A 72,089-nucleotide genomic window follows, 5' to 3' on the forward strand; every position below is an offset into this window, starting at 1 on the left:
GGATCAGGACCTAAAGTGAGCTTTCAAAATGAATGGGCATTGTGGATGTAAGGCACATACATCAAAGTAGGCCCCATTGTTAGGGATCCACCAACCTAGGTGGATAGGGGGATCCACCCAAACCGTGCATGTTCCCTGGCTCTGTATGTCATCGTGGAGGGTGCAAAAGCATCGGGTCAACCCAAAAATACACATGTAGGGGGAAGTAGCATTAGGTCATCTGTCAATAAGAAGGTCAGAATCTGAACCTGGTTACCATATGAGACTAAGGTCCCATTTCGATACCACCGAATAAGTTACTTTTTCACTTATATTAAGTGAGGATTTTTTATTTTTTTCTTAAATTAGTTTGGTAACTATGCAAAAGTAACTTATTTGCCAAAAGTTACTTATCTTATTAAGTTTTTTTTTCCCTTTGCTTTTTAACATATGACTTTTCTACTTCTCTCTTAAGGTACATGTTGAAGGAGGCCCCACATGGTGGGACAATTCACGTAAATGGTGGGCCCCACATGATGGATGACCCCATATTAATGTAGGCTCACATATGGACGGTCCATATCAAAGGTCAATAAAAAGCTCACATCCAAAGCTAGCTGCTATAACAAACAATCCACTTCAAAGGTGGGGCCTACATGATGGACGATCTACATCAAAGGTGAGCTCCACGTGATGACCAATGGACATTAAAGCTGGGCCCTACATGATTAATGGCCCATATTGAGGTGGCCCTACATCATGGACAGTCCACATTAAAGGTCGGCCCCTGATGATGAATGACCCACATCTGAGGTGAGTCGTGCATGATGGGCAACCCACATTGAAGGTGGGGCCCACATGATGGATAGTCTGCATCAAAGGTGGGCTCCACATGATGGGCAATTGCTAATGGTGGGCCCACATGATGGACGGTACATATCAAGGTGGGCCTCACATGATGGATAGTCCACATCAAAGGTCAACCCTAATAATGAGTGGCCTATAACCAAGGTGGGCCCCGTATGATGGATGACACATATCAAGGCGGGCTCTACATGATGGACAATCCACATCAAAGATCACCCCTAATGATGAGCGACCCATATCCAAGGTAGGCCCTACATGATGGAAGGCCCACATTAGAGGTGGGGCCCACATGATGGACGGTACACATTAAAGGTGGGCTCCACATGATGGGGGTGGATATTGAAGGTGGGCCCCGTGTGATAGATGATCCACATCAAAGGTGTAGCCCATACAACGAATGGTCCACATCGAAGGTTGGCCCCATATAATAGATAGTATATGTGAGGGGGACCAAACAAACTTGAGTAATAATTATCTATGCTTTTTAACTTTTTGATTGATAAGCATATTCGTTATCAAACATATTTATCTACTGATCCTTACTCTTGCTCGGGTGGTAGAGTCTCGGGAGTTTCAACACCCGGTCAAGGATTTGAGTATCCATAGGCAGTGAAATCCCGCTATGGCGTGAGTGTGTAGGGTGTGTGTGTGTTTGTGAGAAAAAAAAAAAAAAATTTTATCTACTTAATAAGTAGAAACTAAGATAAGGTACTTATGGCATTAAGTAACTTATCTAAAGTAACTTACGATCCAAATGCCCCTAAATAAGACAGGCCAAGAACTCTCAAAACCAATTTGAACCGACCCAAGTCACCCAACTCAGGCCTAACTTTAAATGGATTAGATTTGGAGCCACCTAACACAGACTCGACCTGGACCCTACCCAACCCTGGCTTCAGAACCAACACTTTCCAAATACATTTGGACCAGAGATAAAAGACTCGGCAAGTTGGACGACTTTTGCAGCCTTGAGTTGAGTCATGACTCTCCGAGTCAAGGCTAAATCGGCCCTAGACAGCTGAGTTGGGGGTGGCGCATGGTTTTGGACCAGATCCGGTCCAATCACGTCCGTCCAATTTGGAATATGTTCACAAATGCATATGCCATATTTTGGCTTTGACTAATATATATTATTCATGGATGACTATTATAGTTTGTGGAAGAAAACTTCTGCTCGAATTCGATTCTTAAATCACTCTAAACTTTTACTGAAAATGCCAGCGAATCGACTTAGTGATTTTGGAACTTACTTTATTCAAGTCTCTGCAGAAAAGAAGCATGCTCGAATCCTCCGAAAGCACCATCGCTTCGATGCCAGGTTTGACTCATCCGCTTATCTGGTCCTGGACAAGATCTAAACCTAACCCAAGCATTGACCGATTAGGGCTTTTAGGCCAAAACCATATGAATCATTGAATGGTCAGTACAAAATACTCCTTCATCTGACTGAATCTGGTATCTTTTCTTTTCTTTTCTTTCCTTTTCTTTTTCTTTTTATAGAATGCGGATTATTGCCACATTTATTCCTGGCCGTCCATTCTTATGACAGTACGGGCTGAAAGGTTAAAAATCTTCACGCCTTTGAGATTTTTTTAGTGGGTCCCTGCCCACAGTGGCTACTGTCGTATCAAAATTTCGAAACTGTAGCCCCATGGAATTGGAAGCCTCAGCTAAACACACATTTGCTGACCTGTACTTAAAAAAAAAAAAAAAAAAAAACACATTCCATGGTGTCTACCTCTCACTTTTGAAAAGAGGGCAGTTTTGGTAGTCCGGCAGAATATGACGTTGGATTCGCATGCACTAAGAAATTGCATATCTGGCCGGATTAGCTAAAATGAAACCAATTAAATTGCAGAAGGTTCTGTCCATAAATCAAAGTGGTCCATAGTATATTTTTATTTGTCAACCGTCCGGTAATTGTCCACCAATAGTCAAATAATCATGATTTCAGGTGCATGATACATCTAAATTAGTCCATAATCTGAAATGTTAACGTGAATTATTTGCATGTGGCTGTGTGACTTTTGAGTAATTTCCAAGTGCCTGTGTATCATCCATTGCACTCTTTTGGAGTATCAAAGGTTTTCTCACGAAAATTCTCCTCCCAAGCTCGGACTATGTCCAAACGCAAGCAATCACATCATCTTTCCACCTGAGATGTATAGTGCCCTCAGCTTTTCATTTTTGTACTAGTGGGGCCCGCGGTCAGGGTTCCAGCATTTTGATAGCATGAGCCGGTCAGGGATGGATGATGCTCCAAAAAGCTCCCAGGTTCAAACGTCCTAGCAACTTTTTTATTTTATTATTTTTATTTTTTTAAATTTCTTTTCAAAAAACAAAAAACAATGTCCTATCCATCGTGGGTCCAGCTGGGTTACTACCGCTCGAGGACCTAGCCAAAGACAGACGGCCCTGTCAAGGGCCTTGTGTGGCCCAGCATGATGTATGCGTTTTATTAACACTGTCCATTCATTTTAGCAGATTATTTTAGGGCACAACATAAAAAAAGGAAGTAGATCCAAGGGTCAAGTGGATCACGCCACATGAAGCAGTAGCGATTGAGCTCTTGCCCTGGATAAAGATGAAACTTACGTTCTTTTATGAACATGTTGGATGGCAAAAAACAACACGGTGTTCTTTAAGAAGTTTTCCAAGGTGTGGTCAACTTGACCCTTTGATCTGCCTACTTTTAAACTCATGCCCTAACATGATATGTTACAATAAATGAATGGTGTGGATAAAACATATACATCAGGGTGGGCCTTACCAAGCCCTTGACAGGACGCTTCGTCTCTAACTAGTGGATGGCTTACCGTGTTACTCAGTATGCTTTTATCACAATGAGTAAACTCAGTTGGGCCCACCGTGAAGGTATAGGGTTTATCCATGCCATCCATCCGTTTTTCAGCTCATTATAGTGATTGATTTCAAAATTGAAGCATATCAAAAGTTCAAGTGGACGATACCATACCAAACAGTGCAAAAAATGACTTCTATAATTAAACCTTTCTAAGGCCTACGATGATATTTATTTGTCATCCAACCTCTTCAATAGATCACACAATCATGGATGAAAGGAAAAAAAAAGTAACAGCTTAATCTAAGACTTGTGTAGCCCCCAAGAAATTTTCAACCGTAGAATTTCAATTCACACCGTTTCTCATGGTGAGGTCCACTTAAGCTTTGGATATACTGCAATTTTGGGTTTATGCCTTAAAATTATTTGTTAAAATGGATGAACAAAGTGGATAAAATACATAAATCATGGGATACCTCAGAAGCATACTCATTACACAATCCGCTTCCATCCTAGTGAGGGCAGTACCCAATTCATGTCCAGTCCAGTCAAGTCAAGAGTTAAAATTAGCTGTACCCGGTGTTATATGTCCATGATCGATACACGGTACATGTCCAATGATACGCCAGGAAAATAGTCCATATCCCCACAAAATGCTGACTGGTGAATCGGGAACTTGTGGCCCTGATTCTTCGGTGTTGTTGGGCACCCATACTTATGTCATCGGTTCGGGATGATACTTCAAACCTTGAATCAAGTAGTTTGAATTACTGAACCATGGTCCCACTTGCACAAACTGCACATAAATGAAAACCCTCATCTACATGATCAAATGCATAACCCATGATCATCTAATCAATTATCAATATTAAAATCAGGGGCGTTGGTGTCCACACCGAGATTTGGACGTCTCACCTCGGACTACGGCTCAAGCTTAGGCCTGTCAGTGTGGCTCAATCAATTTTCAAGTCGGGCTTAGGCTCAAATCAGTTTAGCCCAACCTAGCCCGACCAGCCCAGCCTATCCTGACTTCACATGTACATGTTCTATCCTATAAACAAGCCCTTCCAATTCCTCAGTTAGGCAGCACATGCACATTGCCTGCGGACTGTCGGTTCATTTTTTTCCAAGTGTCCCTTTATATATAGACGTATGGTCCATTTGATCAACAGATGGCTTAGAAACATTTGGCTGGGAAACGGGATTTAATCAATTTTCGGGCTGGGATGAATTGGGTCCAGGCCCAATTGATTTATTATCATTATTTATTTGGTTGTATCCTGCGTAAACCTGGGGGCTGGTGGCTAAGCCATATTGGGCCGGGTCTGGCCCATTTTAACCCAGGTTAAAATGCCGCGACAGTGGAGCTACTTATCAACGCCCTGTTGTAGTACTTCGTAAGTTGACAGGTTTGGCGTATTTTCGTACACAGGACGTTTATTGCAGATGCCACGGGCCATGATCATACAAGGGTGTTGAGTGGGACCCATTCAAGTAGCTAAATATCTGTGGCAAGGAAGCGGATTGCGTACTACCCCGTCTGGGCACAGAGTGGGGATTGAAGGTTTACCATTAAAAACTTCTTGGGAGTTGTAGAAGTTTCGGATCAAGCTGATATTTGTTTTTTCACTTCATCCAGGTCTACATGACCTTATGAATAGATTGTATGGTAAAAAAAACATGACAGTGGTCCTTAGAGAGGTTTCAATGGTGGTTGTCATTATCACCACTGCTTCCTTTGGTGTGGTCCAATGGATATCTGCATTTGCTTCATTTTTTGGTTCATGCCATAAAATGATCTTTTAATAGGTATGGACGGCGTGGATAATACGGTTACATAACTGTGGGCCCCACAGAGCTCTGCCCGGACGGATTACCGTCCGGGACGCAATCCGCTTCCCTGTGGCAAAGGTTAATGACCGGTTCCTAACGCATTGCAAAGTGGCTTACATTGCAGGGACATGATTTGGTGATCCAGACCATTGAAATCGTGGGTCCCACTGTGGAAGGAGGGTATAAAAAAAAGGAAAGGAAAATTCAGATTGGATCCTAGCCACCCGACTATTTGCCCATATCTGCAGACCGGTGTATTTGTTTTCTTAATCGTTTGTTTCTATCCTGCCGATCGTAGGTTTTTGATCGTCCAATCTAAGATATCCCTGCGGCATCTCTTTCTACGGTAGGGCTCATCAGATTCCCGGACAAGCGAACCGGGGTAGCCCATATGTACGGACTGAGTTCATTAGGAATGCTGGCTGTTTCACAACCAGCTGGTGGGACCCACCATGTCTCCGTGTTTGGTGAAACACCAAATGTTCGGTGCCGTTATTTCCGGTGATAACTGGGACTGATCCGATGCAATGTCTGCACCAATTTCTTTTTTACTTAGTGCGCTAATCACTGCGATCAGACGGTGTTGATGAGAGTGTCCCACCTTTATCACCACCAAGTTCTGGACCCACAGTTCTATGCATTTTTCACCCAAGGCTGTAGCATGAGCTGGGCCCGTGGGATCCTCGGCAAATGTCGGTCGGCAGGGGTGCGGATTGGTTACCACCCCCCACCAGAACCAAGCTACAGACGACGGTCGTGTCAGGGTCTCTGTGGGCCCCACGGTGACGAATATGTTTTATCCACACTGTTCATCTATTTTGACAGATCATTTTAGCACATGACTCCCAAAAGAAGGCAGATTGAAGGCTCAAGTCGACCACACCACAGGAAGAAGTAGGGATTGAATTCGTACCGTTGAAAACTCCCTAGGGCCCTCGTAATGTTTAACTTCACATAGAGCTGTATGTACGAAGGGAAACTTTAAATATCAGCTTGATCTTAAGCTTCCATGGCCCCCATGAAGTTTTCAATGGTAGGCTTTCAATCCACACCGCTTCCTTTAGTGTGGTCCACTTGAACCTTCAAATAGCCTCACCCAAAAATGATATTTCAAGGTGGATGGACGGAGTGGATAAAACATGTATATCATAGTAGATCCCACAGAGCCCACAGGACCGTCCGTTTCTAGCCAAGTCTTGAGGGGGCAGTACCTAATCCAAGCCGGATCAATAGGACATCCAAACGGATCCAGAATATTTGCTTTTAATTGCCGTTGGACATGATCTGACATGGTATTGAAGAGTGGGGCCCATCTAAAGCAGTCCCTTAGCTGAAGGAGGTGGTTGGCTTACACGCCCTATTTTCTAGCGGTACCGGCGCACTACTATATATTGAACATTCCGTATATGCATGTGTACCGAACCTTATGTGTCCATCAATGTCTATAAACAGAATACTCAATGTATTCCTATTCCGATATAGGTGTTAATTCAGTGGTTATTGTCCAAGCGGTTAGGATGTAACGTAACAAGTTACGATTCTCGGGCCCACATGAAATAAAAACAAATATAGCTTTTCAATCAAGCAAGAAATATGAATTTATTCAGTACTTTGGTGAGTATGATGCTTGATATGCAAGCATTAAGAACTTGTAATCATGGAATATCTTAACTCAAATTAAACCGTTTAACTTGTAGAACCCAATGTCACTAAGGTACAATACGAAAATTAGATTGGTTGAACATTCCTAGCGGCTGATTCATGGACATTTGTTTGTTGAAATATGACCATAGATATTTTTCAATTTTAACAGTCCAATAAATAATAAAAAGATTCTGATTTTTGGTTCATGATACATTTACACTGCTATTTTGAAATATTCCATGCCAAGTATGCAATTTGTAAGTGCCTGCGTATCATCCATCATGCTCTGTCAGAGTATTAAAGTTTTCACGCAAGAAATTCACCCAGTTGAGAATTCGGGTCTTGATACGAAACCAAAGGACGCCGTTCAAATGGATGAGATCCAGACCGTTCATAAGGTTTGGCTCTGCCATGGTGACCGTATATATCAATACTAATCCAGCTAGTGACTTAAAAAATACATAATAAAATTAAAAAGAATAACAATCCAACAGTCAAAATTCATCAAGTCAATGGTTAAGATCACCCTATCGATCTGATTTGTAAACTGTCGACTATCCTCGCAATGGGTGCAACTGATCAAGCCGCTCCACTGGGGTAGCTTCCTTTAGCACTGTGCCACGTGCAACGTGTGTAGATCAAGGTCGTAAAGCTTTCTCTAGCCAGTACCACGCCTTTCTCCAATCTGGGAGTTATTAGGGCACGTAGAAATGGTACACGTGGCATATATAAACTCAAAGTAAACCGACTAAGTTGTGGAACCCACCGTAGATAAATTACATGCTAAAAACTAGACTGGTTGAACCACCATAACCTATGATTCGTGGACAGTTGTTCTTCGAAAGAAGACCATTGAATATTTTCATTTTTGACCATTCAATAGATATCCAGCAATCTAATAGTTAGATGATCGGATAGCAGTTTTTTTTTTTACATTCATACATCTAAGCTGGTGCCTATAATTTGTACAGTTAGTTTGAATTAATTCTATTCCAAATAAGCTATTATTGTGTATCATCATCACACTCTGCCAGAGTATCTAAGCATTTCTCCTTTCCCATCTATCAAACCAAAAACCTACTAGAAATTTACGACTGTCGACCCCACCTTTCATCGATTGGATATTCTTGAAGTAATACAAACTTAACATACGCACTTAGACCTCCTCGTACAGATGATAAATTCCAGGATTAAAATACCCCTCCTTTTCACTTAAACAGATTGGCTACTCTGCCTGCCACCCGCCAATGGCAGATCGTCAGTGGTCTATGGGCCCGACCATGATGTATGCTTTTCATCCATGCCGTCCATATATTTTTCCGGATCATTTTATGGTACGAGACAAAAAATAGGTATATTCAAATCTTAAGTGTACTACATTACAGGAAATAGTGTTGAATGAGCGTCAACCATTAGAAATCCTCCCCTGTCTAAGTTGGGGCCCGCTGTGATGTTTGTGAGATATCCTCCCTGTCTAAGTTCATTCATAGGGTCACAAAGACCTAGATGAAGAGAAAAAACAAATTTCATAATGATCCAAAACTTCTGTAACCCTTAAAAGGGTTTCAATGGTAGACGTTCAATTCCCTACTGCCTTTTACAGTGTGGTCCACTTGATAGCTAGATCTGTCTTATTTTTCATTTCAAGCCTTAATACGAGTTCGCCAAATAGATAGACGGTTTGGATATAACACATGCCTTATAATGGGACCCACAAAAATCGGTGGGGATTATAATAAGAAAAAAAAAAGAAGAAGAAGAAAAAGCCAGCAAGTTGAGGTTGATCAGGTCAGAGTTTGGCCTATGGCTACGGATTATAATCGTAGCCATAACTGTAGTGCTATACAATTTTTTTCTTTTCTATTTTTTTTTATTTTTTTTTTATTTTTACATGGAGAACATTTTTCCACTTACATTTTTCTATAATATATAATTATGTAAATATGTATATATAAGTATATAAAAATATTTTTCTATCTTTTAATTCATTTCTTTGTCTATTTATTTAACAAGTATATCTCCTAAATTAGAATGATTTACTTAACTTACCACATATGATTTTGGGGTAGAAGAAGTTAACTTAGCCAATCAACCTAGTTATTTTCTAAGATTCCATCGGGTTGATGGTCGAAAATCCATTTCATTCACTTCGCAGTTCATTTCAAGCGCTTTGCAGTTTAACTAGAAATTGAGTGGGGCAAACATGAAATTGTGCGAGGCAAATATGAAATTGAGCGAGGCAAACATAAAATTGAGCAGGGCAAACATGAAATTAGGAAATCAACGGGGCTAATTTCATGTTTGCCCCACTCAATTTCATGTGTGTCCCGTTGAATTTCTAGCTTGCCCTGCTCAATTTCATATTTGCCTCGCTCAATTTTATGTTTGTCCTGCTGAATTTTTAGTTTGACCGCGAAGTGATTGAAATTGACCATAAACTGAATAAAAATGGATTTTCGACCATCGACCCGATAAAATCTTGGAAAATAACTAAGTTGGTTGGCTAAATTAGCTCCTCCCGCCCCAAAATCATGTGGTAAGTTAAGTAAATCATTCTAATTTAGAAGATATACTTGTTAAATAAATAGATAAAGAATTGAATTAACAGATAGAAATATATATTTTATCTACTTATATATACATATTCACATAATTATGTATTGTAGGAAAATGTAAGGGGGAAAATGTTTCCCATGTGAAAAATAAAAATAAAAAAAAAGAGAAAAAAATATATAGCACTACAATTATGACTATAGTTATAATTCGTAGTGGAATATAGTCCCATCTTTGACCCGGTCGACCCCAACTCGCTAGTTGCTTTTTTTTTTTTTTTTTCCTTCTTCCCTATTGTAATCTCCACCGATTTTTGTGAGTCCCATTATAAGGTATGTGTTATATCTAAACCGTCCATCTATTTGGCGAACTCGTATTAAGGTTTAAGATGAAAAATAAGCAGATCTAGCTATCAAGTGGACCACACTGTAAATGGCAGTTGATAATTGAACGTCTACCATTGAAACCCTTTTAGAGGTTACACAAGTTTTGGTTCATTATTAAATTTGTTTTTCCTCTTCATCTAGGTCTTTGTGACCCTATTAATGAACTTAGACGGGAAAGATTTCTCACAAATATCACAGTGGGCCCCACCTGAGTTCCCATCGTTGGACTGTCCGTCAGCGCTTGTCTCTGCATGCCAGCTAGAGGAAGGCAGGGGTATTTTGGTCCTCAAATTCGGTGGCCATACGAGGAGGTCTAAGTGCGTATGTTATGTTTGTCTTGTTTCGTAAAAACCACGGGATAAAAGGTAAGGTCCACACTCGTAAATTTCTCAAAACCTACCTAGGGCGAGTACCTTGGCCTGCTTTTAATTTTAACAAGTCGAATAAAAATGGGATTCCCGCGGATAAAAAGGTGTGGATGTTGGTGAGCCACCCAGCTGACAGCTGGCTGTCGGAGAGAGGGCGCAGCCCCGTAGTCCGTGACCCGCGCGGAGCACGTGATCATGGTGCTCCCGAGTACAGCTCGCAAAAGGTGTCGCTTTCCATCTATCAATGGTGCAGTGGGAGATCGTTTTGCCATTGACGCGACTCAAGATCCAGCACGTGCCGCCGCCCACTGGGCCCACTTGGTGTGTCGTCGTATGATCGAAACCGTCCATGTTGTGGAGTCAATGCTATAAAGATTACTGTATGAATGGAATGACGTTTCTATCTATAGTTTTAATTAGAATAGTACAAAGAAATTTCAACGGCGACCATTCAACTCTACGAAATCAAAGGTTAGGTTCATGACTGAAGTGTGAATATGGGCGTGGATTTTGTGCTAGTAGATAGAATAGGACGATTCATCGGACCATCTTAGCATGTGGGTCCTATTGAGGGCGACAACACTCTAGATTGTGAGACGCGACGGAGGCTATACGGCCTCCTCGAGGGATACGGCGGAGAGCCCGTAGAACTGGAAGATGGTGGAGCCATTTTTCTGCTGTATACGTGGCAGTCGTATTTTATCATTTAGGACTGTCGGTAGAGTCACCCCCTTCTGCGTACGTCAAATGGCTGCAGATATTCATAACCTGATCCTGTCCATCTAATCTGGGCCTTTCAAAGCAACGGTGCAAAACTGCTTAATGGTCAAAAGTCAGTCCAGGAAAGTGAAGAGAAGTGAATGAGTGGTTTCTACGATCGTATGATACTTGTGATTTTTGAGAGTAGGAAGACACGGTGCCAATCCACATATGATACTACCAGGTGTACCGTGGAAAGATGGCCCAACCTTTTCCCATCGAGGATCTAGCCATTGGATCAGTGTTCTTTTCAATAGCCCAGACTGCTTACACGTGGCCTTATTTTGGTAGGGGATTAAAAAAAAAACACTCTGGTATCGAAATTTTAGAACCTTTGTTTATTCAAAGGTTGATTAGACCGTCTATATTCAAAGGAAAATAGCCAAATGATCAAAGGGTTGAAATATTCCTACCTAAGAATTTTAGGTTTGATCTATCCCCCTACGTGAGATCCATCATACAAACGGTTTGGATCATTTTAAAGATGGCCCCACCTCCAAAAGATTAAGTCCTAACGTATCCAATTGCATTACGTTGGAATGCACTTTGTCAAACCTCGTCAGTCAACCGAACTGATCCATCTGAAAAATGCATAATGAAGTGTGTCGAGGGTACTCGCGCGAGTATGATCGGGATCACGCTAGCAGCATGTAGGGTGCCTTGGGCATTCATCACCTTGGCTCCCCTGAGCTGTTTCCATTGTTTTCTTCCCTTTGCATATAAGACGGGACTGGTCTGCCCTAGGGCCAGTGCTCAGTCACTATCCGGTGGCCCAACCAATGAATGGTCCACATATCATCCACGTGTTCTCATCACCTATCATGGTTTACACTTCACAGTAAATAGGAATAGAGAAATGCAACACGAGGATGGATTGAATATGCATCCGCAGCACTCCTGCCAACAGAATCACACGTGTGCAGATCAGGGCCATTCCTCTGGTGGGGTCCACAAGATCATGCTCCTAGGTTGGTTTTGCTAACCGTTCATTCTATTATACGTGTCTGCCTGTCCCACCTACTGGGTGGACCAGCTAATTTTTGGACAGAGTTATGATCAGGTTGGCCCCCATGATGGATCTCGTACAAGTGTGCTAATCTGGCACGTGGAATTCTCTTTCTTCTAAAATAGATAATCAAGTTGTCGGCACGTGCATACTGAGCTTGAAATATCAACCGTTTATTTTTTATTATTATATATTGCTAGGATGTACTGCCCAGCGGCTCCGATCCCCTACACGTGTGGCTCGTGCGATGCACCTACACTTTCAACGTGTACTCGAGCGAGTGAACTTTGTATTTCTGTACTCAAAAAAAAAAAAAAAAAAAAAATAAAAATAAAAATCTTCCCTTCTTCTATAAATAGTCTCGAAAATTTCTTCTCACTCTCTCTCCTCTCTCCCCGTTTCGTTGTCTTTGATGTCGCCCTCTGTCTCTTCCGAGACTCGTTTCCCGTTACGTTTCCTAGGCTGACTTGCCGTTACGGTGGTGCCCTAGCTCGTCTTTGGTAGTCAGATTCCGTTACATTCGTCCGTCAGCTTAATCGGAGTTTCAAATGCTCGGATCCGTCGGTGAGTTCTCTCTCGTCTCCATTTCCTTCTCGATCCTTCTCTCTTCTCTCAGTCTGGGCGATTTTCCAGCAAATCCCGTCAGAAGAATCGTTCTAGAATGGGATTCGTTTCGATTCTTATGTTTCTTCTTTTCGAATCCAATGCTGGAGGATTAGATTCAGACTCCTTTTCGATTTCTTTACATTTATGTATCGGAATGTGATTTTAGTAGTTCTTTTATACTTCTATTTACTGCTGCTCATCGAAACTTTAGATTCTCAGCTTTTGGATTTTCTAGGGCATAAAAATGGTCGATTGTGCAGTTTTATCGAATTCAGATTCAGCGGTATTTCGGAACTTCCATTCAGTTTTGCTGAGATGCGTGCCCTGGGATGTGATTGTGATGGTTGCTTTTTAAATTCATTGATCATGGAACAATGTCGGTTTGGATTTTGAAGTTGTGCGTTCCCTCTCTCATGCAATTGAACTTCCCTACTGGCTTAAATTGCATTAGTTATTGTAGTAAAATGGAAATAGAAAATTGCGGGTGATCTGAAATGCTAGGCGACATCATTGTGTTCTGTCATTTCCTTTTGATCAAGCTGATTATTTGCAATTCAATTCGTTTGGGCATCCAAACATGGCCTGGAATAAGCAGTTAACTGGACTCTGGGAGTCTGAACTAATGGAAGGTTGGAAATGTAAGATTGAGGTGCTGCTGGCAGACATTGTTGATACTGCTTGGTAGTGATGTCTTCACTGCTGAACTTAGAAGTAAGGTTGAGGGTTTCTGAGAAGTCTTTTGGCATGGTTTTTTTTTTTTTTTTGTCTTCTAATGTTTTTTTTTTTTTTCCTTTTCTGCATGAGATGGCTGCTTATACACTATAAGTGAAGCAGTATACATTTGTTATGTAGGGATATACATTGTTTGATTGAGCTCTTGATTGGGCCGACATACTGTTCATGTGGGGCTACCTTTTGGTGATCCAATCATTCATTTAGCGGGCCCCATGGTGGACAGGAGGTGCCCTAAAATTCTCCTTATCCAGTGATCCCAATGTTCAATTGGGTGCCCATTGAATGTTGACAACTGGATCTAGTTGTTTGTTTCACAGGATGGCAGGAATATTCTGGTGGGGTATGTCTTGGGCATGGTCCATCTCATCACGAAGCCAACCAGATCAATGGCTAATATTAGCAAAAGGTGGCCCCAGTGATAATTTTACTTGGCCAAACAGTATCCTTCAAGTGAGTATCAAGTAATACTTCTTTATTATGCGGGGAGCGGGGGACAGGTCCAGTGGCTGTCTGTCAGGAAGGAGATCAATTGGATGTGGTCCATTGGGAATTTGCATAGTCCGATGAACTATCAATAATGATGCCCAGATAAGAAACTGACACGGGTATGCAAAATGGGAACGAGAATGTGACACTGTAAATTTTTTTTTTTTTCAAAATCCAGTGCATCAATATGGATGTTTATATGGGTGTCCTGTTCAGAACAAACTATTTGTGGTTTTTTTATTTTTTCGTGGTTCTTACTTGAAACATTTGACAATTCTATTAATTATTTTTATTTAAATATTTGGTTTTATGTCAACCTGAATGACCTAGTCTGTGGTCCAATCTGGAAGAGGACACTGGATTGGGGGCGTTGGTTGGATCATGATAATCAAGAATGAGCTATGTTCTTGGTTCTCCAAAGCCATAGTATTTGCAAAATTGGGGTAGATAAACCTTTTTTTTTTTTTTTTTGAAAGGTAACGGTAATTTTATTGAAAGAAGCGCCCAAGATGGTGCAAAAGCTCCAACATAGGAAAGCAAAATTACAATCTTTCAAAACATCCATACAAGTCGCTCATCCCACAACATAAAGCTTCGCCCTGCTAGAGACTCACTTTGCAGCATCAGCCTCATTTCGAAAGCACCTTCCAGTCCTTTCTCCCATATTGCTCAAAGGAGTGAACTGAAAATGCTCCAACATATCTTTCATACAAACATCCTATTTGGATGCCCTGTCACCGGGCAACATAATTGGATCCAGTGTTTCAAATAGCGCCCGTAGTGTACGCTATGTAGCATGGCCGTAGCGCTATGTAGTGTCCCAAATAGTGTAAATCCCTAGTAGCATGCGCTACAGGGGTCGTAGCGTACGCTACAGCTACGTAGCGCTTAGTGTCCGTAGCGTAAGCTACAATGTATTTTTTTACTATTTTATTTTATTATTATTTTTTTCACGTTTTCTTTGTTTCTAATGTTGAGGAATGTGACACTTGTATTGTACTTGATACTTTTAACCTATGAGATTTTTATTTCTTTTTATAATTGTGACTTGTGGTTTCAATTAGACATTATTAATTAAAGTGGTTTGCTTAGAAAGTTGTTGATGTGATAATTATTTGATTTGGCTTATATATGTGGATTGGCTTTTGATAAATGATAACTAATAACTTTTTTGAACATGCTTATAATTGATAAAATGAATAATCTTTTAGGCATTTTTATATTTTTTTCTTTTTTTTTTCACTATTTATTATATTTGTCATATTTTTAAATTAAAAAATAGAAGTATCGTGTAGCTTACGCTACACGCTATAGAGGGCTGAGCGCTACACATCACGCTACCACTATTTAAAACACTGATTGGATCATCTCCGCACCATAAATTTATTATTCGGGCAAGTGACCCCTTTCTAGATTGCAGATGCCTAATAAAGAGATGAGTCCCCTTTCCACCATCCCCCTTTTGGCACCTGTACTTGTTGGCAATAGCCTCTCTCCACAAGGCACTCTCTTTTAAACCAATTCTCCATAGCCACTTTCCCAACAATGTAAGGTTCATAGGTATATTATTATTACTAATGTTGCATTATCCTGCCTTAGCGCGTGAAGCAGGAGTGGGTGCAGTTGCTATAGTTAGGAAATGACTTCTCTCTAAAATTCTAGAAGTGCTTCAATAGGCGTTTTTTACAAGATATGACAAAGTTGGTGTTTTACTTGATTTTGCTCGTGGAAAAGAGTTATTGTGAAATCTTGGATATAAATGACAAAAAATATTACAAGGATGACAAGTTTTGGACCTTGTGAAGTCTTAATTCTGGTATATTTGGAGCTGGAGGAGGTTCCAAAGAAGGAGGTGACACTCCTGGAGAAAGATTCTGGCAATACATGGTTTTAGCTCATGGTAAATGGTACCTTTTATTGTGGATCACCCCCGGACCAAAGACCTGGTACCTTTTGCTGTGAAGAACATGTTTTCTATGTACAACAATGACTATCACTTAAAAAATCAAGGTGTCCACAACTACTTCTGGAGGAATTTCAAATTAATTTTGCTTAGCCTTGGCATTGAGGGTGTCATGATGACTTTGTAACCATATGTTGTCCCGAAGGATCATCAAGGATATGGAAGAATGATTGTGGTTTGGACATCAGGCTACAATATAAGTTTCACATACATCTGCTTTCCGGTCAGTATCTCAACTTTCCCAAAGCTACCAATCCTTCTTATTCATGTGTTTTGTGCACAAGCAGCATATCTACGATTATCATATTCAGTTATATTCATTTCAGTTGGTATGCCAAAATATATGCGTCTTGCGTCCTCATTCTGATGCATGTTGTGTTTGGTGCAATGCCTGAACTCATTTCTTGCTCTTTTATCACTGTATTCATTACTATCCTAGGTGATACATGCTACATTGAAATACATCTTGATGTAATTTCATAGTACTTTGTTGTAAGTTCCTAATTAGTTTGTTTCTGTATTGTCTGGTTTATAGGCTGGCATTATGTTTCTGGAACTGGCTCATTTTTCAGAGAGAAAATTACCCCAACCATTCAGGTCAGGTGTCCTAGTGCATCTGATTGGGTTTATAATGCCATAGATTTCTTGCCCAAGCTATAATGACAATAGTTTGCCCAAGCATTCATGTTTCCAGGATTCTACTTCTGGCCTTTTGCTTCGTGATGTTCTATTAAGTATCTTGCATTGTTGTCATGTGACTTTTGGAAATATTTGGGGGAACATTTCCCATAAAAGTAATGCATGTGCATGTTTAGTAGGGAACTAAGCTAAGAATTTTTCTCTACTGCAGATCAAATGACCTTCGGGTTGCAGAGATCATAATACGAGAAATATGCAGACCTCTTATCTGTAATCGACGTATTTCATCTAGATTCAAGATGTCCTTTATGGGGTGAGAGGTGGAGCGAAATGGTTTTATATCTTAAAGCTTGTAGGATATGGAGGAGTCACCAGAAGATGTGGGGCCATTGGAGTCAGGGCCTTCTAATGCTAGTTGGTGGCCCTCAGGTTTTATGGAAAAACTGCAAACTGTTTCTCTAGTTTCTCAGGAGGAGACTTTGAGAGACTCTGCACGAAACCCTGAGCAAGAAGAATTGTCATGCCAGACAGCATCACAAACTCTGTGGGCCACTGGATCATTTTCTGGACGGATTCCCAATGGTTTCTACTCTGTCATTCCAGTAAGTAGTAGCTTTTATTTCTCAGTTGGGATATGTGATTGTCATTGTTCCTTAGTTGTTTGTGGTTCGTTTTTGGTACAATCTTGAACCAACTTTCCAGGAACCAGATTGTCTACTATAAATGATTTAACTGCTGGTTAGTTGGAATTGGTTGATCAGAAGTTCCATAAACTCAATTTATTCCTTGCAATTGTACTTGCCCTGTTAAAGCTGAACGCTGAACTGTGATTTCTTTGGTTGGTTTTAGTTAAAGCGTTGAATATGATTCTTATTCTATACAATTGTTTCCACACAGGAAAAAAGACTCAAGGATCATTTTGATAATATTCCTTCTCCAGATGAGTTATATTCTTTGGGTTTGGAGGGTCTTAGAGCAGATATTATTCTTGTAGATGCAGAGAAGGATAAGAAGCTTTCCATGCTGAAGCAACTGATTGTAGCTTTGGTGAAGGGACTGAACTCTAATCCAGCCTCAATGATAAAAAAGATCGCTGGATTGGTAAGCATTTTTTGGCATTGGGAATAGAGAATCCTGATGTCTATTTCTCTGAAAGGGCATTTTTCTCATCATTTATGCTTCTTTAGAATTGATTCTTAGTTACCATTGTATGTATTTCATTTTGAACCGCCCAGTCAATGTCCACCAATTCAATGGTCAGATAATGAAAATAATCTTTTTTTTTTTTTTCTGGTTAATGATACATCTGAACTGGAATATATTATTTGGATAGTTTAATTTGAATTTCTTGTATGCCAGGTATTCAATTTTTAAGAAATTTGAAAGTGCTTGCACACCATCCATAACACTACGTCAGAGTATTGAAGTTCTTCTCTTGTACAATTTTTACATAGCTAAAAAAGATGCAATGACGCAGGTCACAGGCAGTCCATGCAACAAAAACTTGTGGGGCTGCCAGGATGTGTGTGAGACATCTACTTTGTCCATCATTTTGATACAGCTCAGGATACGAGCTGAAACACCAGGCTAATCTGAAACTATAGTGGGCGAGGCTATGGAGGAAAGATGGGGATGGGATATATACCATTGAAATCCGTTTGCAAGAAATTGTTTTTCTTATTTATGTCTACCAAACCTGCAGTTTTTCGCATAAGCGATTCTGCACTTGCTAGAAGCAATGCCAAAAGGGCCTTGAATACCATTTTCTCTCTCTCTCTCTCTCTCTCTCTCTCTCAGGCAAAACTTCCCATCTTGCAAATTATAAAAATCTACCATACTAAATAGTTAAACCTTGCTTATTGTGTTCAACTTTTTTGTTTGTTTGAACCCTCCCCATGTCCTTTAAATATGGCAAAGCTTTACCTCATCTAAAAACTAATTGTGTGGGTAAAAATGTCCATAGCTACTTGCATTATATGGTAGAGATTTGTTTTACTTGTGTCTTGGACAGATTGTTGTGTCTAGTAAATGGTGGATTTTTACGTTTGGTACATAGGCACCGCATTTGCCATTGCCCATCTTCAGGTGCACAAGGTTTGCTACATGTGCCACTGTCATTCTTTGAGTGCCCCACATGTGCCATCGTACATCTTCAAACGCCCCACATGTGCCATCGTCGCTCTTCAAGTGTCTTGCATGTGTGTGCCACATGTGCCAATTGCCGACTTGTCCATCTTCAACTGCCTCACATGTGCCATTGTTCATCTTCAAAGAATCTTATGATTTATCATATGAGGGTAAAGAGGACGACTCAAATTCCTTAACTTATAAGGGTTAATGTGGGGGGTTAGGTTTTATCCATTCATGTTATTCGTGATAATTCGTCTCTGAGGGTGGCGGAGCAACTAGAGGTGCAGACCACAAGCCGAGCTCCTATTACATCGTCAACCATGAATATAGCCCCACCAATTTCGGTGCATTGCGGAGTACCGAATCCCTTGTCTCCCATGGGTGCTCCTTCCCACTAGGATGCTTCCCACGAGTGCCTGCCAACCCCCCATGCTAAGAGACACGTGCCAACACTGGGTCGTAAGGAAATCCCCATACAGATTCAACACTCAATCAGTCCTTCTTAGGGTGGATCTTGAGACGAGATTTTGCCCTTTTCTCTCAATTCTTGAGAAAACTTGGGGATTGTCGACGTACTTTTCCTCAAGATATCTTCTAAAGATCGCGAGACGTTTGCGACCTCTTCTTCTCCCATGAATTCGAGATCTTTAGCGATAATATTGACTTCTGCTTCGATCCTCGCCCCTGCCACGTGTCATATCAAGAGACTCTCCTCCGTAGCTATGTCTAAGGCAATGACTACGTGTCCAATTCTCCAACCTTCTCTTTTAACCTCAAGCCTCCCAAACCTAACAGTCCAAAAGGCTCTCATCACTATAGCCTTGGACGTTTCTGACGACGTCAACTCGTCTCCCGAGGCAATTGGTGAAAAAGAGGATGTGGGTTCTCTCTCTTTTGGAACGAAAGACTTGCAACCCCAGTCTAGCAAATCCAGGAGAAATCATGCCGTTGAAGTCCTTTGATGATGCTGACTGTTCGAGTGATTAAGTTTCAATCCTCTCCTCCAGTAATGACAGTTTTGACTCCGATTCTGAGTTAGGACAAGAGGCAGTAGAAGGAGAATATGATTCTTCTGCCAATGATAGCATCAAGGACCTTCACTTCGACCCTTCTTGTGATCGTCAGCTGAATCAGACGTTCCTCTTGACAGTTGCTTGCAGTCTCCAGTGTTAGTCCATTCCCCAGCTTGTGAGGTTTTCCTTACACCGCCTTCTTCTCCTATTTATAAGTCCAGTCACCCCCTCCCATCTCTCTCAGCTTCTCCTATGGATATTCCTACGTCCTTTGTGGGAAACCTTGCTTTGGTTCAACTTGCGAAAAGTCTACCCTCCGTGAATAATGAAGGAGAGGGTCCGGGCCGAACCTTTCTTGAAAAGGCCTTAGACCCCCCCCTCTCAAATTAGGACAACACTACCCCTGATTTCTTCAACCTTACCTTTGGGGGAAGCCTCCAGCTCGACCATCTCGGTGGAAGTTTTGGAGGGGCTAGTGGAGGCCATAAAACGAAAACATTGGGTTAGGGAAGCAGTGGAGCATGTAGGAAGACTCCTGGGAGTGGTATTCAGAGATTTCGACGAGGACTAGATTGCCCTTTTCAAGCTTGTTGCTGAAAGGGGTCTTCGGGTCATTATTGAAGGAGTTTCACCAGTAAGATCTTCGGTTCAGAACTCTCTCAATAGGGAATTAATCAGGTTGGGAGTCTCCCAGGCGGGAGAGCAAGAGATCACACTGAGGCAAAACAGAAAGGGAAGAGAGGCTCAGGTAGTTTCCTTATGAAGATCCTCTCTTGGAACCTGCGAGGTCTGGGATGCCCTGAGTAGCGGGCTTAGGTTAAGGAAATGTGCCGCTACTCGAAAGCTAAGGTGATTGTGCTCCAGGAAATGAAAATGCAATCTATGAATAGAGGGATCGTCAGATCCATCTGGAGGAAGAAGGGTATCGAGTGAATTGCTCTCGGCTCGATGGGATATACTAGAGGAATAGTTCTTGATGCAGGACAATTAACCATTTGCTCTAAAAGCTCGAACTGTTAGAGCATGGCAAATCAATCCCTTTATCTCATAGCCCAGGCCCCACTTCTCATGGGTTAGGACCTCGGTCGAACCCCCCACGTTGCCCCCAAATCACATGGGTACCGCCTCACATGAGCCACCCGCCTCACACGGGCCGCCCACCCCAAGTGTGCCCTTGCATCCCACAGGCAACCCCACTCGAGCCCGATGTGAAAATGCCCCTGCATTAATCATCCCTGGTGAGGAGTCTCGAACATGAGACCTTCCGCTCTGATACCAATTTGATGCAAGACAATTAATCATTTGCTCTAAAAGCTCGAACTATTAGAGCATGATGAATCAATCCCTTTATCTCATAGCCTAAGCCCCACATCTCATGAGTTAGGACCTCGGCCGAACCCCCCTCGTGGGCCCTAAATCACATGGGTACCGCCTTACACGAGCCACCCGCCTCACACGGGCTGCTCACCCAGAGTGTGCCCCTACATCCCATAGGCGACCCCACTCGAGCCTGGTGTGAAAATGCCCTTGCATTAGTTCTGCTTTGGGATTCTTCTTCTAGATCTATGGAAGATAGGTGGGTGGGGGTGTCCTCGGTTAATGTTATTTTTCGGGAAACATTCGGGTTTCGTTGGATATTCTTGGGGGTTTATGGGCCTTCCACTTCTTCCCCACATCCTCTCTTCTTGGCGGAATTGTCTTCGGTTGTGATAGATGGCATCTGCCTTGGATTGTTGGAGGCGACTTTAATGTGGTTTGCTTCTCGTTCGAAAAGTTAAATGGCTATGGTATTTCTAATTCGAGATCTTTCTTTGAATGGGTTGCGAAACATGGGATGTTAGATCTTCCGGTTGGGGATTGTTAAATATTCTTGGTCTAATGGTAGGTCCTCTTCGGCAATGTCCCGTTTGGACCAGTTTTTTGTTACTCCCGATTGGCTTTCCCAATTCTCCTATGCACGTCAAAAGGGTATGCTGAAACTTGTTTCCGACCATTTTCCAATCCTTCTTGAAACAAAGGAAATCAACTGGGGTCCAAAACCTTTTAGGTTCGAGTTAACAATGGTTGGTTTTAGGGAATTGGTGGCGAATTAATGGTCATTCTTTGAAACCAAAGGCAGGTATGGGTTCATCCTCCATGAAAAACTTCAATTGCTAAAAGCAAAGCTCAAATTGTGGCACTGGGAGATCTTTGGGCAGATGGAATTTGAAATGGTTTCCATCCTGTCAAACATTCAAGTTTTTGATCTGCTTGAAAAATTTGGGAAACTAATAGGGAAGATTTGGAATCTATAAATCAATTGTCAGTCGAATAATGTTCTAGATTAAAAGAGGGGGAAATCAAATTGCGCCAAAGATCTAGGGCCACATGGCTAAAGAGGGAGATCGTAATACAAAATTTTTTTCACTCTATGGCCAGTGCGAGGATGCGCTCCTATTTAATCTCCTCTCTTTGCATCAATGAGGTGGTTCTGTCCGATAAAAATTCTCTTCTGCACCCGTTCTGCCATTGTGGATTTCTATTCTAAGTTGCTAACGACTGATGATGTTGTTAGACCACATTTAGGTAATCTACCTTTCAGGTCCATCTCAGAGACAAATGTTGAGTTCCTCGAGCACCCGATCCTCATCGAGGAGGTCAAAGAAGCGGTTTGGGGGTTAGTTAGGGACAAAGCCCCTCGACCTGATGGGTTTTTGATTGCTTTCTTCCAATTCTTTTGGGAAGTTATTAAATCTGATTTGTTTAATTTCATTGCTAACTTCTTTAAGCATTATAGGTTGGCTACTGAGTTGGGGAGCACCTTCATTGCTTTGATCGCCAAATTGGAAGGAGCTCAAAATGTATAAGATTTTCGTCCTATCAGTCTCATTAGATCTCCCTATAAAATTCTGTCTAAAATTCTTAGCCAAAGACTGAGGACAATTCTTCCTAATATCATTGCCCCCTTCCAATTTGCCTTTGCGGAAGGGAGACAAATTATGGATTTTGTTCTTATAGCTAATGCATGCATGCATTCCCAAGCTAGATCAAATAAGTCGTGATTTTTGTGTAAACTAGGCCTTGAGAAGGCCTACGATCATGTGGAGTGGGACTTTCTCGACTATATTCAGGAAAGAATAGGATTCAATTTCAAGTGGAGAGCCTGGATTAGAATTTGTCTTATGTCTCCTAAATTCTTTGTTTTAATCAATGGATCTCCTTTTGGCTTTTTTCAGGGCTTCAAGGGGTCTTCGTCAGGGTGACCCCTTGTCTCCCTTCTTATTTGTGATGGTTGCAGAAGCCCTAAGTGGGATGATTATTCGTGGGCAGGAAGCGGGTTTATATAAAGGCCTTACCATTGAAACTTTCCACACCCCGTTGACCCATTTGTAGTTTGCGGATGATACTCTCCTTTTTTGTGAGGCTGATGATACAATGGCGTCTTAACTTAAGTATGACTATTGTTGGTTTCAAGTTGTTTTAGGTATGAAAATCTACGTTAATAAAAGCGATTTTGGTGGAATCAATCTCGAGCAAGTATGTTTCTCCTTGGCCGACTCGTTTGGTTGCAAGGTAAAGTCTTCTGCCCACTCTATACCTGGGTCTTCCTCTGTGCATTGGTAATCCCCCCGTGGCCTTGTGGGATAAGATTGTTGAAAGAATGAAGAATAAGCTGTCCTCTTGGAAGTTTAACTTGATTAATGCTTCTGTATCTAGTATGCCGGTCTATTTTCTATCCCTCTTTTGATGCCCAAAATCAATCATTATAAACATAGGCAAGCTTAGAAGGAATTTTCTTTGGCAAGGTGGATCTAATGGGGGAAAGTCCCCTCTTCTTCTTTTTTTGGGTCCAGAAAGTCAATGAAGCTCTTTCGGGAAAGTGGGTTTGGAGGTTTGATATCGAGGAAGATAGTCTGTGGCGTCAGATAGTTGTTCCCAAATATGGCACCATCTCTATAGGGTGGTGGACAAAAAAATCATCTCTTTATCGTGCCTCTTTCTTATGGAAAGGTATTGCTTCAATGGCCCCAACAATATTTGAAAGGATTGCTTTTAATATGGGAAATTGTGCTATAATTGGATTCTGGCTTGATATTTGGTGCGGTGATCGTTTGTTGGCTGAATCCTATCCAACTTTTTTTGCCATGAGCTCAGACCCAAATATAGCAGTCAGAGATTATTTTAGTTCCAATGGGACCCAAGGAACTTGGCCCCTATTCTTTCGAAGGAATCTCCTAAATTCGGAATTAGAGGAGTTTCTTATGTTGCTCTCTCATTTGCAGGAAGTTCATTTCCATCCTTCTTTGTCTTTGGAAGACTCTCCTCGTTGGAAGTTGGCAAGCTCCAGAAAGTCCACGGTCTGATCATTCTACAGATCTCTTTTAGAGTCTTCATTCTCTTCTTGTTGTCATACCTTTTCCACTTGGTATTACGGAGTGCTACCAAAAGTAAAGGTGTTTGGTTGGCTTCTGTGAAGTAATAAGGTCCTAACAATTGACAATTTTAGTTAAACAGGAATGCAACTCCCAAATGTCTGCCTCCTATGTAATATCAAGGACCTCTAGAAAGTCAATGAAGCTCTTTTGGGAAGTGGGTCTCGAGGTTTGGTATTGAGGAAGATAGTCTGTGGCATCAGATAGTTGCTACCAAATATGACACATCTCTACAAGGCGGTGGACAAAAAATTCATCTCTTTATCGTGCCTCTTTCTTATGGAAAGGTATTGCTTCAACGATCTCGACAATGTTTGAAAGGATTGCTTTTAATATGGGAAATTGTGCTATAATCAGATTCTGGCTTGATATTTGGTGCGGTGATCGTTTGTTGGCCGAATCCTATCCGGCCTTGTTTTCCATAAGCTCAGACTCAAATATAATGGTCAGAGACAATTTTAGTTCCAAGGGAGCCCAAGGAACTTGGCGTCTATTCTTTTGAAGGAATCTCCTAAATTCAGAATTAGAGGAGTTTCTTATGTTGCTCTCTCATTTGCAGGATGTTCATTTTCATCCTTCTCTGTCTTTGGAAGACCCTCATCGCTTGAAGTTGGCAAGCTCCGGAGAGTTCACGGTCCGATCTTTCTACTGATCTCTTTTATAGTTTTCCATTCTCTTCTTATTGTCATATTGGTTCCACTTGGTATTACGGAGTGCCGCCAAAAGTAGCGGCGTTTGGTTGGCTTCTGGGAAGGAATAAGGTCTTCACAGTTGACCATCTTAGGAAAAGAGGAATGCAACTCCTAAATGTCTGTCTCCTATGCCTTAATGTGTAGGAAACGGTGGATCATCTTTTCTTGCATTGTCCCTTCACTTCTGATATTTGATGGAGAGTACTAAGGTTGGCATGGATCTCTTGGGTTTTTCCTTAATCTTTGGACGACATGTTTTGTGCTTGGCACGAGGATTCTGGAGGAGCTCTGGGAAAAAAAGAAGTGGAGAATTATCCCAACTTTACTTTCAAAGTGTGACATTCGCTCAACTTTACTTCAAAGTGTGCATTTGTATCATTAGTGGCAATGTAGAATGTATGGTATAGCTGATCCACTCATCAAGTGATCCGAACTATATAGATGCCTTTTGCTCAAAAAGTAGAGGTTATCTAACCACTAGATGAGCCATAGTTTTGACATAGAATGCGGACTTTTGATTAATTTCTCTGAACCCTAAGCCATATTTTAGGGTGTTGATAAACAACATATAGGCTTGTCCAGGATAGGTCTGTCTAGACCAATGTTCGTTGTATTGATTGTTACTTGTATTATTATCATTGGTTGGGATAGGAAAACATATATCAATATCGCCAATACCCTAAAATGTTTTGCGGACTAAGGGAAACACGAGAAAGTGTTGGAAATTTTCAATGGAACTTTAGAAATTGCTAAAATACATATATTTTCATATTTAAGTATCAAATAATTGCAAAAAAAGATGCATACATAATAAGTTTCTCTTTAATGGGGTTCTAAAAGCATGTAATGCCGACTCAGGGAAACATTAGAGAAACATGAGGAAAATAGTGAAAATTTTCACCAATATATTAAAAGATGCTAAAATTCACATATTTGCATATCTAAGAATCAAATAATAGCAAAAAAAACTGCATATTTAGAAATCAAATAATAAGTTTCTGATTCGTGTGGCCTAAAAGCATGTATCATTGATTCTGGAAAACATTGGGGAAACATGGGGAAACTGGTGAATCCATCCATCCATGCATGCATACACACATGCACACAACCACACAGAGACACACACAAACATCCATCCATCCAACCATCCATCAATCCATGCATGCATCCATCCATGATCCATCCATGCTGAGGTATTCCGTAATGGTAATGGTGGCCGTAATGGCCACCTCCGTTACCTATACAACCATGGGCTGTAAAGGCCTTTATAGCTCCCGTAATGGCTATTACGGTCTCTCTCTCTCTCTCTCTCTCTCTCTCTCTCTCTCTCTCTCTCTTTGTTTTTTTAATGGAAAAAAAAAAACCTGAAAAACCCGTATCGGTCCTGTAATGGTTTGTTACAGGGCTGTTATGGCCTTTATGGGCCGTTATAGTTTTCGTAATGGCCGTTATGTGTTGTTTTTTTCCGTAACGTGCATTATGACCTCGTAACGTGTAACGGTTTCCACCCTTACCTTTATGGCCCCGTAATGGCCATCATGCATGCACACACACACACACACACACACACACACACACACACACACACACGAACATGCATTTCATCAAATAGCCATGCACCCATAAAAAGAAAATGCGAAATGGATTTTTATTTTTATTTTTATTTTTTTATTTTTATTTTTTAATTTTTTGGCAATTTTGATACATTGGCGATACAAGTGGCACCTAAAATTTACATAGTCAAAAACACCGGCGATACATTAGTGATGTCGATACATTGGCGTTACAAGCGGCACTTGGAATTTACACGATTGAAAATATTGGTGATACATTGGTGATGTCGCTGATACTTGGAATTTCTGATACTGCTAGCATCATCGGTATCGCCGAACTGGAGATATGGATTATATCGAGGATATTATTTTTCAAAAAAAATAAAAATGAGGGATAGTATCAATAATTTCAGGGAGACTCCGAACAATGGTTTAGATAGGCATGTCTGGGAGCCAACTTTTGTTGCTACCAAATGCCCCTAAATGCTTAGATTGATTCCGGTAATTGGTGTCGGATGCTACCATTATTACTTATGCCCATAATATGGAACTGAGTATTCGAAAGAGATATTTATTCATCTCCCAAATATTATTTTCCTTGAACTACCTGTCTTGCTTGTGAAGCTGTCTCAATTTTTGTCAAGGTCCCAGGATCCACCACTATCAATAACCGGGATCCATTGTTATCAGTACTTTATTTGTGGATTTTTCCTTCCACTGCATTATTTAGCTAATCAATTCATCGCTGTAACAATTAGGTCTGATTTTAGCTTCTAAATTATCTTGGGAGGGAAACTGAGTCGCATTTTGTAGTTGCCATGTATCCTTATTTCCATGGATGATTTGAAAATTTGGAAGTACAGGTGTCTGATTTTTATAGACGTCCAAATTCGGAATTAAGTCCAGCAAAAGCTGCATTGGAGGATTTCGCTCATGCATCAGAGAATCGAGGCGTCCAACTCTTGGGGCAAATAAGGCAGGGTTCATGCCGGCCTCGGGCAATCCTATTTAAAGTTCTTGCAGATGCTGTAGGTCTGGATAGTAAGCTTATGGTGGTAATAGTTCTCTCTTTTCTGTAGGAGTAAATTGCTTTGAAAATGTCATTTTTTGCCTAGTATATGATGCTTAGGTATATTTGCCAGATCAATTTCCATGATTGAAGAGACAGAAATGTGTATCTAGATGTATTTTTTGGTTCCTTCTTCCGAATCTTTGAAACAGTGTATTTCTTTGCAATTTATGTTTCCAGGGTCTCCCTGGTGGAGGGGCAATTGAATGTGTGGATTCCTATAAGCACATGTCTGTAGTGGTTGTCTTGAACTCTGTTGAACTACTGGTTGATCTTATGCGATTTCCTGGCCAATTAATACCCTCTTCGACAAAGGCAATCTACATGTCCCATGTTTCTGCAGCAGGAGAAAGTGACTCTGCAGAGAATGACTCCTGTGATTCTCCTCTTGAACCAAACAGTCCTCTATGTGGGCATTCAGACAAATTAGATGGTGAAGGGTATGCAATTAGCATCTAATTTTTATACTTTTTATATTGCTTGAGAATTTCGAATGTTAGATTCTTGGACTTTTTGTGTTTTTCATTATCATGGTTTTCAACAAGTACCCTGCTACTGAGAAATTAGCTAATGGCCCAGAGAGAAGTTGATCTGCACTAGGTCTACAAGGTACCTTTCTAAGGAAAACAAATTGAATAAGTTGCATTTCTAAGCAGCGTGCGCGTGCGCGCGTGCACACACACACACACACACACCTGAAGAACTTCAAACTCAAAATTTTAAATCTATTTTCCTGCTTTTGCTATGATGGATTCTGCCGCAGAATAAACTATGTTTTATTTGTCTGAAATGAATTATGCTTTGATGTTGTATTGGTGCTATTTTCTTCCTTGAAATAGTTTCTGGAAAGGTTTCGCCAGAGATCGAGTTTTTGTCCATTTTGACTTTGGCAAACAAACTTTTTGTTCTTTCAAAAAAAAAAAAAAACTTTTTGTTTTTGTAAAGCTGTTGATATGCTTTTTAGTTGGGATTTTTTGATGTTAACAATTATTATTTAAATCAAGTTAACTTTTATGATCTTTAATTTGGTGATGGGATTCTTGCCATTTGTATTGCTCAAATTTGCAAATAATTTATTCTCTTGGGCAATTGCATGTTGAGGTTGAGCATCAAACTTGAAAGGGGATGCTTGGATTCGAAGTAGAAATTGTGAAATGAATTTTCGCTTTTTTAATAATGCCATGAAGTTCGGTGACCTTCAGTTCTCGTTTTGGTTACATTCATTTCTCTTTTGATGAAGGTTTGTCTTTGATGTTTGAAGTGAGAATGGGCTGGTAATGGCAGTCATATCAGAATTTACTTTGTCTTGTTGATATCTTTTTCTTTTAATTGGCTTGTTGAACTCTTGTAAATTGCCTGAAAATTGAATTGCATCTTTCTACTTTGTACTTTGTTTGAACTACTGCTACATTTTGATATTTGTTTCTTTGTGTTCTATGTTTCTTTATTTCTGACACTGCAGTATGGAGCAAGATGAGAGCCTTCAATCCCTGTACCAGCGAAGAGTTGAAGCATCATCAAATGCATCAGGTCCTTCATTTCGAAATGTAATGTTGCGGCCAACAGCTTCTAATGAGGGGAAGTTAAGGTAGTGCTAGGGGTTTATGTTGATGTGTTCTACTTTAACCTAGAAATGATCTTCTACATTCAACCCTGTGTTTCCTTTTCTATTTCAGCTGTCTTTGTTAATTGAAAGGAATGTCCAGTTCTATACTGGAATGTTTAACCAGCTAGAATCTGCTAAGTCTTAAAGTACAATTGCAGCAATGCTTACCTTTGTTTTCTGTTTTTGGTTGGAGTTGGTCACATAGTGAACCCAATATTGCAAATGCTTTTTGGCGACGCAGCCGAAGGAAAGCTGTTGCTGAACAACGGACGGCTAGTTCAAGGTTCTATTTTTGAATGTGTCTATCTGCAAGTCTTGATTTTTCTTCATATTCTGTAGTGAATATTATCTGATGGAAATTGGACCTCACTGTTTTACGCTGGGTCAGGTATTTGATATCAATGTTCAGTTACCTGTACTTACGAATGATGGTTTTGCAGATATTTTTTGTTTTTCAATCTGGCAACGAAAATTTTTATGACTCTTCTTTTTTTCCTGGCAGGCTCGTATATGATTCATAGTATTGCTTAAGTTAGTGATTCTTTTATTTTATTGTAGATGAAAAACAAGTACTGGAACTACTCAGGAACCTTTTACAAATTACAAGTTACCTTCATGTAGCATGAAACTCCAATAAATACTATCTAAGCAGAAGATCAGGGCCTAGATTTTAGTCTCCAATGTCATTTCATGATAATTCCAGTCTGCATACTGTCAAACCAAAAAGTGGTCTGCATTGCTAGAATATAAAAGAAGCATGTAACTTTGTTTTTTGGTTCTGCTTATGACATTGAATGAGGCACCATTTTTACAATGTGGAAGACATTGAATCAAGAACAATGATTTGTTCAACCCTACAGGCACAAATAATTATGAAGTTTGCATGGGTTTTGTGGGAGTGTTAGTCTGTTGATCGTTTTTTTCTTTTCTTAGGTTGGATATTCCTTTTTGCTATTATTTCTAGTGTTGAATTGAAATGTCAGACATTCATTACTCTTCAGACTTTGAAGCAGTGTTTTAAATATCGACGATATCGGCCGATATATCCCACGATATATCTTGTATCCCACCCGTGCGATATAAAACTCACAAGTAGTGCGATATATCTCACATGTTCGTTTTGTTGAGCATTTTCGATTTTCAATCCTTTTTTTTTTTTTTTTGTAAATCATGTTAAATTATTACAAATCCATGGTTTTTCATGTTTTGCATGAAAAATCATGGATTGTGAGCTTCAATTTCGAGATTTGGAAGAGATGGGTCGAGTTGCGAAAATTTGAAAAAAAAAAATTCCACTTTCTCGCAAATCAATTGCAATCCTTATGTCCAAACATAAAATCAAACATGTATGTAACCTGATCTAGTGATTCTTCTTTTGCTTTTGAATGTATTGCTTGTGTTTCCATACGTTTTCTTACATTTATAAATTATATGAATATACTTGCATCAATTCAGTTAGACAACGCATAGATTAGAACCTCATACAAACAAAACCTATTGAGTGCACTTATTTTTTGTAATGTTTTGATTTATAAGTGTGTGTTGATGTCTTTTTTAACAATCACTGAAGTTTCATTGAAAAAATTGACCAATTCCCCCATGTTTCCAACAACAGCGATACAGTATGTGATACAACCGATATATCCCATGTGATAACCGATACATATCCGTATCCCAAAGGTGCGATACGTAACGTGATAATGATATTTCGAACACTGCTCTAAAGGCAACTAGAATGTCTCATTTAGAATTATTGGTTTTTACATGAGTGTTTGCATATACACATTTTTGCATAGGGGAATGATACAGTGACATGCCAAATTCATGAGATACATCCAAGAAGCGGATGCTGAAAGTTGATAGTCTATCTAACTTAGGATTAATAGTTATAGTCTTAATCTTTTGATCTGCAAAGGATAATAATAATGAGTGTTAGGTCAGAAATCCCACAAAACCAGGGTTGAAGCGTAATCCCAATTTTTGTGGGCCCCATTCGCTCCCTGTCAGATTTGCATTGTTGACGGAGAAGTTGGCTTAATCCTAATTTTGCAGGATCCCCTACCTAAACAGGCCCTTACATCTTATCAGAAAGCGAGTTTGTTCTCATCTTCCCTCTTCTTTTCTTCCCTTTTCCCTCTTACCAGAATTGATTTCCTGTGAATGAATAAGGTGATTGAGCAATTTGGTGAGAAACACAATATGAAGAAAGTTGATTTGCAGGTGATTGAGCAGTTTGGTGGGCAATATTACCCTTACACGTCCTTCAAACATATTGTTCTGTATGCTCTTTTACTTCAATGTTATGTTCATTTTTCATCATTGGAATAAGGTCCACAGAAGACACATCTTTAAGGGTAATTTGGTAATGACAGGATTGGTCAACTAATGCTGTTCAGGCACTAGTTCGAGGCAATAGAATACAAACACCTGCACATTGACACTTCCATGGAACCAGCACTTAAATAAACAATTCAATTTTGTGGTTCCAAAGGTTTCTCCTTACCCAAACAGCGAACTATCTTATGAGTTAAGTAATTTGGCATAGAAACATTCATTGATTTATTAGAACTTTGAGATAGTGTACTTCTGACTATAAGAAGTTCAGAATTCAGCATGGACTCAAGTTTTCAGTCGGTTTAAATTATTAAGAAATGTTGTTGCATTTGTGATGTACTCCACAATTTGTTTCATGATTGTTTTCTTTTTTCCTGATGCAGTCCAGAGCATCCTTTATTTAGAGCACGTGGACGGTCCATGCTTAGTGGTGACAGGCAATCGTTTAGAGAATATGCAGATGGGGTTGCTACATCAAGGTTCTTTCTTGAAAATAATATTGTTGTTCAAATAATTAAGTGTGTATAATTCAAACTGAATAGTTTATTCAAACATTTTATCTCTACTTGTATAAACTGTTTACTCTGCATTTGGATCCCTAACCAAAACCACTCTTTGGGCTTTCTTTTTCCCCCATAAAGTACATTGGACACGACATCAGTATCGCGACTATCTCGCCTGAAATTGGAAGGGCGTGTAAAATGCCCAAATTCATGCTTTCTCAGGGGTGAAGATCATTCTTGTGACTGGATTTTTTTGTGCCTCTCTGCACACTTGCCAATGTGGCAAATTTGGTGTGATCCAGGCCATTCATCAGGTGGGTCCAACCATTAATACCTTGACCAAAAATCAGGCCACTTCACTATTCAGATGAACCATAGATGCGCACTTTCCAATGTTGCAAATCTGGTGTGAAATGAACCATTCATCAGAGGGGCTCACCATGGGCACACCTTTACCCAAAAACCAGGCCACTATTCAGATGAGCAATGGATGTATGTTAAGTCTGGAATTCTCCAAAATTTCAGGAGAGGCAGACGTCTTGTCCAGGTTACTTTGTGTTAAAAAAATCCATGAGAATGATTTTGGGACGTCATCCAGATGGCCCCTTTGCTTTTTAGCTAATACGATAACTGGTTGCATGACTAGTCTTTAGCATTGGGTTGTTTTTGCAAGGCAGATGCTTTTCCAGTGTAGGACAGGTGCTGTTTTCCTTTTAAACAAAGACTCACTGTTTCAGTATTATAGTCTACTTCGTCATAAGCATGGATTACATCACTCATTTCATAGTGTTTATCACCTTTTCTCTTATCTGTATCTATTGCTTGTTGTCATCAGTTCAAAAATTTGAAGCACAGAACACATGCATCAACTTTTTGACAAGCATTGGCATTTGATTCCCTGAGGTTTTGAAGTGAAAAAGGCTACACTCCTTACTGATGATATGGAAGTGAGAAGGGAGATAATAAATGAATATGCATACAATTTTTCTTGCAGGTTTACTTGTAATGAAAAAATATGATATGCTGGTTTCATCATCATCATCACCACCATCTAAGTCTTATCCCAATTAATTGGAGTTGGCTACATGAATCCTGTCTAGCCATTCAACTCCATCAAGGGTCATAACATCAGTTAGACCATAGGTCATTAGTCTTTTCTTACTACCTCCACCCACCTCCTTTTGGGCCCTTCCCCTTGCCCTTTTGGCTCACTTTTAACTGGTGCAGTTCTTGGTCTTCGTTGCACATGACCAAACTATATAAGTCTACTTTTCCTCATCTTATTACCTATTGCTGCTACTCCTAAGTTCTCTTGAGCATTTATTTCTAATTCCATCCTTGTATTGCCTCTCATCCATCTCAACATCCTCATTTCAGTTACACTCATCCTATGAAGATGACTTAACTGCTAGACATTCTATCTCATAAAGCACGGCTGGTCTTATAGCTATCTTATAAAATTCTCTTTTCAGTTTTAGTACATGGTGATCACATAAAACTCCCAAGGCATATCTCCACTTCTTCTACCCTGCTTGAATTATATGGGTAACATCCTACTTAATTCTCCACACGAATTTGACTTCAAATATTGAAAGGGCTTATTTTGGGAAACTTCTTGGTCAGCAATCTTAACTAAATCTTCATTTCCATTTCTATTGTTACGAAAATTGCACTCCACATACTCTGTTTTAGTCTGACTAATTTTATATCTTTTAGATTCTTAAGTACCCCTCCATAAATCTGGCTTTGTGTTTGTGCCCTCCCTTGTCTTGTCAATCAAAACTATGTCATCTGCAAACAACATACACATTGGGATCCCTTCTTGGAAACGTGTCATTAACTTGTCCATGACCAATAGGAAAGGATATGGGCTCAGTGCCCACCATGGTGCAAGCCTATAGTAATTGTGAACTCATTATTTCTCCACTGGTGGTCCTCACTTTTGTCACCGCTCCCTTACTCATATCCTTAATCATGTTAATATATCATCTTGAAACTCCTTTCTTTCCCAACACGCACTAGATTAGCTCTTTAGGTATTGGTTCGAGCATTCTCGTACTCAATAGGGATCATGTGAAGATTGTTCCTCTCCCTATATTTTTCCATCAGGTGTCCAAGTAGGAAAATAGCTTCAGTATGGAGTCATAAACCTTGATTGGATGAAACCAAACTGATTTTCTGATACATTTGTCGCATGACTTAGTCCTTAATCACTCTTTCCCAAAGTTTCATAGTATGGCTTATGAGTTTAATCCCACGATTCTTTTTCCATGTTTGCAGGCTTTTTAGCAAATTTGTTGTTATCTCTCAAAAAAGGTTTAATCCCATGGTAGTCGGTGCACCTATATATGTCTCATTTATTCTTATAAATAGGTACCGCAGATTCGTTTGGCATTTTCTTTGATCTTACAATTTTGTTGAGCAACTTTGTCAACCAAAATAACCCAGTATCTCCCATACACTTCCAAACCTCTATTGGGATACCATCTAGTTTGAGGGCCTTTCCTGTTTTCATCATTCTCAAAGTTTCTTTCACTTTAGATGTCTTAATCCTATGAATGTATACGTGGTCTCCGATGCTGTTTGAGTTTATACTTCCTTCTATCCCATGTTTTTAGAGTGATTGTCGTTTAATAAGTTCTGAAAAAGCTTGAAGGTGTTGTTCATGCTTGGAAATTGGTATTCTTGGAAAAAGGAAAGGAAATATTATGGCGATTAGCTATGTTGTTTGGTCTATGGTCAATATTGAGAGAGTGAAACAGTAGAATATTTAGTAATAGATCGGAGTATGTAAAAGTGATCTTCTAAAGAGCAAAGGTAGAGTGTGTTTCTAGATCTAGGGAATACTAACTTAAAAGGTTGTAAATGGGAATATATTGTGGAAATTTGGGGGACCACTCATCCCCATAGCTATGGGTGATATGAGGTAATTCCTCGTCATCTCTTTTTAGCCACTCTTTTGTCTCCCTTTTGTTGGGTGCTTATAAAGTTTATCATTGGCATTCAATAAAATTTAAAAAAAAAAAGAAAAAAAAAAAGAAAAGGAAAAAGAAAAAAAAAAGAAACGAAAAAGAAAATAGGCCAGCATTCTATTATGAGAACACTTAAATCTCATAAAGGTGACATTGTGGTAATGTAAAAAAGATGAGGACTAAGAGCAATAGGCATGCATTTATGCAGATTTCGTCATCAATCACATCCTCTCTATTGGTTATCAGCTTTATTGTAGACTGCTTCACCATCGTACTTAAAGCAAGAGTGCAGGACTATTATCATTAAACCATGGTAAATTATCTAGAAAGTACCACATACACAGATTTTGTCATGCTTGGAAATTACCCTTCCATGATGCTATTTTGTTTGTTTGCAATCTGTGCTTGTGCGTAATAGTGGGGTTGGGGGGCAATAGTTGGTGGGTCCGTGCTGGCATTTGAGTGGTGTCATTGTCAGCCTCTACTGTTATTGGTTCCAAGAGCTCAGGTAAAAGAAGGTTGATGTTTGGTGGCCGGCTTTCTTAGAATTTTTGTTGATCTACCATTTAAAAGCCAACTCCTAACTGCTAGGACGACTAAGATGATGCTTGATGATGATTGTATCCACCACCATCGCCATCTTAGCCTTGTCCTAGCTATTTTCACCCACTTTATGAATCCTGTTTCACTAATCATCCTAAGGCCTTATCCGTGGTAGGTGAAATGGCCTTCATATCTTTATTTTTGAATGGTGAATTAGCCTTTTTAACCCTTTGAACACATCATTCCAAGTCTATTTTGGTTGTTTCAAGGTATTTTGTAATGGTAATGGTGGCTGTAATGGCCACCACTGTTACCTTTTAAAAAAATAAAAAATAAAAAATGAAAAACCTGTAGCAGCTCCGTAATGGTCTGTTATGCAGCCATTACAGCCTTTACGGGGGTGGCGTAACGTGCTGTACTGGTCATTATGACCCTGTAACATGTGGCTGTAGCCAACAACCTTTATGGCCCCGTAACAGCCGTTATGGCACACCATGGGTCGTTCCCTCATCTCCGTTTTGTCCTTACCTGAGCCGTCTTTGGCCTTTGTTGCACATGGCAGAAACCATCATAATTTACTCTCCGTCATTTTATCTTATTGAATATCAATTAAAGGAAAACATATCTTATTGAAATTACACCTAAGCTGCTCTAGATGACCTCATCATAATTCTATCCTTTCTAATGTTTCCATTCATCTCAAGATTCTTACCTCTACAATTCTGCTCCACTCATGTTAGGTGTTACCTTCTAATTTTTCATCACTTTGCCCAAGCACAGGTGGTCAAATAACTACTTTTTTGAAAGATGATGAAATATTATAGATATATTCATAAAAAATAACTATACATACATTACATACATATTTGCGCGCGCGTGCTTGGGCTTTGAAGAACAGTTCTGCCTCTTGCGTGTGTGCTTGGGCTTTGTTTTGCCTTTGTCATTGTTCTCATAGCAGTTCTTTTTAGTATGCAAAACCCAAAAGGGCCCTTTGGCAGGTTGGTGCCCCCAGTAACGAGAGGAAATGCATGTGGAACTGGGGATTACGTTTTTTTTTTTTCCTTTCTTTCTTTCTTTTGGGAGAAATGAATTCACTTGTTTTCTGGGGAAAGGCATTATATACGATGAATTTCAACTATGTTTATAGTTATAGTACAAACATAGGAAAACACCATATCCGTGGAAATCGGTTTCAATTCAAACCAATTTGAGCTTCCAAACAACCCTTTAAAAGCTTTGGGAATGTCCTCCAAAAAGTGGGCATATTAGCATTTTCCATATTTTTATCTATATCCAAGCATACATACATTATATGAAAAGTGATGCAGTTGAACAACATTTGATACAGAGCCATTGTCAGCCCATTTTAGCAGAGAGTTTCTTCGTTCTTTGAGAGAGATCTGAATGTCGTTTAGTTGGTTTATTGTTCTGCAGCAATTGATGCACGCTTGGGTTTTATTTATTTATTTGTGTATATTTTGGGTGACTCATCATGCACGTATGTCATTTATTTCCAATCAAATCTTTTTTCCAAATTCCTTTCCTCAAATTTTTTTTTTTTTTTTCGTAAAACAATTTATGATATACATTAGTGTAGCTATAGATTAATTTAGTTATATACCAACATAATTACAGGTCGGATGGTGCGTCAACATCAGATTCTCGCAGAATAAGACGACGAAGCATTAGTATTACCCCAGAGATTGGTGACGATATTGTGAGGTCAGTGCCCACTTTAGCACTAGTGATGTCTATTCTGTAGGACTGTAATCCTTCGTGGTTATTTTATTTATTCTCTCTGTATGGTGCTATTTTCTGTTGTACCTCTCTATCACTTAGACATATATCTTATTTTTATGTAGGTTGGAGATTTACTTTTATTTGATACATTTTGTGTTGTGGTGAAGGAAAATTTTCTGAAGTGCCATGGTCACATATGAAAAGAAGAAGAAGAAAGAATTCTATTAAAAAAATTAGATTTGCAATTACTTGCTTCTTACCCTTGTAATAATTAATAAAACCGACTGCTAATTCCTAACCAAATTAGGAAGTAAGCTAAAAAGGACTATTTCTGAATAAAATTAGAAACTGATTGTAGCTGAAATAGAGACATGAAGAAATAGGAAATCCTATCCATGAGAAAGCAGGATCTTAAACAATTGAACCCAAGTTTAAAACTGCCAAGTTATAAAATCAGGAAATTGACAACTATACAAATCCTGCTACCGAAATCAGATCCCTAAAGAGAATGACAAGAATCAAGTTTTGTTGTGAAGATAATTTCACCCAAATGTAGTTCTTGTTAAGTTCGATGCCTAGTGACTACTTGTTCCCAAAATAGACACCAGGGCATGTTCTAAAGGTTCAATTGTGGCTTTATTAAAGCCCACAAAAATTGTTCTGCCGCATCTTTTCTGCTCAGACCTTGTCCTGATCAATAGAGATGTTTTAGGAATTCTATACAAATTTTCAAAGCTGCTGTGTTTATTGTTGATGTTTGCACCTTTTTATGTATCCTTGCATGGAGTTGAGTATCATTCTCTGTTTTTTCCTTTGTTCCTTTTATTTATGATACTGGATTCTCAGTGAAAAGTTATTGTTGGCTTTCCATTATGTCGTTGCAGGATTTTACCTATCCTTTGATCCTTGGACTTCAGATTTCGCTCATTTAATAATGCCTCTTCTACTATTATGCTCTAGCCATGTTTAAGGTTATTGATTATATTTTATGCTTTAGTATATCCCATGCACTTGTTATGCTAATTGAATTTGGACGCAGGGCTGTGCGAGCAATGAATGAAACACTCAAACAAAACCGCCTTGTGAAGGAACAAGGTGATGATCGATCAGGTTCTTTTTCTACGGACAACAAGAACAATTACACAGATCCACATGAAAATGTATGTATGCCCCCTAGTAATTGAAGCTAACTTTTTTACTCTCTGTTGAGTTACCATTGCTTGGCTTATTGCATTGGCTGTTCAGGAAAGTAATTATTTTCTTCTAGACACTGCCTATTAACTGCTGTTCAGGACCGTACTTGATTTCCTCTCAAATCTGTCCATTAATTGTTATTGAGCTCTCTTAGTCGTTGAAGTTTCTTCTCTGAACTGTTAGAACTTCTACAGTGGAATTTTCCAATGAATGTTGACTACAAGTCTAAACTTATTCAACTACTCCGCAAGTAGAAGTCAAGTCAACTTGGTGAGACTCGGCTTTTGAAAAACCTGGTGATATCTGCCGAAAAGTTGCCAGGCACTTGAAAAACTCAATGAGCTCTTCACAAATATTTTTGGACTTTCTAAGGCTTGGATATGGTCACAATCGACCCTCAGTCACACTCGTCTATCCCTTTAACACTTTAATCCTTAATTTTGCCGATTGATGTGCTCTTTTTTTTTTCCTTTTCTAGACCAGGCAAAAAAAATCTTTTCTAGAAGTGTTTAACTACCCTTTTGTATTCTCCTGCCATTGTGAGGTTCTAGGGAGCTTTGGGAATTCCAGTGACTGATTGGCTGGTTTTTTCAAGGGGAAAAAAGGATGTTGGATAATTTGCCCACCGTAGCAGGGGCCCTGTTCGGGTGATCAACACTTCTGGATGGCAGCCTTCAAGTTCCCCGTGCAAGCCTTTGTTGTCCCCCCTTAAATTTTTTTTTTTTTTTTTGGTAACCTCAATCCTCAAGGTCAGTTCACATTCAAATTGTGTTGGAAATGGGTTAATGCCTGGAAATTTGCATTTGGTTCTATTGTTATAAAGGTGCGAGTGATATCAGTGTATGCATGCTGTAACTGTGCATACATTTTTCTTCCTCCTGTAATCGGATTTGCTATGTTCTAGGAAGAAAACTGAACAAGAAAAATGTTTTCATATGCAGAATGATTCTATATTGCTATAAGCCTATAAGATGTATTTCCTCATGGAAGAGGAACTGTATATAATACTGAATTAGTTGAGGGGCTTTCCTTCCGTGTTTTGCCTTCTTTGCCTGCTTTCTCAGTCTGGTTGGTCTATCTGATTCAGATTTGTTTGCACTTTATCTTTTGACAGAACATATAGAGCTGCATCGTATGATTTCCCTGCAGTTAGTCATCATTGTGCACTTCTGATCATATTTCATGTTTATCTTTATCAGATATTTCATGTTTATCTTTCAGGCATCCAATTTCCATCTTGATGGCCGTGATGAAATATCCAATGCAAGATCTGCATACAATCTTTCCAGGAAGCAAATAAATTCGAACCAAAAGGCAGTATCATTACCTTCATCCCCTCATGAGTTTAGGGGCGAGGATTCTGGGAAATGTGGGCCTTCAAACTTTCTAGGAGGTGCTGATATGGTCTCAAGATGGAATAAAGTGCTCCAATCCTCATCGTTCCTAAATAAGCCTTTGTTACCTTTTGAAGAATGGCATATTGATTTCTCAGAATTGACAATTGGCACTCGTGTTGGGATCGGTAAGGCACTTTCTCTGCTTTGGATTTTTTCTCCATACTTTCAGCATGGTAGGGATCTAATCTTTTTGAGGCCTTGTCTAGCTGTTTGTTTTGGTGTTTCTTATCATGTTGCAGCCATGCCAATTGTCTGATTGCCTTGGAAAGTTCAAGTGCTCTTTTTTATTTTATTTCGAAAGTAACTGCTGTTGTATTTTACTACAGATTTGCATTACAAAGCACAGTGCAAGTTCATTAATTCTTTTCTTATTTTTGCGGCTAAAGATTCATGTTTCATGGACGCATGATGTAGAAATTGTAGCAAGAAGGAAGAAAAAGAAATCAATAATCACCAAATAAATTCTAATCTACATCGGAGCATCTGAGTTACCTACTTAATTGTAGATCTTTTGTGGCTGTTAACAAAAAATAAATAAATTAAGGAATAAGGAAAAGAAAAAAAAGAAGTTAAGGCTGGCTCATGGCTATATTGGAAGTGGAGAGATAATTTGTGGTCTTGAAAATTCTGTTCTTTGTAGAATTTCGAAAAATTGCAAAATGGGGTTCGTTTGTGTTGTATTGGAAAGAAAGTGTTCTTTCATGTCCACAAATTCCTTTTCAAAAATTTGAAAAATCTATAAAACAGTTAAAGGATTGCGGATTCTTTTCCTCATGGCCTGAACCAAATGTAATGTAAAATTCTCTTATGTTTTATTTATCAAGCCCTTTATCATATGTCAATGGCCATGAGATCGAGGCTTTTATCAAATAAATGGTAAAAGCGGAATGGTCAGGTGTGGATACTTCAAACTATATTTTATAACAAGCCCTTTGCATTGGATATGGGGCTCTAATTATGGACCATTGGATGGGAGTCTGCCTTGGATTTTCTCTATAAATGCAATCCTTGATCTTGTGGTCATTGCCATCTGATCAAGGGCTTGATAAATAAACTATTATGCTGAATTTGTTCTCAAAATGGCAGGGATCATTTGATTAGGGTGATATTTGGGTCTAGTACAATCAATGTTGTCATACGTGATCACATATGCGCATACCATGGCTCAGATCGCTTATGCCATGGTCACATATGCCATGCAGGAAGTATGCCATGATTATGCGATGGCATATCACATAATCATGGCATACTAAGCTCAGAGTGCTTATGCCATGTAGGAAGTATGCCATGGCATACTAATGTATGCCACGATTATGCGATGACATAATCACATAATCATGGCATACCTTAGTATGCCATGGCATAATGGTCAACATTCAAGTTTCTCGTAGATTGTAATAAGTTGTAACTTGTAACTTGTATTGTATGCATCAACTCATTAAGATTCAAGTTATCAATACAATTTGTATACTTGTAGTTTTCAATTATCAATTCTTTCTTAGTGTAACTTGTTGGTTATTTAAATTGGTTTTGTTATATATAATATAATATAACTCAACATATAGATGAGTCAAACTACAATGAAATAGGTAAATAAACTCAATCCAATCACTTGTAGTAATTATACATAGTTTTTGTTTTCCTTCTATTTTTAATCATTTTTGATTTTTTTTAATTTAAAAAAAAAAAACCATCAGCCTGAGCGATCGCTTATGTGATAATGCGATGGCATAAGCGATCAGCCTACGCTGATGGCTTATGCGATTTTATGCAATTTGACAACATTGAGTACAATCTGTGGTTGCATCCCTATCCAATGGCCCTTTTTTTTTTGTTAGCTTGTTAGTACACCCACTGTCAAGCCACCCCCACTAGGGAATCGATGCCAAGACCTCATTGTTGAAACGAGGTATCTTTCACTCAGTCTACCACTTGAGCTATGGATCTGGGTGTTATCCAACGGCCCTTGTGTGCAGGGGCCCACTATCCAGTTGAAAGGACTTTGTTAAGTCTTCATACGGGATCCTTTCCCTCAGTTGGATGTACTGAGATGTCCTAATCTTCATCGAACCTAAAATCATATACCAATGCATGGATGCCTTATGTTTCTTTGTGTTCGAGGAAAAATAAAATAAAACTACTCAGATGAATTAAATGGGCATAACATAAGTTATATGGCTCAGTGATATCGTTTTTCCTCTCTAAAACAGGATAACCCTCTTCTCCCCCACCCCCAAGGCTGATGCTCTTGACCATTAGTTATTTTCTTGCAAGAACTGAAACTTTATGAAAACTGAATAGGAAAAAAGCAAAACGACATACAGGCAAGAGAGTCCGAGGTACTGATAACAAGTGGCCCTCTCGTCACTCCCTTTTTTGCAAGATCATCGTCAACTTTATTTGCTTTCCTCTGAACTTCCGGAAACAACACAAATTTGACTCCTTCGTTACGAGGCTCGATTTGACTTGAGCAATTTTCCACAGCCCTGCCAACTCAGAAGAAGCTGATTTGATTGCATTGCTCCAGACCTGTTAGATACTATCTAGAATGAATAACACCTATTGGGCTACATGCTCTACTTGTTTATCTTCTTCTTTTTTTCAAAAAAAAAAAATAAAAAAAATCCTTTTTCATTGCACATTCATTAATAGTGTCATCAGGGAATATTTTGACACTCAATGGATTCTTGTCCTACTCATGTCCTTAGAACCTGAGGTTTAGAGTACCCTGCACCCTGCTTCTTGGAATTGCAGTAGATCGCCTAATAATTTATGATTTCATACTCAATGATCTCTAATTTGATTCCAAGAGGAGCTAATGTTGTAGCCTACATGTTAGCTTGTTCTGGAGTGACGCGGGGGTCACTCACTGTAGGGGCCTCCTTGGTTTCTTTGTAATTTGAGGAATGACCTTTGTCCATAGATAATTTTGTAACTTCTAATTCCTTATAGTCTAATATAAAATCCTGGAAATACAAGTAAATCAATATTATATTTCCTACAGTTGATGTTTGCTTGAATGACATGTTGCACAAAATCAATGCCATATTTTGCATATCATGTCATTTGAGTTACCCAGGTGATAGGGTTTATCTAGGTAATTATGTTTCTCAGTTGGCTGAGCCTGAGGCTGGCTGAAGTCTGCCCAAGCCCGGCCTGCAAAATAAAACCTAAGCCTGAGCTGGCCTGGGCCCCTGATGAGCCAATATAGACCAACCTGAGATGATCATCTCCGGCCCTAGGCTGAGCCCAATCCAAACTGGCCTGTTCACCCAGTTTTGTTCCAACATACACAAAGTGACGAAATATGTGAATTATATAATATATCTGATGTATTATCAAAATGCCCTTGGAAACCCCAAACAGCTGGGCCAGGCAGGGGTTTAGGAAGGGTTGATGGTTGTTTCAACACCTGGGCTCAGCCCTATTAATAAACAGGCTTGAATTTTAGGCTTTGGTTTGGCCCTCTGGCCTGACATGGCAACTCAACATCGGCCCTAAGTGGCCCAGGCCCAGAAACCTAACTGGCAAAGCCCAGCCAATTGAAAACTGTATAGGTCATTGTGAATTATAAATGTTTATAACCTTTGACATGGTCATTGTGAATTATAAATGTTTATGACCTTTGAAATGGTCATTGTGAATTATAAATGTTTATAACCTTTGACTACCCATGCTTTCAGATTTCCGCTCAAAGCTCTTTTAAGATGTCTTTGCCATTTCAGAAGTAGAGAAAATTTACTTGCGATTTTGGAATTTCAATACTGATGCCAAAAATCGCAAAAATGGGCTCTTTTGTGTTGCATTGGAAACAAATCACTATTTTGTATCATCCGCATGAGTATTGGTTCATGAATTCTTTGGTTCTACTAAGAGTGGAAATCCCAAAAATCATGATTGTTTTTTGGGAGGCCCGAGCCAAATGAAGCCTTAGGGCCTGTTTGGATTCATGAAAAGCATTGGAAAAGAAAGTGTTTATTGGGAAACCTTATTTCAAGGAAATTTTGGGAAAGGAAACATTGTTTTCTTTGTTAGCTTTTCAACAAGATTTCCTAGAAATTTATGATCTATTTTCAGATTTGTTGTTTGACAAAAGGAAAAAAATTCTCTATTTCCTATAAAAAAATTCAGATTTTAGAATTTTTTTAAAAAAATTCCTGGTGTAGTCACTAGCGTGCACCAAATAGCACAGTGGCATATGTTGGCGCATATTGACATAGTGATTTCTTAAGTTGACTTCTCTTGTACTTCATTCACTTTTAGGGTCTTTCGGAGAAGTTTTCCGTGGGATATGGAATGGGACTGACGTTGCCATCAAAAATTTTCTAGAGCAAGATTTAACAGCTGAAAATATGGAAGATTTCTGCAATGAAATCTCTATTCTAAGGTATCTTCTTAATGATTTTCAGAGAAGCTAGCCCAGCATCATTTTCCTTTATTCTTTGACTCTAACTTGGCACTTCTTTTGCTTCCTTCCAGCCGCCTTCGACATCCAAATGGTACTTACTTTTCTTACAGTTACTATTTTTATATTTACTTTTTTCAAATTCGTCCCTTGTAAAGATTGTTGCACATGATGGTTTTGGCTATAAGATTATTGGGGATTGTTTCTTGCAGTCATTTTATTCCTTGGTGCATGTACAAAGCCTCCTCACCTATCAATGGTTACTGAGTACATGGAGATGGGGTCCTTGTATTATTTGATTCATATGAGTGGCCAGAAGAAGAAACTCAGCTGGCGCAGGAGATTAAAGATGCTTCGTGATATATGCAGGTGGGTCCAACTGCGCTGATGAAAGTTTTTTTTTTTTTTCCCCCTCTCAATGCTAATTTGATATCTTGGCCACAGCTTTTATCATGAATCCTGACAATCTTCCCCAATTAGTTGGGATAAGGCTTAGATGATGATGATGAATGCTAATTTGATATTTGTGCGCTTTGTAATGTTTTGCATTTTGTCTTAGTCTAATGGGAATGCCACATACAATGCCTAGTGTTTTGGCATTCATTTCTCTGGTAAATCTGGTGCAGCCTCCCATTCTTTATTAGCAGCTTCTAAATGGAACTGTCAAATCAATCTCGATGTCCTGTCTTCAAAACACCGTTAAGAATCTCATGGGTGCTATTGAACTAATGGTTGTTGAAACAGAAATTAACAAGCCTCAGTTTAGCATTTGATTGGTTGGTTGGATACCACCGATATTTTCAAAGGTTTCAACCATTCCATATTTAAATATGCTTGGTCATGGAATAGACCGTGTCGTTAAAGCCATATTTTCCTAGTATTATTGCCCACTATTGCAATATTATTGCTGTTTGCTAGGAGGTACAAAATGCATTTTAATATTTTGGTGGAAGGGAGAAATATTGCATTATCCTGCTTTCTGCCAAACAGCTTCAAATTAAGGCATTTTTACTGGGGTAGATAACAGGTAGGGGAGGGAAAGGGGTGAGTTGGCAACTTATGATAAACACATTGATAAATATTTAAGTAAAGCTCAATCCTAATGCTTGTGTGCATCTTTTTCCTTTTGTTTTTATATATGCCTGCCAATCTCAATCCCTACACCTTTGGTTTCAAGGGGAGAGGCTAACAAACAGTAGGTTGGCTTTGATTGGCAACAAAATATTATAGTGAAGGCTTTGGGATTCAGCCACTCAGAAGGGATAAGTGAGCTGCCTATGCCATGCTATTGACTGTTCATGTGCAGCTTTCCTTTCTATCACAACCCCTTGGAGAATCTCATGTTGGCAAACATCAATATGATAGCACCGGAACCTTTCTTAGATGGGCCATCATGCCTTGGGAGGGGTCCAGGTCCCCTGATGGATGTGGTGGTTGTGAATCACATTAGGGTGCGAGAGAGCCATTAGAATAGAACTGACCCAGGTATGCAGTTAACTTATCTGCATTTCACAGGCTGGCTTAGTAGAAGCATCTGCATGTCTTAACACAGTATACGTATCTGTATTCATCGTATGTATTGAACGAGTTACACAAACTATCATCTGTAACATCATGAACTTCTGCTGATTCAGTGTAATATTGGTTACATCAATTTCATTTGTATGTGCTTGGAGCAAAAATACAATGCCTAAGATAATCAGATGAGATTAGAATCGAGCTTTTACATGCCTTTACTTGAAGAACTTGAACTGATCATGGTTGTCTGCTTGGCGATTCAGGGGGCTCATGTGCATACACCGAATGAAAATAATCCACCGTGATTTGAAAAGCGCAAACTGCCTCGTGAACAAGCATTGGACAGTCAAGATATGCGATTTCGGGCTCTCACGAATAATGACGGATGTTCCCATGAGAGATTCCTCATCTGCAGGGACTCCTGAATCGATGGCTCCCGAACTCATCCGCAACGAGCCCTTCACAGAGAAATGCGATGTGTTTAGCCTTGGGGTGATAATGTGGGAGCTTTGCACATTAAATAGACCATGGGAAGGTGTACCATCAATGCAGGTAGGTGAATTGTGTTGATGATATCATTTCCAAATTTCTTGAGAAAGCTCAAAATGGAATTTATTTGTTAGTTATCTACTGTTCAGGTAGTTTATGCAGTCGCCAATGAAGGGACACGACTGGAGATCCCTGAAGGTCCCTTGGGCAAGCTGATTTCAGGTCATTCATCTATCAGCCGCTTAGCATGTTTAGTATTTTGCTTCATGAGCTCACTTTTTGTTTAACTTCATCGTCAGATTGCTGGGCAGAGCCTGATGAACGACCAAGCTGCGAGGAGATCCTTTCCCGTTTGCTTGATTGTGAGTACACGCTCTGCTGATTTGGTTCATGCTTGTATAGAGGAGCTGTAGAGACTTTTCAAACTGTCCATCTCCTTCAGTTGTAAAATAGTCTTTGTATTTGTATTGCTATAAACACAAATCATTTCTCTTTGATGACAAAGGACAGCTCGAGTCATAGAACTTCCTCATTCTACACATGGGAAACATGTGGCCTTCAAGATTTTTGGTCTGGAGGGCTACCATGTATTGCCCGAAAGCAAATGGATTGGACAAGTGGCCATCCGATCAGTGCCCTGCGAAAGGAGCATTTACAGGGTATAGCATTAGGTTTGCTCAAGAGCGCTAACAGCTAACACAAATAACATAGGGCAATGATCTAGTGGGCAGTGTATCCAGAACCTTAACAATGTTACCATGCACATAGTTGGAACTGTCTCATTGGCATTCACATCACCTATCTGGGCCTTCCAATTGGTCCAGTCCACTCATCATACGGTGCCTTGAAAAAACCATACTGATTTGACGATCCAAGTCTTCCAGTCAGTTGCTTGTAGAAATTGATGGAAGAAATTATTCATAGGAAGACGGGACGATTGGAATGATGTGGTTGGATGGTAATGAAAGGTGTTAGACTAGATCTGATGGATAGACTAGATAGGCAAATTGAATGATGACTAGTCCCAATGCAGCTAAGCAAGCACCGCCAGGCTTCCAGACAGCCCACTAGGGCATTTCTGAATAACATAGGGGCCTGTTTTGTTGCCACTTAAAAAAATGAGTTCATCTCATTTTAGTTAAATTCATTATGCATTAGAAAGATTATAGTTTGTATAATTGCTGCTTATATTTTTAATCCCTACAAAAAAGAAGAAGAAGAAGAAGAAGAAGAAGAAAAGAATATCTATAATACATCATTAACAGTGATAAAATGAGATGAATTCATTTTAAAATGGCAACCAAACAGGCCCAAAGGGTGTTTTGTTTTTTATCCTTTTTTGCTGCAAAACTTGTACTGGTGCCTGCCGACTTTGATGTTCATCGTTGTCGGGTGGCTGGATTTGACTCGATAGCAAATTACCTATAAATTAAAAATGGGTTACTGTCCATTCTTTCATGCAATTAGGGCATGCCTTGGTGCCAAAATCAAGCCAATTGGATGATCCCAAGCATCCGATCAATGGCACGGAAAATAGACAGTCAAGATTGAGTGGAGAACTAAAATAGGTCTAACCATCATCTCGAACCATCTATTTATAGATCCCACGACAGTCAAGATTGACTGGAGAAATAAAATAAGTCTAACATCATCTTGAACCATCTATTTAATAGATCCCACGTTGTATTGGTCATGATTCTAAAGTAGCTCTTTTGTTTGATGATTCTAACCATGTGATCTCATCATCGTCAGCTAAGCCTTATTTCAATTAATTGGGACAGGCTACATGAATTATGTTGCACCAATTCATTTTTATCAAGGTTCGGTTAGACCATGGGTCATTTGGTCTTTCTTGTTGCCTCCATCCATGTCCTTCTGGGCCTCTTGTCCTTTTAGATCCTTGAGCTTGCAACAATTCACTCATAACCAAGCCATGCATAGCTAAAGAAAAAACAGACGGTTAGAACAAATTGGCCTTATTCATGGGTTTAGGATCAGTTGATCCGTGTGATTCTTGTACCATGGCTTCCTCTCAATGGTACTATTGAATGAATGGTCCTGATTGATGACTGGGCATTCCACGTGTAAATTATAAATTAAAAGCTGTGAGGAAGGTGGAGTGCACTGGTCAGCGGAACCTATAAAAAAAAACTATTTTAAAGTATAATATGCATCTTTAAAGTCTTATAAAACATGAAAGCGAACTGGTGGAGGGAGGCATTGGTGTTGAGATTTGTGCTATGGAATCACATAGATATGGATCTAGGATAGCAATCTAAGAGTACCAAGCAATCCAAGAGTACCAAGCAATCACAAGAGAACACAAAGATTTAATGTGAAAAATTCTTTTGGAAAAAAACCACAGCACAAAGCAATAGAAATTCACTATGAAAAAAGAAATTACAAAGAGAGAGAACTTACCCTTTGATAACCCTAGAACCCTTTTAGAAACCCTTTACAATACTTTAGAAAGCCTTAACATCACTTATAATGGCCCTAGAGACTCCTATTTATAGTTTAGGAAACTCCACTTACGCACCGATTTTTGAAAAGTCTGGAAACCGCTTCAAATTTATGCAATCCGCACGCAGTCTGCATAACCTTCAAATTTATGCAATCCGCACGCAGTCTGCATAACCTTCAACTAGTTAAAAAAAATGTTTTAAATCTTCCCAGTTACTCGACCAGTTAAGGGACTGGCTCGACTAGTCGAAGGTCCCTTCGACTGGTCGAGTAACTGGGAAGATTTAAAACATTTTTTTTAACAACAATCTCCACTATGTCTTTAATCTTCAAACGTATAGCTTCTTGACCTCTTCTCTTATCTCCGCATCGCATCATAGCTTCAATCAACGCTTTTCGTGCACACTCCGTCCTTCTTTTACGCCATCGTCAAGTTCAGAGAAGTTGCACAGAACTTGAATTTCTTTGTTGGAACAACCTTGGTGAGCATGTCTGCTGGATTCACGCTGGTATGAATCTTCTCTAGTATTACGCCTCATTCCTCAAGCACCTGTCGGATAAAATGGTGACAAACATCAATGTGTTTAGTACGTGAGTGATGAATAAAATTTTTAACCAAATTAATAACGCTCTCGTTATCACAGTTAACTTGCACGGCCTCCTGCTAAAGTCCCAACTGATTTATCATGCTTCTTAACCAAACACCTTCCTTAAACGCTTCCGTCACTGCCATATATTCTACTTCAGTCATGGAAAGAGACACCACAGACTGAAGCTTCGACATCCAAATAACTGTTCCACCTACTAGTGCAAACGAGTATCCTGAAGTAGACTTTATAGAATCCACACTGCCTGCATAGTCTTAATCCACATATCCTACCAACTTTGCCCATGTCTTCTCAAAAGTTAAGACGTAGTCTTTTTTACCTCAAATGTATCGAAGTAGCCATTTCACTGCTTCTCAATGTTGTTTGGCGGGGTTTGACATGTATCTGCTCATAACACCGATTGCCTGTGAAATATCTGATATCGTACAGACCATGATATATATTAAACTGTCAACCGCATTTGAATAAGGCACATGAGATATAACCTGTTTTTTCTCATTTGATTCAGGACATTGTTCTGAGGAAAGCTTGAAGTGAACTGCGTAAGGAATGCTTATCGACTTTGCCTGGTCCATCTCATACTTGATGAATACCTTTTCAAGGTATTCTCCCTGTGATAACAAAAGTCTGCTCCTCTTCTTGTCTCTATGAATATTTATGCTGATGACCCTTTTTGCAGCCCCCAGATCTTTCATGTCGAATGTCCCTAATAACTGACTCTTAAGTACGTTGATTTTAGACATATCATGACTGACGATAAACATACAATACTAGGATGATGAATTTGCCATCACTCAGTGTCTTGTAATAGACATAATGATCGTATTCACTTCGAGTAAATTTCTGACTCAATATGAAAGATTCAAATTTTTTATACCATTGCCTAGGCGATTATTTTAGGCCGTACAATGCCTCATTAACTTGCAAACTTTATTCTATGCCACTTTAATTTCGTAGCCCTTTGGTTGCTTCTTCTAGATCTACTCTTTTAACTTCCCGTACAGGAATGCAGTCTTGATATCCATTTGCTCTAGCTCGAGATTGTATTGGGCAACCAGTGCTAACACGAATTTGATAGACACCTGCTTAACCACCGGCGGGAATATCTCTGTGAAGTCAATTCCTTCTAAGTATAATTCTTCGCTACCAATCTAGCTTTGTACCTATCTTGTTTTTTTTTGAATAACCACTTGCATCTGATCGCTTTTCGGCCCACTAGAAGCTCCATCAGTTCCCATGTGTGATTTTTGTGTAATGAGTCCATCTCATTGTTCATAGCTGCCTTCCACTTTTCTACATCAGGCTCACTGAGAGCCTCCTGAATAGTAGACGGATTTCCCTCATCTGTAATGAGGGCATATGCAATATTAGAGTCGTTCCTATATCTTACCGGTAACCTGCGATCATGCGGTGGGTTTCTTCTCACAGGTGGCTGCTCCACTTGCTCCTGTATCTCTGTCTGCCCATCTGTTTCTGCCCGAGTATCATCTGTGTCAATCTGGACGTATACGATCAACATTTTTGGTTCATCTTGCTCCTCTTGATCATTCTTACGGAATAGAGAACTTTCATCAAATTTGATGTCATGACTAGTGATGATCTTGCGTGTGACCTTGTCGAATAACTTGTAACCTTTCATACCAATACCATAGCTAATAAAAATGTACTTTTTGGATCTATGGTCTAACTTATTTCTCTTAGCTGACGGTCGTGAGAGTAAGCTTCACAACCAAATATGCGCAGTTCTGAGTAGTCGATTTTATAATCACTCTATACTTCCTCTGAGATTTTACATTCAATTGCCATATAAGGAGACCAGTCCTTGCCCAACACAAAATTACTTAATATGCATCTGACCCTCTCCAAGAGAGTCCGATTCATTTGCTTAGCCACACCGTTTTGTTTGGGCGTGTGGCGCACTGTGTTGTGCCTAATGATCCCTTCATCCTTACAATATTCATTAAATTCAATGGAAGTAAATTCTCCACCATTGTCAATCCTTAAAATATTTATTTTTTGTCCTAACTATTTTTCCACCATTACCCTCCATTGCTTGAATATGATGAAAACTTCGAATTTACATTTCATAAAATAAACTCAAACTTTTCTTGAGTAGTCGTCAATGAATGAAACAAACCATGACGACCCCCCAATGGAAACTTCTGGTGATGACCCTTATACGTTAAAGTGCACATAATCAAGTACTCCTTTACATACATGTTTTCCAGTTTTAAAAGATAATCTAGATTGTTTACCATATATATAATGCTCACATATATCTAAATCAGATTTTTTAAAAGCTGGAATCAAACAACGATCAGATAGTACATTCATGCCTCGCTCGCTCATGTGACTCAGACGAGCATGCCACATACATGCAGACGTGGAATCTACAACATTCGTTGCCACCCCACCTTTTGAAGTGCTTCCGATCAACCTGTAAAGGCTTCTGTACCTTTGCGCTCTCATAACCGAGAGTGCTCATTTTGAAACTTTAAGGACACCGTCAACACTAGTGAACTTGCACCCTATAGTCTCGAGTGCACCAAGAGAAATTAGACTTTTTTTTCATATCAGGAACGTGTCTAACATTAGTCAGGGTACGCTCCATCCCATCAAACATCTTGATACTCACCGTACCAATAGCCATAATATTACAGGCATTGTCATTGCCCATAAAGACCTGTCCACCGTCGCATTCTTTGTAACTGCCAAACCAACTCTGATGAGGGGTCATGTGACATGATGCTCCTGTGTCGAGGATCCACTCATTTCCCTGATTGTTGTGTAAGTGACCAATCATGTTGTAACGCCCTGAACTTTTCAATACTCGAGCATCGAAAGTTCTCGAGCGTTACCATAAGATTCAACGTAACATATATGTGTGTGTGTTACCGATCCAACTATTCTAGCTTTGCATTCTTGCCCTGACACTAACCTAACCGTAGGGGATGATCCTCATTTATAGATCAAGCCATCTGACTCTTGATTTAGTGACAAGATCGTCCACTATGGAATTTGACAGGTGTACCTTCTTTTAAATGAATAGATGAATAACTCCATATTTATAAGGATTTAGATGTAAGTTCTTTTATAAGAATCACTTAGAAACGTGGCCATAACCATGTAGAATTATTAGATTTCACAAAACTCTTGAATTAACAAAAATTACGATAATGCCATTAACCTAGGCCCTGAATTAAAGTTCACATGGTTCCCAAGATCTGTTTAACATGAAATTTTACATTATACCTATGTATCATAAATTAGCCACACGCGTCGAAATTTAGTCCTTAGGTCATTGTAAAGGTAGCCCAATTAACGAATAAGCAAGTAATTGTTGGTTCCGGTGGCCATCAAGTGAAGAAGCCTCGCAGGTAATCAAAATCGAACATTTCCTCGTAGATGGACGGAGTGGATATAACCCGAACCGCATGTGGACCCCACGTTAGGAACCGTGCGTGAGTACAGGGAAAGCACGCCTACACACCACCGTAACTCAAGGTCAGTGAAACGTGTTTTGACCCGATACAAAACCAAGTTCGTTTCCGCCATCTACGGACGATCGTTCGCTGTGATGAATTATGGGCCACCATCATAATCCGCATGGATGATCTGAACCGTCCATTAGAACCATGGGGCAAAAACGACCAGACCTTTGGTTCCCTCTCATACCTGCCAAACTCCTGCCATAAACAGATTTTGATGTGAAATATCCGGTTGCAAGAAGATGCCTTGTTGTTTGTCTAAGTGGGCCACCACTCCAGCCTATCTGGACGATCCAAGCTGTCTCTCTACTCGGAAACTCTCCCACACCAAGACAACATTAAATCTAGTTTGAATAGACTTTCTATAGCAAAACCAAACCGTCCAATCTCTAATGTAGAGAATTCCAATGCGAACTCGAACTCTTTCCTCGCAAACCATTAAGCAAGGCCATCTGAACCTTCGATTCTATTGGCCTGGGAACGTCGGTTGGCAAATCCGGACCATCCAAAAGAACAAATTTAATTCAGGAAAGGTTGGAAACCAACCTGTCGTAAAAACAGAGAATCGGCTAACTGATCAAGCACCGAGAGATGGGACCAAGAATAGATAATCGAGGACATCCATCTAATATCCCTACACCGATGAAATCCTCCCCAACATTTCGATCATGTTGAGAAAGAAAGAAGACAACTGCTGGTGAGAACCGAACCGCAATATTATTCATCGGTTACGCAAACAACTGTTGCGTAAGGAAACTGTCCTTGCTGCGTAAACAGAATTACGCAAGGTGGTTCTCAGAAGAACCTAGAGATCCCTACGCCTATATATAATCCTCCTCCCGTTCATGAGTGAAAGAAACGAAGGAAAGAAAGAGAGAGAGAACTCTCGGCCGGGAGTAGCACTCACGGGAGAAGGAGAGAGAGAGGGAGAGAGAGCAACGTCTAAGAAGGCGCTAGACGTAACAGCAAGGAGAGAGGAGAAAAGAAAGAAAGAAAGAGAAAGAGAAAGAAAGAGAAGAAGAAAGAAAGGGAAAGGAAAGGAAAGAAAAGAAAAGAAAAGAAAGAAGAGAAAGAAAGAGAAAGAAAGAAAGGAAGAAAGGAAGAAGAAAGGAGAAAGAAAAGGAGTTTATGGGTCGACTCGGTGAAACCACTGAGTCTAGTAACGGGTTAGGCTGAGTTGGAATGATTCTAGCCAGACACCTTAGCACGTAAGGTTCACTTACTAATTTTTCTTCTATCTTGTATTACATATCTAATTTTTCACTAGGATTTGAGTCCATAACTAAGTAGATGGATTAACCAGCAAGTCAAATTGAGTTGACTAAGTGTAGAAATTCTTTGAACCACAAATCTACATCTATACTAAATCATAGCCTAAGATTGATCTTAACCGTTCAATTTATGATCTAACTATATGAATCTTACTAATTATGATAGAGACTAGGTACGACAATGCACACATTCAAATCTAGCAAAGTTAGAGTGTGATCAAGTTAAGAGGTGAGGGTTTTATCCTTTAAGCTTATGTTAATTTAAGTTGATATATTTATCTTGCCCTTTTATGCCTTTATGCTATTTTATCGTGCCTTTTACGTACCTTTTGTCTTAATTGAGTTGATGCATTTTATCTTGCCTTTACACTTGTCCTTTACATGCTTTTTATCTGTCCTCAAATTTCTATTACTTTTCCTCTATTTTCATTTTAAATTATTATCATCAATTATTGGGCCTTTTGAGATTTTTACATGGTATCCATTGTAAGAGGCTTTCCTGGACTCATGGGGGGCTATGGATACAAGCTTTGGTCTTGCTTTACCATCGATTTAGCTCTGCCACTCTCCGTATTCAAGAATTGACGGTTGTTGCTCTTCTACTTATGGAGTTGGCCATTGCCACCCTTCTTAAAGAATCGGCTGTGCTGCTTTTCTATTTATTGAGTTGGCTTTAACCACTCTCCTCATATTCAAGTTGACCTTCGTCACTCGCCTCTTATTCGAGCTGGTTATTGTCGCTCGTCCCTTTTTCCTTAAGGGCTCGGCAGGTGTCTTGATATTCTTAACCTTCAATGGATAAAGAAATTCTCTCTTGATGCGAGTACTATGCTGAGAATCCCTCCTCTAGCGATTGATTAAATATCGTGGACGTAATGCATTTTCGGTAGTAGCCCTGGGGCGACATGTAATTCCATGTTTCTCGGGTTGATGTTGCCCTGATTGGTATACGTGAGCTATTCTGTATACGTAGTACATCAATTCCTTTCTGTTGGGGGGTTGGTTGTCGTAAATAGTCGCTTTAATATCTAGGGGCGTATTCACCTGGTCATGTGTTGTGGCCGTCTTGGGACAATCGCGTAAAACCATGTTAAACGTGGGATAAGCCGATGAATCTCCTTAGTATGGGATGCAGGGCGAGTCGGATAACTATAATCATATTCCACATTATGACGATCGCTAAGTGTGATACACTGCATATACTTTGTTAGGCATGCATCTCATATAGATTGCTTGCACATTGATACCTCTTATAGTGCGGAGTACTTGACATATTAGAATCTTTACAATGTTTTATGAATTCCTTGAATTCCTGTTAATCTTAAAGGATAACCATCACTATGAGCAGGGCGTTGACCCTCTCCCAACCGTACAGATGTTGTAGGTGACGTATAGATTGAAGACTTAGAGGATCAGCTTCCCATAGAAGGCTACATTGAAAGAATACAAAGATAGTTTATTTACTTAAGCTTTATACTTCCACTGCGAACTCAATAAATGTAATAAACTTCCATTGAGAATGCATTTGATTATTCTTTTTTACTTTGATGAAATATAATCAATACAGTTGATTTTATTCTTGCGAATGTTACCTTTATGGATGTATTTGGATGTGATCCAAATGGAAAAAAAAATAAGGCGCGATTTTTAAAAGCATCTAAGTTTATACATTATTAACACCCGATTTTCTCAAGCACGAGTATGAACTCTGGCCGTGAAATCTCGGGCTGTTACAGTTGGTATCAGAGCATGAGAATGAGATTAACTGGGCCTCAGGGAAGTGGATCACTGTAAGCCTTACATGATTAGGACATATAAGGAATTAGATATGTACACCCAATGAATCTCAAAGGAATTAGGAAGTTGAAGAATTAGAAAGCCACATTCAGGTTCCTCAATTTGAAACGTTAAGTTAGACGTGAAATTTAGAAAATTTGAATTCAGGTACCCCATAATAAAGCCCAAACTGTGGGATCTAGTCTCGTGATTTTTCTGGAAGTCTCAAGGACAAACCAGGGGCTTAGGCTCTAAATTTCGAGTAAATTGGACGGATGGATTGGAAGTTAAAACCCTTGGAGTGACAAACCGTTAATATAAAATGATTTTGGGTGTGCAAAACGACGACACTAAAGCATATAAGGAATGAATGATTTGGACCTATTCTTTATGAAACTTGGCCTATCCATTGTCGTCTTGTCCGGTTAGGACATCTGAGTTTTGGGTGAGACAAAGACTTCTCCAAGGAGGTAGAGTGACCGGGACCATAGAATTACAGATCACATTAAGCAAGGCACAAACTGTCTTAACCAAACACCAAATCTCAGGGTCGAGATTTTCTTTTAAGGGGGGTAGGCTGTAGCATCCTACATGTTTCTAACTTACGAGTTGTACATTGAAAACCAAAGCCTAATAGACCAGTGAGGATGATAGAAGCATATAAAAAATTCATGTAGTCCATTGAAAAATCGGAATACGCAGTAAAAGCGTAATGAGCCGCGTAGACTCATCATTTATAAGAATACCTGAATACGTGAGGATTACCATGAGTCTAAAACAATCGGGATTATGGGCTGATGGGACCGTGGTTACATAGAAGATGCGTGGTTTAACTCAGATTCTAGGCCTTAGAGAATCTATAATGATCTCAATGCCCCCAATCAAGAAGATGATCGAGATTTAACGAGTTATGAAGTAATACCGGTAAATCCTCTATAATGCACGGGCGAAGGATATGTGTATCGAACTCAAACCCACTACGGCCTTCAATTCATATCACCTAGAACACGGGAAATCCTTATAGGCGTGTAATACGGCTTGGGTAATAGAAGTACTAAATTTCAGGGGTAAAATTATTTTTAAGGGGGGTAGATTGTAACGCCCCGAACTTTTCGATACTCGAGCATCGAAAGTTCTTGAGTGTTACCATAAGATTCAATGTAACATATATGTGTGTACATTACCAATCTGACTATTCTAGCTTTACATTCTTGCCCTGACACTAACCTAACCGTTGGGGATGATCGCCATTCATAGATGAAGCCATCTGACTCTTAATTTTGTGACAAGACCGACCACTATAGAATTTGACAGGTGTACCTTCTTTTAAATGAATAGACGAATAACTGCTTATCCATAAGGATTTAGATGTAAGTTCTTTCATAAGAATCACTTAGAAACGTAGCCACAACCATGTAGAACCATTAGATTTCACAAAACTCTTAAATTAGCAAAAATTACGACAATGCCATTAACCTAGGCCCTGAATGAAAGTTCACATGGTTCCCAAGATCCGTCTATCGTGAAATTTTACATTATACCTATGTATCATAAATTAGCCACACACATCGAAATTTAGCCCTTAGGTCATTTTAAAGGTAGCCCAATTAACGAATCAGCCGGTAACCGTTGGTTCCGGTGGCCATAAAGTGAAGAAGCCTCGTAAGTAGTCAAAATCGAACATTTCCCCGCAGATGGACTGAGTGGATGTAACTCGAACCACATGTGGACCCCACGTTAGGAACCGTGCGTGAGCACAAAGAAAGACGCCCGCACACCACCGTAACTCAAGGTCAATCAAACGTGTTTTGACCTGATACAAAACCAAGTTCGTTTTCGCTAGCTACGGACGATCGTCTACTGGGATGAATTGTAGGCCACCACCATCATCCGCATGGATGATCTGAACCGTCCATTAGAACCATGGGGCAAAAACGACCAGACCCTAGGTTCCCTCACATGCCTGCCAAACTCTCGCCGTAAATAGATTTTGATATGTATCCGATTGCAAGAAGATGCCTTGCTATTAGTCTAAGTGGGCCACCACTCCAGCCTATCTGGACGATCCAAGTCGTCTGTTGACTCAAAAACTCTCCCACACCAAGACAACATTAAATCTAGTTTGAACAGACTTTCTATAACAAAACCAAACCGTCCAATCTCTAATGTAGAGAATTCCGACGCGAACTCAAACTCCCGTGCAAACCATTAAGCAAGGCTATCTGAACCTTCGATTCTATTGGCCAGGGTGCGTCAGTTGGCAAATCCGGACCATCTAAAAGAACATATTTAATTTAGGAAAGGTTGGGAATGAACTTGTCGTAAAAACAGAGAATTGACTAACTGATCAAGCACCGAGAGATGGGACCAAGAATAGATAATCGGGGACGTCCATCTGATATGCCCACGCCGATGAAATCCTCCCCAGCATTTCGATTATGTTGAGAAAGAAAGAAGACAACTGCCGGTGAGAACCGAACCGCAACATTATTCATCGGTTACACAAACAATTGTTGCGTAAGGAAACCATCCTTGCTGCGCAAACAAAATTACGCAAGGTGGTTCTTAGAAGAACCTAGAAATCCCTACGCCTATATATAATCCTCCTCCCATTCACGAGCGAAAGAAGCGAAGGAAAGAAAGAGAGAGAACTCTCGGCCGGGAGCAGCACTCACGGAAGAAGGAGAGAGAGGGAGAGAGAAAGCAACGTCTAAGAAGGTGCTGGACATAACAGCAAGGAGAGAAGAGAAAAGAAAGAAAGAAAGAGAAGGAGAAAGAAAGAGAAGAAGAAAGAAAGGGAAAGAAAAGAAAAGAAAAGAAAGAGAGAAGAGAAAGAAAGAGAAAGAAATAAAGAAAGAAAGTAAGAAGAAAGAAGAAAGAAGAAAGAAAAGGAGTTTATGGGTTGACTCAGTGAAACCACTGAGTCCAGCAACGGGCTTGGGCCGAGTTGTAATGATTCCAGCCAGACACCTTAGCACGTAAAGTTCACTTACTAATTTTCTTTCTATCTTGTATTATATATCTAATTTTCCACTAGGATTTGAGTCCATAACTAAGTAGATGGATTAACCAGCAAGTCAAATTGAGTTGACTTAGTGTAGAAATTCTTTGAACCACAAATCTACATCTATACTGAATCATAGCCTAAGATTGATCTTAACCGTTCAATTTATGATCTAACTATATGAATCTTACTGATTATGATAAAGACTATGTACGACAATGCACACATTCAAATCTAGCAAAGTTAGAGTGTGATCAAGTTAAGAGGTGAGGGTTTTATCTTGACACAAAGCATAACCCCCCACAATGTTTTTAACTTTGATACCTAGAATGGTATCAACTTGTCCAAAATCCTTCATTTTGAATACGGAAGATAAAAACTTCTTCGTTTCAGTTACACCTTCCATTTTATTACTTATTATTGACATGTCATCAACATACAGACAAATAATAATCATACAGTTACCATCTACTTTAGAATATATGCATTTATCAGCTACATTATGCATGAAACTATGAGATATTATTTTGGAATCAAACTTCTCATGCCATTGTTTTGGTGCTTGTTTTAATCCATACAAAAATTTGATTAATCTGCATACTTTATTTTCATTTCTTGGTTGAATGAATCCTTTAGGTTGTTCCATATATACCTCCTCATTGAGGTCACTATTCAGAAATGCGGTCCTAACATCCATTTGGTGGATGTGAAAATGATGTATGGAAGTTAGCGCAAATAATATCGTAATGGATGTTATGCTAGCTACAAGAGAGTATGTGTCAAAATAATGATCCCCTCTTTTTGTCTAAAACCCTTAACTACTAGTCGAGCTTTAAAGGTTTGGATAGTCCCATCAGTGTAATATTTCTTCCTAAATACTCACTTATAACTTATGGGTCTAGAATCTGGAGGTAAGTTTACTAGTTTCCATGTTTGATTTGACATTATAGATTCCATTTCATCATTAATAGTTTCTTTCCAGAAAGCTGAGTTTCTAGAGGATACATCCTCTTTATATGTTTTATGATAATCTTCTATAGTCATTACTATATGTATTTTTTTTACAATATTTTCTTTATTTCTTTCTATAAGATGGAAAAAGATGTACTGAGAGTTTATATAATCATCATTTAGACTCTTCTCTATTCTTATCCTTTGACTCCTACGAGGTTCAATAGGAGCTTCCACTACTTGTGGAGCTGTACTATCTGGTTCTATCAGGAGTTTGGGCTTCATTATTCTTTGACTCCAAGGATAGTGAGTTCTCAAAGAACTCAATGTCTCTTAATTCTATTATGGTATTAGATTATAGATCTAGAAGTCTATAAGCTTTATTATTCTGTGCATACCCTATGAAGGCGCACTTAATAGCTATAAGTCCTAACTTAGTTATTTTTGGATCAAGACTTTAAAATATCCTAGGTTAGGTTTTCTACCTTTCCATGTTTCATATGGAGATATTTATATTTTTTAAATGGAATTCTGTTTAATATATGATACGCTGTTAGTAGTGCCTCACTCCATAGACTGAGTGGCAACTTTGCTCACATTAGCATTGAGTTGACCATCTCTACTAATGTTCTATTCTTTCTTTCTGTTATTCCGTTTTGTTGAAGTGTGTATGGCGCAGTACATTGATGTATTAGTCCACACTCTTCATATAAGTTATCGAATTCATTAGAGAAGTATTTTCCTCCTTTATCGCTATGGAGAATTTTTATCTTCTTGTTTAGTTGATTTTCTACTTCTGCTTTATATACCTTAAAGATTTTCAATGCTTCATCTTTGCTCTTTAATAGGTACACATACATATCTAGAGCAATCATCAATAAAGGTTATAAAGTACCTTTTACCTCCATGAGTAAGAATGTCGTTTAACTCACATATATCACTGTGCACAAGATCCAATACTTGAGACGATCTCTTGACACTTGGAAAAGGTTTCTTTGTCATCTTGAATTGTATACACACTTTACATTTATCGATTTCATTTTTTGTGTATGAGATTAAACCATTCTTAGCCATGAACTTCAAGGTACTATACCCTATATGGGCTAGTCTATCATGCCATAGTCCAACGGATTCAACCATATACGCAGAAGTGCTACTTTCATTCAGAGAAAACTTGACCATACCGTTACAAGTGTATCCCTTTCTAACAAAATTCTTATTTTTAGATAGAATCAGTTTTTCTGACTCGTACACCACCCTTATTCCTGGTTTGTGCAGAAGATCCCCATAAACTAAGTTTCACCTCATGTCTAGGATGTGTAAGATATTTGTCAGAATCACTTTCTTCCCAGAGGTGAATATCAGTTCGACGGTTCTTTTGTCGACAACTTTCGATCGGACTTCATTACCCATTTAGACTTTTTGACCATCGGTCAATTCCTCATAGGTTTTAAAGTCTGATCTGTCGCAGCACACATGTATGGTAGTGGCAGTATTATACCACCAACCCGGAACCTTTTATTGGATAGTATTCACCTTAGTGACCATTGCCACAATATCACCTTTTACTGCACTTGCTTCTTTTTTAGATTTGTTATATCGGCAGACTCAAGCATAATGCATATTTTTCCCACAGACATGGCATGGGCTTTTGAACTTTCCGTTTTTCTTTTAGGTGTTTTTCTTGAATTTTTCTTTATTAGGTTTCAGGGAATCGTCCTTCTTGGAATTCTTATTATTTGTATTTTCTACTGCGTGTACTTTGGACAAGAAATTCCCGTTGTTATTCTTTTTATTGCGGTTGCGGGATTCTTCCTCAATTCTGAGATGTTTCTGAATTTGTTCCAGTGTGTAGTCCTCAGTCTTATGCAGCAACTTCTTTCTATAGTCTTTCCACATCATAGGCAATTTAGTGATAATAGCCTTGACATAGAATGATTCAGGAAGATCAATCTTAATGGCTTAGATTTTGTTAACTATTAGCTGATGTTCTTGGATTTGGGCTAGTAGCGGTTTATTATTTACCATGTTATAATTGAATACCTGACAATCAGGAACTTGTTGGTACCTTCTTCTTTAGCTTTTTATTTGAACTCCAAAGCGGTTCAGATTTCTTTTATCGAAGATTTTTATGTGTACAGATTGTACAAACAATTGGAGAGTGCATTTAGGATGTGTCAACGACATAAGAGTTCATCTTCAACTCGTTTGGTGTGGGCAACAACCTGTTCAGGTGTGTCATTCTCAGATGCTTCAGGCAACGACTGCAAATTCGGATCTAAGATGTAGAAGATTTTCAGCGCCGTCAGAAGAAACTTGAGTTTGTCTTGCCATTTGGTAAAATTGGTTCCATTGAACCGATCAAGACGAATCAAGTCCTGATTCATCAACTTGGTAGATGATAAACTATCGGCATCCATCAGTAATAACGCTTTAAGATTGTTGAGAAATTATACAGAAATAATATTTTTTGTAAAATATGAAAACTGAAAATACCAAAATAATCTAGAATTAAGATAGGTTAAAGCACGTTTGAAACATCTTTAAAACGTTATTTGCCCCCACTAGAGTAAATTGAGTATGCTGAAAGGTTACTAGCGAATTGCTTCTAGGATACGACGAGCCTGGTGTAGATTTACGTTTAACAAACACAAAGACCCACTAATGGAACTTTGTTACACATTTTTTGACAGAAAATAAAAGGAAAAATCCCAGAAAAAGAAGAAGAAATGTGAATTAAACCACTGCCCTGGTCTGTTCTTCAGCTAATGGTTCAGATGAACCATTCTAGACCACACTACTGGTTTGATCTTTAGGCAGTGGTGAGTTATGGTCCAAGGAAATAAATTCAATTGACCGTTTTCTAGTTATTGGGAGAAACTAGCTGTTGTGCATGTAGTGTAATGACTACTGCATGCAGATGTTTTTGACTGTTGTGAGACACTGGCTAGTCGTTTCTAGCTATTGGGTTAGCCACATGTAGCAGTTTATGCATGGTCAGCAATCAAGTGCATGAGCAGTTACACCTCCCTGCAACAGCTCTTTTTCCAGCCTCTATATATTTTAAGGGACCTCATTCAATCCTCTAGACTTCCAGCCAGCCATCTGCCTTAGCTCTCTTTTGCACCGCGACTCGCACTCATCTCGTGTCGGTTCGCGAAGGAGCGACACGATGCGGACGTGCGAAGTGCTCCACTAGCGCCTCTTCATCCATACTGCCTCACATGCTCACGCCCTTGCACCGAGCCCGTGCCCAAGCCTGAGCGCGTGCGGGTGTTCCAGTGCGTACACACAAGCTTCATACTCGGATTATAATACTCCACTCTCCATATTTATACTCAAAAACTTTCTTCTCCTTGTCCAATGTGGGACTATTCCCAAAACACAAGAAAAAGGTATTTTGCAAACCTTTATATATATATATATTATATTATATTTTTTATTAAAATTATTATATATATATATATATATATATATATATATACATCTACAAGGTTTTATCGGTGGAGGTGTCCAACTTCACTGTTCCCTCTGGTGTGGCCCACATGAGTTTTCCATCTGCCCATTATATATTGGACTCACGTTTTAATAAGAATTGGAGAAAATGATGAGTGGATGTCAAATAAGTCACGATAGCCCCACAATATTTTATTGTCGTATAAGATCCCTACATTGGCATATGTGTGTAATGAATTATGAAAATGAGGCATGTTTCCATTGTCCAAAAGATTATGCGTAGCTGTAGTTGAGTTGGCTGAGACAGTATGGTGCATGCGCATTATGGAAGGTTAGATCACCAGTTTTCTTACTTTTTAAACCTGATCCATCCCATCCATTAGTTACAACGTTGCATTTTAACCATGAATCTTAAAAATAATCAAATAATATTAAAGTGGGGAAAACCATAGGAAATGGTATAAATTCATTACATGTAATGTGGCCCGCATGAATCTTTTAATGTGCTTATTTTCAGGGAATCCATTTATCTTAGTGTGTTACGTCAGATGAGTGGATTGAATGAGATATGAACGTCACGGTGGACCCCACACGAAATTTGGACGATTTTACTGGTGGCCTCTAAATATAATGGTGGATTGAATGAAATATTTACATCACAGTGGACCTCACACGAAATTTGGACGATTTTAATGGTGGCCTCTAAATATAATGGTGGGCTTCTGGAAGGTTTTAAAGGTGGAAGTGTCCAATTCCATCTATTCCCTCTGGTGTGGCCCACTTGAGTTTTTCATCCGCCCAATATATAATGGACTCACATTCGAATAGGAATTGGAGAAAATGATGAGTGGATGTCAAATAATGTCATGGTGGGCCCCACAAAATTTTATTGTCGTACAGGAATCAAGTGCATGAGCAGTTAAACCTCCTCGCAACAGCTCTTTTTCCAGCCTCTATATATTCTAAGGGACCTCATTTAGTCCTCTAGACTTCCAACCAGCCATCCGCCTTAGCTCTCTATCGCACCGCGACTTGCACTCATCTCGTATTGGTTCGCAATGGAGCGACACGATGCGGACGTGCGAAGTGCGCCACTAGCACCTCTACAGCCATACTGCCTCACATGCCCACACCCTCGCACTCGTCTCGTATTGGTTCGCGATGGATCGACACGATGCGGACGTGCAAAGTGCGCCACTAGCACCTCTACAGCTATACTGCCTCACATGCCCACACCCTCGTACCGAGTCCGTGCCCGAGCGTGCGCAGGTGTTCCAGTGTGTACACGCAAGCTCCATACTTCTTGGATTATAATACTCCACTCTCCACATTTATACTAAAAAACTTTCTTCTCCTTTTCCAATATGGAACTATTCCCAAAACACAAGAAAACGGTATTTTGCAAACCTTATAATAATAATAATAATAATAATTTTTATTAAAATTATATTAAAAATTAATATATATTAACATCTACAAGGTTTTATTGGTGGAGGTGTCCAACTCCACTGTTCCCTCTGGTGTGGCCCATTTGAGTTTTCCATCCGCCCAATATATTGGACTCATGTTCTAATAGGAATTGGAGAAAATGATGAGTGGATGTCAAATAACATTACGGCGGGCCCCACAATATTTTATTGTCGTACAGGATCCCTACATTGGCATATGTGTGCAATGAATTATGAAAATGAGGCATGTTTCCATTGTCCAAAAGATTGCGCGTGGTTGTAGTTGAGTTGGCTGAGACAGTATGGTGTATGCGCATTATGGAAGGTTAGATCACCAGTTTTCTTACTTTTTAAACCTGATCCATCCCATCCATCAGTTTCAACATTGCATTTTAACCATGAATCTCAAAAATTAATCAAATAATATTAAAGTGGGGAAAACCATAGGAAATGGTATAAAATCATTACATGTAATGTGGTCCACATGAATCTTTTAATGTGATTATTTTCAGGGAATCCATTTATCTTAATATGTTACGTCAGATGAGTGAATTGAATGAGATATGCACATCACGGTGGATCCCACATGAAATTTGGACGATTTTACTGGTGGCCTCTAAATATAACAGTGGATTGAATGAGATATGCACATCACGGTGGACCCCACATGAAATTTGGACGATTTTAATGGTGGCCTCTAAATATAACGGTGGCCCTCTAAAAGGTTTTAAAGGTGGAAGTGTCCAATTCCATCTGTTCCCTCTCGTGTGGCCCACTTGAGTTTTTCATTCGCCTAATATATACTGCACTCACATTCGAATAGGAATTGGAGAAAATGATGAGTGGACGTCAAATAACGTTACGGTGGGCCCCACAAAATTTTATTGTTGTAAAGGAATCAAGTGCATGAGCAGTTACACCTTCCTGCAATAGCTCTTTTTCTAGCCTCTATATATTTTAAGAGACCTCATTCAATCCTCTAGACTTCCAGCCAGCCATCTGCCTTAGCTCTTTATCGCACCGCGATATGCACTCATCTCGTGTCGGTCCGCAAAGGAGTGTCACGATGCAAACGTGCGAAGTGCGCCATTAGCGCCACTACAGCCATACTGCCTCACATGCCCACGCCCTCGCACCAATCCCGTGCCCGAGCCCGAGCGTGCGCGAGTGTTCCAGTGCGTAAACACAAGCTCCATATTCCTTGGATTATAATACTCCACTCCACATTTATACTCAAAAACTTTCTTTTCCTTTTAAAATGTAGGACTATTCCTAAAACACAAGGAAAATGTATTTTACAAACCTTTATATATATATATTATATAATATTTTTTATTAAAATATTATTTATATATATATATATATATATATATATATATATATATATATATATATATATATATATATATATATATATATTAACATCTACGAGGTTTTATCGATGGAGGTGTCCAACTCCATTGTTCCCTCTGGTGTGGGCCACTTGAGTTTTCCATCCATCCAACTCCATTGTTCCCTCTGGTGTGGGCCACTTGAGTTTTCCATCCGTCCAATATATATTGGACTCGGGTTCTAATAGCTATTGGAAAAAAATGATGAGTGGATGTCAAATAACGTCACAGCGGGCCCCACAATATTTTATTGTCGTAAATGATCCCTACTTTGGCATATGTGTGTAATGAATTATGAAAATGAGGTATGTTTCCATTTTCTAAAAGATTGCGCGTAGCTGTAGTTGAGTTGGCTGAGATAGTATGGTGTATGCGCATTATGGAAGGTTAGATCACCAGTTTTCCTACTTTTTAAACCAGATCTATCCCATCCATCAGTTTCAATGTTGCATTTTAACCATGAATCTTTAAAATTAATTAACTAATATTAAAGTGGGGAAAACCATAGGAAACGGTATAAAATCATTACATGTAATGTGGCCTGCATGAATATTTTAATGTGCTTATTTTAAGGGAATCCATTTATCTTAGTGTGTTACATCAGATGAGTGGATTGAATGAGATATGCACATCACGGTGGACCCCACACAAAATTTAGATGATTTTAATGGTGGCCTCTAGAAGGTTTTAAAGGTGGAAGTGTCCAATTCCACCTGTTCCCTCTGGTGTGATCCACTTGAGTTTTTCAACAACCCAATATATACTAGACTCACGTTCTAATAGGAATTGGAGAAAATGATGAGTGGATGTCAAATAACATCACGGTGGGCCCCACAATATTTTATTATGGTACATGAATCAAGTGCATGAGCAGTTACACCTCCCTGCAATAGCTCTTTTTCCAGCCTCTATATATTCTAAGGGACCTCATTCAGTCCTCTAGACTTCAAGTCAGCCATCCACCTTAGCTCTCTGTCGCACTCATCTCGTGTCAGTTCGTAAAGGAGCGACACGATGCGGATGTGCGAAGTGTGCCACTAGCGCCTCTACAGCCATACTACCTCACATGCCCACGCCCTCGCACTGAGCCCGAGCGCGCGCGGGTGTTCTAGTGCTTACACGCAAGCTCCATACTCGGATTATAATACTCCACTCTCCACATTTATACTCAAAAACTTTCTTCTCCTTTTTCAATGTGGGACTATTCTTAAAACATAAGAAAAAAGGTATTTTGCAAACCTTATATATATATTAACATCTACAAGGTTTTATCGGTGGAGGTGTCCAACTCCATTGTTCCCTTTGGTGTGGCCCACTTGAGTTTTCCATCCGCCTAATATATATTAGACTCACGTTCTAATTGGAATTGGAGAAAATGATGAGTGGATGTCAAATAACGTCACGGCGGGCCCCACAATATTTTATTATTGTACAAGATCCCTACTATGGCATATGTGTATAATAAATCATGAAAATGAGGCATGTTTCCATTGTCCAAAAGATTGCGTGTAGCTGTAGTTGAGCTAGCAGAGACAGTATGGTGTATGCACATTATGGAAGGTTAGATCACTAGTTTTCTTACTTTTTAAACCTGATCCATCCCATCCATCAGTTTTAACATTGCATTTTAACCATGAATCTTAAAAATAAATCAACTAATATTAAAGCGGGAAAAACTATAGGAAACAGTATATAATTATTACATGTAATGTGGCCCGCATGGATCTTTTAATGTGCTTATTTTCAAGGAATCCATTTATCTTAGTGTGTTACGTCAGATGAGTGAATTGAATGAGATGTGCACATCACGGTAGACCCCATACGAATTTGGACGATTTTAATGGTGGTCTCTAAATATAAAGATGGGCCTCTAGAAGGTTTTAAAGGTGGAAGTGTCCAATTCCACCTGTTCCCTCTCGTGTGGCCCATTTGAGTTTTTCATCCGCCTAATATATACTGGACTCACGTTCTAATAGGAATTGGAGAAAATGATGAGTGGATGTCAAATAATGTCATGGTGGGCCCAACAATATTTTATTGTCATACAGGAATCAAGTTCATGAGCAGTTACACCTCCCTGCAATAGCTTTTTTTCCTGCCTCTATATATTTTAAGGGACCTCATTCAGTCCTCTAGACTTCCAGCTAGCCATCCGCCTTAGCTCTCTGTCGCACAACGACTCGCACTTGTCTCGTGTCGGTTCGAGAAGGAGCGACACAATGCGAACGTGCGAAGTGCGCTACTAGCTCCTCTACAGCCATACTGCCTCACATGCCCACACCCTCGCACCGAGCCCATGCTCGAGCCTAAGCGTACGCGGGTGTCCCAGAGCGTACACGCAAGCTCCATACTCCTTGGATTATAATACTCCACTCTCCACATTTATATTCAAAAACTTTCTTCTCCTTTTCCAATGTTGGACTATTCCCAAAACACAAGAAAAATGTATTTTGCGAACCTTTATATATATATATATTAATATCTACAAGGTTTTATTGATGGAGGTGTCCAACTCCACTGTTCCCTCTTGTGTGGCCCACTTGATTTTTCCATCCGCCCAATATATTTTTGATTCACGTTCTAATAGGAATTGGAGAAAATGATGAGTGGATGTCAAATTATATCACGGTTGGCCCCACAATATTTTATTGTCGTACAAGATTCCTACATTGGCATATGTGTGCATGGAATTATGAAAATGAGGAATGTTTCCATTGTCCAAAAGATTACGCATAGTTGTAGTTGAGCTGGCTGAGACTGTATGGTGTATGCGCATTATGGAAGGTTAGATCACAAGTTTTCTTACTATTTAAACCCGATCCATCCCATCCATCAGTTTCAACGTTCCATTTTAACCATGAATCTTAAAAATTAATCAACTAATATTAAAGTGGGGAAAACCATAGGAAACGGTATAAAATCATTATATGTAATGTGGCCCGCATGAATCTTTTAATGTGCTTATTTTCAGGGAATCCATTTATCTTAGTGTGTTACATCAGATGAGTGGATTGAATGAGATATGCACATCACGGTGGACCCCACACGAAATTTGGACGATTTTAATGGTGGCCTCTAAATATAATGGTGGGCCTCTAGATGGTTTTAAAGGTGGAAGTGTCCAATTCCACCTATTCCCTCTCGTGTGGCCCACTTGAGTTTTTCATCCGCCCAATATATACTAGACTCATGTTCTAATAGGAATTGGAGAAAATGATGAATGGATGTTAAATAACGTCACGGCGGGCCCCACATATATTTTTATTGTCGTACAAGAATTAAGTGCATAAGCAGTTACACCTCCTTGCAATAGCTCTTTTTCTAGCCTCTATATATTTTAAGGGACCTCATTCAGTCCTCTAGACTTCCAGCCACCCATCCGCCTTAGCTCTCTGTCGCACCGTGACTCGCACTCGTCTCATGTTGATTCGTGAAGGAGCGACACGATGCGGACGTGCGAAGTGCACCACTAGCGCCTCTACAGCCATACTGCCTCACATGCCCACACCCTTGCACTGAGCCTAAGCGCGCGCGGGTGTTCGAGTGCATACACGCAAGTTCCATACTCCTTGGATTATAATACTCCACTATCTACATTTATACTCAAAAACTTTCTTCTCCTTTTCCAATGTGGGACTATTCCTAAGATACAAGAAAAAGGTATTTTACAAAACTTATATATATATATATATATATATATATATATATATATATATATATATATATTATAATATTTTTTATTAAAATTATATTAAAAATTAATATATCTATTAACATCTACAAGGTTTTATCGGTGGAGGTGTCCAACTCCACTGTTCCCTCTGGTGTGGCCTACTTGAGTTTTCCATCTGCCCAATATGTATTGGACTCACGTTCTAATAGGAATTGGAGAAAATGATGAGTGGATGTCAAATAACGTCACGACAGGCCCCATAATATTTTATTGTCGTATAAGATTCCTACATTGGCATATGTATGCAATGAATTATGAAAATGTGGCATGTTTCCATTGTCCAAAAGATTACGCGTAGCTATAGTTGAGCTGACTGAGACAGTATGGTGTATGCACATTATGGAAGGTTAGATCACCAGTTTTCTTACTTTTTAAACCTGATCCATCCCATCCATCAATTTCAACGTTGCATTTTAACCATGAATCTTAAAAATTAATCAAATAATATTAAAGTGGGGAAAGCCATAGGAAACGGTATAAAATCATTACATGTAATGTGGCCCGCATGAATCTTTTAATGTGCTTATTTTCAGGGAATCCATTTATCTTAGTGTGTTACGTCAGATGAGCAGATTGAATGAGATATGCACATCATGGTGGACCCCACATGAAATTTAAACGATTTTAATGGTGGCCTCTAAATATAACGGTGGGCCTCTAAAAGGTTTTAAAGGTAGAAGTGTCCAATTCCACCTATTCCCTCTGGTGTGGCCCATTTGAGTTTTTCATCCGCCCAATATATATTGGACTCACGTTCTAATAGGAATTAGAGAAAATGATGAGTGAATGTCAAATAACGTCACGACGAGCCCCATAATATTTTATTGTGGTACAGGAATCAAGTGCATGAGCAGTTACACCTCCTTGCAATAGCTCTTTTTCCAGCCTCTATATATTCTAAGTGACCTCATTCAGTCTTCTAGGCTTCCAGCCAGCCATCCACCTTAGCTCTTTGTCGCACTCGTTTCGTGTCGGTCCACAAAGGAGCGACACAATGCAGACGTGCGAAGTGCCCCACTAGGGCCTCTACAACCATACTGCCTCACATGCCCATGCCCTCGCACCGAGCCCGTGCTCGAGCTCGAGTGCCCGTGGGTGTTCCAATGCATACACGTAAGCTCCATACTCCTTAGATTATAATGCTCCACTATCTACATTTATGATAAAAAACTTTCTTCTCCTTTTCTAATGTGGGACTATTCCCAAAACACGAGAAAAAGTTATTTTGCAAACCTTTTTATTATATATATATTATATAATATTTTTTCTTAAAATTATATATATATATATATATATTATATTATATTTTTTCTTAAAATTATATATATATATATATATATATATATTAACATCTACAAGGTTTTATTGGTGGAGTTGTCCAACTTCACTGTTCCCTTTGGTGTGGTCTACTTGAGTTTTCCATTCGCCCAATATATATTGCACTCACATTCTAATAGGAATTGGAGAAAATGATGAGTGGATGTCAAATAACGTCACGGCGGGCCCCACAATATTTTATTGTCATACAGGATCCCTACATTGGCATATGTGTGCAATGAATTATGAGAATGATGCATGTTTCCATTGTCCAAAAGATTGCGCGTAGCTATAGTGAGCTAGTTGAGACAGTATGGTGTATGCACATTATGGAAGGTTAGATCATCAGTTTTCTTACTTTTTAAACCTGATCCATCCCATCTATCAATTTTAACGTTGCATTTTAACCATGAATCTTAAAAATTAATCAAATAATATTAAAGTGGGGAAGACCATAGGAAACGGTATAAAATCATTACATGTAATGTGGCTTGCATGAATCTTTTAATGTGCTTATTTTCAGGGAATCCATTTATCTTAGTGTGTTACGTAAGATGAGTGGATTGAATGAGATATGCACATTACGGGGACCCCATATGAAATTCGAACGATTTTAATGGTGGCCTCTAAATATAACGGTGGGCCTCTAGAAGGTTTTAAGGGTGGAAGTGTCCAATTCCACCTGTTCCCTCTGGTGTGGCCCACTTAAGTTTTTCATCTACCCAATATATACTGGACTCACGTTCTAATAGGAATTGGAGAAAATGATGAGTGGATATGTCAAATAACGTCACGGTGGGCCCCACAATATTATATTATCGTGCAGCATCCCTACATTGGCATTTATGTGCAATGAACTATGAAAATGAGACATGTTTCCATTTTCTAAAAGATTGCGCCTAATTGTAGTTGAGTTGGCGACGGTATGGTGTATGCATGTTATGGAATGTTAGATCGCCAGTTTTCTTACTTTTTAAACTTGATCCACC

At 39.3% G+C, this 72,089-nt stretch overlaps 1 protein-coding gene across 5 annotated transcripts; it reads left to right on the plus strand.

Moving 5' to 3' along the window:
• Window positions 1–12,574: 12,574 nt before the first annotated feature.
• LOC131240993 (probable serine/threonine-protein kinase SIS8) lies at window positions 12,575–46,726 on the plus strand. Of its 5 annotated transcripts, none has more exons than XM_058239584.1 (18): window positions 12,575–12,759; window positions 16,521–16,582; window positions 16,836–17,226; window positions 17,522–17,725; window positions 27,288–27,479; window positions 27,674–27,933; window positions 28,956–29,081; window positions 29,293–29,382; window positions 31,817–31,912; window positions 37,087–37,173; window positions 38,231–38,351; window positions 39,607–39,907; window positions 44,046–44,169; window positions 44,262–44,281; window positions 44,400–44,556; window positions 45,969–46,257; window positions 46,344–46,416; window positions 46,494–46,726. In XM_058239584.1, the coding sequence occupies exons 3-18, from the start codon at window positions 16,984–16,986 to the stop codon at window positions 46,574–46,576; spliced, it is 2,466 nt and encodes an 821-aa protein (XP_058095567.1). In that variant the 5' UTR covers window positions 12,575–12,759; window positions 16,521–16,582; window positions 16,836–16,983; the 3' UTR covers window positions 46,577–46,726. The 5 variants fall into 5 exon arrangements, with proteins under 5 accessions (XP_058095567.1, XP_058095570.1, XP_058095571.1 ...); XM_058239587.1 differs by having other exon boundaries at window positions 29,305–29,382; XM_058239588.1 differs by lacking the exon at window positions 29,293–29,382.
• The last annotated feature ends 25,363 nt before the right edge of the window (window positions 46,727–72,089 follow it).

Source organism: Magnolia sinica, chromosome 3 (genome assembly GCF_029962835.1).
Source record: "Magnolia sinica isolate HGM2019 chromosome 3, MsV1, whole genome shotgun sequence".
Taxonomy (NCBI): Eukaryota; Viridiplantae; Streptophyta; class Magnoliopsida; order Magnoliales; family Magnoliaceae; genus Magnolia; species Magnolia sinica.

Excerpts from the sequence above, each read along its gene's own strand:
- LOC131240993 (XM_058239584.1), top strand. The coding sequence starts at position 16,984 with ATGGAGGAGTCACCAGAAGATGTGGGGCCATTGGAGTCAGGGCCTTCT. Across the intron at positions 27,934-28,955 it reads GACAAATTAGATGGTGAAGG|TATGGAGCAAGATGAGAGCC; the intron begins GTATGCAATTAG and ends CTGACACTGCAG. Across the intron at positions 29,383-31,816 it reads CAACGGACGGCTAGTTCAAG|TCCAGAGCATCCTTTATTTA; the intron begins GTTCTATTTTTG and ends TTCCTGATGCAG.